The sequence below is a fragment of the Semicossyphus pulcher genome, unplaced genomic scaffold (genome assembly GCF_022749685.1).
Source record: "Semicossyphus pulcher isolate SPU_LCO1_2020_fin unplaced genomic scaffold, fSemPul1.0.p SCAF_22, whole genome shotgun sequence".
Classification (NCBI taxonomy): domain Eukaryota; kingdom Metazoa; phylum Chordata; class Actinopteri; order Labriformes; family Labridae; genus Semicossyphus; species Semicossyphus pulcher.
This window is the reverse complement of record NW_027211696.1, coordinates 3075847-3147935: the sequence shown is the minus strand read 5'-3', so window position 1 is coordinate 3147935 and position 72089 is coordinate 3075847. Positions and strand designations below refer to the sequence as shown.

General features: G+C 41.1%; 1 protein-coding gene across 1 annotated transcript; it reads left to right on the top strand.

Annotated features, from left to right (window-relative positions):
* Nucleotides 1-40009: 40009 nt before the first annotated feature.
* LOC138602366 (NLR family CARD domain-containing protein 3-like) lies at nt 40010-50473 on the top strand. The gene is made up of 8 exons (XM_069673846.1): nt 40010-40286; nt 40528-42313; nt 42440-42613; nt 42763-42936; nt 48873-48919; nt 49648-49728; nt 49996-50170; nt 50383-50473. The coding sequence occupies exons 1-8, from the start codon at nt 40010-40012 to the stop codon at nt 50471-50473; spliced, it is 2805 nt and encodes a 934-aa protein (XP_069529947.1).
* The last annotated feature ends 21616 nt before the right edge of the window (nt 50474-72089 follow it).

Sequence of the window (72089 nt, the reverse complement as noted above, 5' to 3'; positions counted from 1 at the left end):
TTTACATTTTGACAGATGAACTCCCAAAGTTTCTTTCTTCTGAGAAAATTTCCAGGACCAGGAAAAAGATCCTTCAGGTCATCCCGGCTAAGGCCTTTCAAAGCCTCCTCATCAACACTGGCAGCTGTAATATGACAAATAAATATCTTTAGATGAAGCAATGCCAAGCTACAGTACCAAGCAACATAAAGAGGTGCCATTTATCTCTCCCTCTGAGCTCCAACACATTTGTAAACTGTTTAACTAGTTGTCTGTGCAATGAAGCCTCCTTTTTGTGTAATTAATGTAAAGTCAGCGAAAATAATCATAAGCCTATCTCACAAAGATGCCTGTCCCAAATAAAATCAAGGGTAAAAATGTTAAAGTCTGGACTTTAAACATTAAGCTACCTCTATGCCATAAGTTCAGTGTTGGTAATATTTTTTATTTATTTACATTAACTAATTTAAATTATTAATCAGCACATTTGAGCTGCAACTGTGGCTATTACTCAAAAAATCAGATAATGAATAGCAAAATTACTAATTTGGTTTTCAAATCAGCTTTTATTATTATTTCTACAAACTATATGCCAAAAGCACCAATACATCAAATATAAACTTTATTTGTAACTTACCCTCCAAGACCGATATAGTGGCATCGTCAAAAATATCCATTCTGGATTCATCGGCTCCCCGAAGAATTAACAGGTGGTAGGCTACCTAGCAAAAACACAGCCAAACAGAGCTCGTTAGTTAGCATGCAAAAGTGCACATGAGCTAACACCAGCTAGCTTGCTAAGCAAGTACCACGGTGGAAGACAATTGAAACGGTAACCGTCACACCAACAATCTGCTCTAACATATGATTTTGGTGAGTAATATTAAAATTCCAAATAAGTTTACCGACCTTGAGCCGCTGTTCCTTCACGAATGTAACGTGCCTCTTTCCGTTACTCAAGCGGGGAAATCACTTAACGTAAATCCTGACGTCATTGAGGTGGGACGGTTGGAGGACATGAACTGAGGATGTAAACATTAACTTGTTAATAAAAGATTTTTAAAACAAAACATTTACCATCTTAAAATTAACGAAATAACATATAATTGGAGAAATTTTGTGTTAAAATAATAAATTCAAATGATAGCATGAGTGCCCCCTCCCCCATCCACCTCAGGGTCATCAGCAATATTGCCGCGAAAACCTGGCGCAAACGGACGGTGCATCAGCAAAGACGGTTCGGCATCATGGCAGCGTGGAGGTGTATGATATGTTTCGTCTTTGTTGCTCTAAGTCTTAAAGTCCTACTAAGCCACATTAATGCAAGCCACAGTCGCAGCCCGGATTTTTGGGTTTACTGTGGTATTGATGGATGTGAACAGGACTTTAGAGTTTTCAACTCCTTCTTTCGCCACATTAAACGGACGCACCTTCAGTATTTTCGGACTGGATGCCCACCAAGTGGATGGAGTACGACGCCTTCATCTCGCTCTTTGGGACAGGAAACATTTGGTGTGTCCGTTTTTGCCAGCTGTAGTACCCCTGCAGCGGACAGCACTGTGGCTGTCCCACCTGGTGCCTCTCTACCTGAACCGTCACAGCAGCCTGACGCTGTCGGCCGCCTTGAATCCGTAAGTTTACACAGTTCCGTTCGTTTTGACCTCTGAGGGCCTATCACGCCAATTAATTTGCTCTCTGTGTGATGCTGACTTGTGTAAAGTGTTTTATTTTATTTCCCACATATAATGGTGTATTCAAAGGCTTCCTTGAATCCATACCGGGAGTGCTCGCGTTAATCATGCAGGAGTAACATTTAGGCTATATGACACACTTTCCCTTTCATATACACTAATTGTCTCCATGCTAAGTTACCTCCGTAACACGACGTTATTCACGTCAAAACAGACAACAAGACTCGCAATACATTCCAATTTAATAAATTAAAGCTGTGCGTTTTGCGCACAGCTGGAGCTGTCCGCGGACTCCAGCTGTGCGCAAAACGCACATAATTGAACGAACTTAACACTTACCTTGGGTAGCTATAGACGATAGAGCTGCTCAGGTCCAAGACCAGTGAGGTGAATGTGGGATTCAAATTATTTTTTTCCCCTCTCGTGCGTCCGGTTCCTCATCAATTAGTCCGTCCTGCATTATGGCACGCTTTTCTCCATAAGGAGAAATGGGACAAAATGTTTTCAACTACTGTAACGTTATACAGAGGGCAATAAATATACTGTGTGGAAACATTTTCTCATAGACTGTATTATATATGTGCTTTAGTTATCCATTTAGTTTTTAGTTGTAAACAAAGTAGTACCCAGTAAAGTTAAGGTTACCTCGGTAATTAGAGCTGGGTACTGAATAATAACACTGCTGTCTGAGTCAATTTTACACACTCATTGTTTGTTGTAGTCTAATTTATAATCTTGAAAAAACACTTTTCACTGTAAGAAAAAAACAACAACAATTCAAATCAACCCTGATTGTGTCTAACTACTCTTACTTTTATCACTTTCTGAAGGAGGAGGCTGTTGCTGTGACATCCAGAGCCAGACCTGATATTGCTAGATCTGCAGCGGCATTCGCCATCAGTGTCCGGGAACAGTGCCACTTGTCACAGGTAAACTTGTCTTGATGGACAAATGCTTTAATGGTACTATTGATATCATATAATAATTCCTTGATACAATGTTTATAAAAAATATATATAATTACTGTAATAATTCCTTTCTATATTTCAATGTTAACTATGGGCCTGTTAGCAATAATTATATGAGGGGAAAAATATATATATACCGGTATATATATTTTTTTATATTTTCACAGAGAACTGTCAACAGTGTCATCTCGGGGGTGCAACAGTACCAAGCTGCTCTCCTTGACACGCTAAGGGAGAGAATCAGAAGGGTGTTTGAAGAGAATCCAGAGACAACTGCTCAGCTCCAAGATGAGGCTTTGGCTACATTTGATACATTCATGGATCCTTTCTCAACCACAGCATATGGACAGAACAAAACCATCCGGGAACTATTCAATCCAGTCAACCCAGAGGAAGTTGTAGTGTCCCAGAAGATTTGTTGGGTAAAGCGTGGTACTTCAAGGGTCATGGCCTTAAGAAACAAAAGTTTTTACTATGTACCACTCATTCAAAGTCTTAAGCAGTTACTGACCAATTCTAGAATCTTCACCATGTTGACCACTGTACCACAAAGAAGTAGAGAGGGATTCTTGTATGATTTTACTGATGGAGCCCTTTTTACATCCCATCCCTTATATTCTCAAAGGCCAAATGCATTGCAAATACTATTGTACACCGATGAAATTGAAATATGTAACCCTTTAGGCCCCCATGCCTCTGCAAATAAATTATTGATGTTTTATTACACTTTAGGGAATATTGATCCAAAATTTAGGTCCAAGTTGGCTGCTATAAGACTCCTTGCTATTGCTAAGGCAAATGATATTTCTCAATGGGGTGTTGATGTTATACTAAAAAGAATCCTAAAAGATCTGACACTTCTTTACAATGGTGTTAGGATTGAAACCCCAAATGGTGAAATTGAGTTGTTTGGTGCTGTGATAGCCTTATGTGGAGACACACTTGCCCAACATGACCTTGCTGGGTTTAAACAAGGTGTTGGTTTTGCTTATAGCAAATGCAGACATTGTGAATGCTCCTTTGATGATATGCAAAGTATTTTTGAGGAGAATAAGTTTGCTGAAAGAACTTTGGAAAAGCACATCAGGCAATGTCTTGAAATAGACAAAGCAAGCACAGAAACATTGAAAGCATCCCTCAAAACCACTTACGGGATTAACAGAAGAAGCAGGCTAGTTGATTTTCCAGCATTTGACCTGATCAAACAAACTCCACAGGATATAATGCATGTAATTTTTGAAGGTGTTGCACCAATGGAAATAAAGCTTGTGCTAAAAAACCTGATTCTGTCAGGACAGATAGAATTAGATGAGATTAACTCAGCTATTATAAATTTTCCTTACTCACCTCTAGATATACGAGATAAGCCATGTCCTATTAGTGTCAGCACTTTAGCTGCTAATGATAATAAAATAAAACAGTCATGTGGACAAATGTTAATACTTTTGAAAATACTACCTTTCATTTTGAATGATATGGACAGTGAGTACGTTAGATTTATTCTCAAATTAATTCAGATTGTTCAAATTATCCTTGCTCCTGTTATTTCATTAGAAACTGTATTACGGCTCAGGCACATGATTGAGCAACATCTGCATCAGTTCAAAGAACTTTTTTCTGCATCCAATGTAATTCCCAAGCAGCATTACATGCTACATCTACCTAGCCAAATCATATCTTTTGGTCCTTTAGTAAGAAGTATGTGTATGCGATTTGAAGCTAAGCATAGCTATTTTAAGCAGTGGGCTTCCAAGTTAAATTTCAAAAATGTGTGTAAATCGCTTGCAAACCATAATCAGTTCCTTGAATGTTGTCAAAATGAAATAGGCACTGAGCATCCAATTTTTGCTAGTGAAAGTGAATCGGGGCCTGTCTCAGCTGTCAAAAATGTTGATTATGTTAAAAGAAAAGTCAAAGATTTTTTAGGTATAGAGGTCATGCAATCTGTTGTCTCTGTGAAATGGTACATCCTCAATGGAAATAAGTACATTAGTGGGAAATCTATGATTATTGTAGATGTAGATGGTGCTTTCCCAGTGTTTGGACTGATAAAAGATATCTTTGTGATAGATTCCTCTTTAGTTGCTTTTGAGTACCAACGTTATGAAACACTGAATCTGAGTCCAGAGTTGCTGGCATATGAGGTGGCAGTTCCCAATGTTGCCCAGGCTACAGAATTTGTAAACGAACTAATTGACTGCATTTCCTATTTTCCAGTTAGTTTCAAAGACACTACCTTTGTTCCAATAAAATACAGTCTTTGTGACATTATTGCCCACAGACATTAATCTGGAAGAACAATGGGTGTATCATGTATTGGGTGACCCAGTTTGCCTGTTTTCTGTTTTGTGTTTGCTTTGCCAGTTTTGTGAACATCATCAGCTTGAAGTCAGAGAAATAAACTCTGTTTTTCAGATGCTTTTTGTGTGACTCTTGAATCAAGCAAGTTGAGTTTGTTACTGAATCTTAAAACAAGATTTATTTGATGAGACTTTGTGGGAGAGATGTATTATATCTTATTTTAACAGTTATTTACCTCATTTTAAGATTCCCTGCCTATTTGAGACAAAGAAGACAAGGTTTGCTTGATATAGGATTATAGTGTAAAGTTGAACACTTAAAACAAGAAATTAACTCTTAAAACAAGACAAATTATCTAACACTTCTAAATCTAAGTTTTTTTTTCTTGGTAAGAACCAAATAATTTGCAGTGTGTACAGTGTGTGTGTGTGTTTTGTGGCTTGCTACAGGCACTGGGTTCAGTATATTGCTTTAATTCCTAAATGGTAAAAGCCATATTTTTGTAAAAACTCCTTAAATTAAAACTGAAAGTCTATACTTAAGTCATATCTTGATTGTTTTATTTCATATCCATTGTGGTTGTGTATAGAGGCAAAATGATTTTTTAAAAGAAAAGTGTCATTGTCGTAATAATTATGATCCTAACTGTACGTCACATGATGATTTTTTTAAGCGCAGTACGCAAGAATAAATATTAAATATTTGTAATTGCAACTTTTTTAGCTTTACTGGAGGGTGGGATAGTATGGTGATTGTCTGAATTTGTATTGAAATGTTGCTAACATTTCTTTATCTAACTTGTGGTTCACAGACACCAAGAACTGAGCCAGAGTGGAAGGCCATTGCCAAAGACTTTCATGACAAGTGGCAGTTTCCACACTGCCTGGGGGCAGTGGACCGAAAGCATATTTTTATTCAACCTCCTGCCAACAGTGGAAGCATGTATTTCTACTACAAGTCCCGGTTTTCCATCATACTCATGGCTGTAGTTGATGCAAATTATAAGTTTGTGTATGCAAATGCAGGAACCCAGGGGAGAGTGTCGGACGCTAGCGTGTTTGCACAGTCAGACTTGAGAGCTGCAATGGACAAAGGCCTACTTAATGATGACACACTGCCCGACACTGATGTCTTGATGCCCTACATGTTCATTGGAGATGAGGCCTATCCACTCAGAACAGACCTCATGAAGCCGTACCCCTATCGAAATCTGAACACGAGTCAGAGGATCTACAATTACCGTCTGTCTCGGGCACGACGAGTAGTGGAAAACGCATTTGGAATATTAGCTAATCGCTTCAGAGTTTTCAGAACAACTATTTCCTGGGATCCTGACAAGGTCATGAGCATCATCTTTGCATGTCTGTGCCTGCACAACTTCTCGCGAGACAGAAGATCTGATGCCTACTTGCCACCTGCCTATGTGGATTCAGAAGATGCCAACCATCAGCTGATTGACGGTGTGTGGAGGAGAGAGGGTGCACTACAGCCTGCACCAGTAGGGAGAGCAAGAAACCCTTCTGTTGAAGCGAAGAGGCAAAGAGACAGACTATGCCAATACTTTGTGTCACCTGCAGGAAGTGTTTCATGGCAAGAGGACATGGTGTAGTCTTAAAATTGTAGTGTGCAACTTTTACATACAAATGAATGTTCTTTGCATTCAAGCTATTCCAAAATGAATTGATACAATGTTGATTAAGCTTATCAGCTCCACATAACTCAGATTTTCTCAGAATCTCAATTTCAATGTTGTGAACATTGTTTGACATTAATTTAATATGTAATAGTTATGCACTATACTTTTAAGATCGAGAGTGGTTTGATTTGTAGCCAGTGTACCTGTCTACAAAAAATAGGTTAATTGTGTGATAGTTAATTGTGTGACAGGCTACAATCACACTTTGTTCTCTTGATTCTTTATGTTTTATTATTACGGTGTATTATATTCTAGTTCCACAATATTTCAAGAGATGTACCTTTTTTTTAAATCATAAAACTGTTTATTAAAACAATGTAAACACACTTGACTGCAACAGCAGCAACAAGTTTGTTTTATTCTGTAAGCCATAAACAAGGCAAAAAAGTGAATGACAATTGTGCTTTTGTCAATAAAACGTTGTCTAGTGATGGTTTTTGTGTTTTTTTCCAAACCGAAGATATACAGTTAAAACATAAGCAAACAGTTTTGAGCATTACAAACTAACTCATTTGAGTAGTCCTGTACTAAAAATGCACTCAATACAGAGTGAACAATAACATTTCTATAAATGTAAACAAATCTCTTTTCAAGGCACTTAAATAGAGAACAGCAGTACAAAAAAAGTTCAACCTGCATCCTTAACAACCACAGGCTTGAAAGAGGAACATTACAAACTGCCTATTTTCAACTCTTAATCTTCCTCATGTATCATCCTTGAGAAGGAGTTTGAGGCTGGAGGCTTTGAGACTGGGGCTGTTGGGCTGGTTCTCTCTGGAGCTGGAGACTGTGTTGGCTCTGATATGGTGGATATGGCACTTGTATTGGCTCTCCTGTGTAATGATCATACCGTCCCTGAGTTGACTGAGGCCCCACAAATGGTACTCCCCCTGGTTGGTACTGACTGAGGGCTGTATATTCCCGGGTCTGCTCTGCTTCTAGGGCATCATATAGCATATTCATAATGTTTCTTCTAACTCTAAACTGAACCACTCGATCGGCCAAATAGCTCCTCACTGTCATTAATTGTAGAAGACATAAGAGTATTCTGAACCTGCTTTAATAAAGATAACTTTGCTAGCTCAATATTAGTAGCATCAGAGGACTTTCCCTTTGCTTTGTTAAAGCGTGGTCTTTTGGTGGTCTCATCGTGACGTGATGCTGATTCAGTTGAAGATGTTTGCCCTTCTACAGTGGCAGAGACTGAACTTCCAGAGGACTGGGCAGAGGCCGATGGGGGAGAGAGCATCTGGGACATTTCATTGTTGTCAATTGACATGTTAAGCATCACATCTTCCTCTTCCATTTGCCCCTCCTCTGTCTCATCAATGTCCTCAGAGTCCTCGACATCAAGCTGTAGTAAACAACACAGGTAAAGACATGCAGAGATAACAGAAGGGATGCCACTTTGACCTCTCTGATGAGATCAAAAACTTTAACACAACTGAAAAGGACAGTTCATCCCAAAATTAAAGTTCAGTCATTATTTACTCACACTCATGGAAGTGGAAGGTTGGGTGAAGATTTTTAGCTGTTGTTGTTTCAGAGGAAGAAGCATTTGAATGAAATGGTGAAAAGGGTTCATACCTAAATTACATAATTAATAAAACTGTAAAATGTCCCCAAACAACTCATACAAAGTCATCCAAGTGTCCTGTTTTGGACAATCTCAGAGACACCATGTTTTTAGCCTTAATTTTTACTGTAGCCTGTGGCTTTTTGCATGGGAGCCACATTCACATATGATAAAACATGGCATACAAGTAAGGCTAAAAACATGCCATCAGTGATGTTTTTTAAAACAGCAGTGCATGCCAGGGCTTTAGGACACCTGGATTACTTTGGAGTAATTTTATGGTTTTATTATGTATTTTAATTACGTTTGAATCCCGGTCACCATTTGCTTCAATTTTTAGGGCTGCAAACCTTTTTCCTCCGAAACACCAGCAGTGTTTTGTGAACCAAAAAACTTAACTCATCCTTCAACCTATGAGTGTGAGTAGATCATGACAGAATTTATTTTTGAGTGAACTGTCCCTTAGATTGCACTTGGTTGAAAACACTTACTCTCAAGGTTGATTCTGTGGCTCTATGCGTCACATGGGGCTTCAAAAACTCCAAGTGTGTCATGATCCATCTTTGTTTTGGTGTTAGGGGCTTCTGTCCACTGCCACTTGCCTTTGGCTTCACAAGTTTGCCATACTGGGTTCTCAGAGATGCAGCTCTAGTTTTCACTTCATTGACTGCATTAAGATGAGAAACACATTAGGACCTTGGCCAGATCAATCACAATAGATTTAACAGAAGTACAATGTACATTTTTGTAAAATTGATCTGCAATACTATTCCTATGTCCATGTGTATTTTCAATCAATCAATCAATCAATCAATTAAATTTTATTTGTATAGCGCCAAATCATAACCAGGGTTATCTCGAGACACTTTACAGAAAGAGCAGGTCTAGACCGACTCTTTGTTATGTTATTTAAAGAGAGGCCCAACATGAATCCACCATGAGTAGCACTTAGCAATTTGGCACATTGGCAAGGAAAAACTTCCTTTTAACAGGCAGAAACCTCGAGCAGAACCAGACTCATGTTGAACAGCCATCTGCCTCGACTGGATGGGCCGAAAATGGGATAGAAGGAGATGCAGGATAGAGACAGGCAAAGAGAGCAACAACAACATATGTTCTTGTTACAACAACAACATATGTCCTTGTTACATGAACAACAACAGACACATACTTATGGTTACAATGCCAATAATAGTGGTAGACTAGGGTGAAGATTGACTAAATAAATAAATAAATAAATAAATTAGCGAGAGAAGCAGAGTAATGATAAAGGCTGAGGTAATCGTAATTGTAACAGTTGAAGTCAATAGGTCTACTATTAGCATTAGCAGCAACAATATGATACTATGGGGAAGGCTGATGTTAGTAGTTGGTGCAGTCGAGCAGGTCCACAGCAACAGGTGGTCTGCAGCAACGATCCCCAGGAACCGTCAAGACAAGGGAGCACAAGAACTCCCGGGAAGATATATGGTTAGTAATGTTAATGGGACCAGAAGATACAGAGTTAATGAGCTGCATTAATATGACAGAGAGAGGGAGACAGAGAAACACAGAGAGAGAGAGAGAGAGAGAGAGAGAGGGAGAGAGAGAAGCTTGGTGTGTCAGATCCCCAGGCAGTCTAAACCTATAGCAGCATAACTATGGGCTGGTCCAAGCCTGAGCCAGCCCTATCTATAAGCTTTACCAAAGAGGAAAGTTTTAAGTCTAGAATGTTGGGATACATTTGATTAATGCTGTAGGGACTACGCATGATATCACTTTGTGATGTCATGCTCTGGAATGTTGGGATACATTTGGTGCATGCTGTAGGGACTACTAATGACAAGTACTTTGTGAGGTCATGGTCTAGAATGTTGGAGTACATTTGATGCATGCTGTAGGGACTACTTATGATATTGCTTTGTGATGTCATGGTCTAAAATGTTGAGGTACATTTGATGCATGCTGTAGTGACTACTAATGACAAGTAACTTGTGATGTCATGGTCTAGAATGTTGGGATACATTCGATGAATGCTGCAGTGCCTCCTAATGATGTCACTTTGTGATGTCATGGTCTAGAATGTTGGGATACATTTGATGCATGCTGTAGGGACTACTACTGACAAGTACATTGTGATGTCATGCTCTAGAATGTTGGGGTACATTTTGTGCAAGCTGTAGGGACTACTAATGACAAGTACTTTGTGAGGTAATGGTCTAGAATATTGGAGTACCTTTGAAGCATGATGTAGGGAATAATAATGACAAGTACATTGTGATGTCATGGTCTAGAATGTTGGAGTACCTTTGATGCATGCTGTAGGGACTACTTATCATATTGCTTTGTGATGTCATGGTCTGAAATGTTGAGGTACATTTGATGCATGCTGTAGTGACTACTAATGACAAGTAACTTGTGATGTCATGGTCTAGAATGTTGGGATATGTTTGATGCATGCTGTAGGGACTACTAATGATATTGCTTTGTGATGTCATGGTCTAGAATGTTGGGATACATTTGATGCATACTGTAGAGACTATTAATGATATTACGTTGTGATGTCATGCTCTGGAATGTTGAGATATTTTTGATGCATGCTGTACTGATTACTAATGTTATCATTTTATGATGTAATGCTCTGGAATGTTGGGATACATCTGATGCATACAGTAGAGACTTCTAATGACAAGTACTTTGTGATGTCATGGTCTAGAATGTTGGAGTACCTTTGATACATGCTGTAGGGACTACTAATGACAAGTACTTTGCGAGGTCATGGCCTAGAATTTTGGAGTACCTTTGAAGCATGATGTAGTGAATAATAATAACAAGTACTTTGTGATGTCATGGTCTAGAATGTTGGGATACATTTGATGAATGCTGTAGGGACCACGCATGATATCACATTGTGATGTCATGCTCTGGAATGTTGGGATACATTTGGTGCATGCTGTAGGGACTACTAATGACAAGTATTTTGTGAGGTCATTGGTCTAGAATGTTGGAGTACCTTTGATGCATGCTGTAGGGACTACTTATGATATTGCTTTGTGATGTCATGGTCTAAAATGTTGAGGTACATTTGATGCATGCTGTAGTGACTACTAATGACAAGTAACTTGTGATGTCATGGTCTAGAATGTTGGGATACATTTGATGCATGCTGTAGGGACTATTAATGATATTACGTTGTGAGGTCATGCTGTGGAATGTTGAGATATTTTTGATGCATGCTGTACTGATTACTAATGTTATCATTTTATGATGTAATGCTCTGGAATGTTGGGATACATATTATGCATACAGTAGAGACTTCTAATGACAAGAACTTTGTGAGATCATGGTCTAGAAAGTTGGAGTCCTTTGATGCATGCTGTAGTGACTCCTAATGATATCTCTTTGTTATGTCATGGTCTAGAATGTTGGATTACCTTTGATGCATGATGTAGGGACTACTAATGACAAATACTTTGTGATGTCATGCTCTAGAATGTTGGGATACATTCGATGCATGCTGCAGTGCCTCCTAATGATGTCACTTTGTGATGTCATGGTCTAGAATGTTGGGATACATTTGATGCATGCTGTAGGGACTACTACTGACAAGTACATTGTGATGTCATGCTCTAGAATGTTTGTGTACATTTTGTGCAAGCTGTAGGGACTACTAATGACAAGTACTTTGTGATGTCATGGTCTAGAATGTTGGGATACATTTGATGCATGCTGTAGGGACTACTAATGACAAGTACTTTGTGAGGTCATGGTCTAGAATGTTGGAGTACCTTTGATGCATGCTGTAGGGACTACTTATGAAATTGCTTTGTGATGTCATGGTCTAAAATGTTGGGATACATTTGATGTATGCTGTAGAGACTTTTAATTATTTTACGTTGCGATGCCATGCTCTAGAATGTTGGCATACATCTGATGCATGCTGTAGGGACTACTCATCACAAGTACTTTGTGATGTCATGCTCTAGAATGTTGGGGTACCTTTGATGCATGCTGTGGGGACTATTAATGATATTACGTTGTGATGTCATGCTCTGGAATGTTGGATTACCTTTGATGCATGATGTAAGGACTACTAATGACAAGTACTTTGTGATGTCATGCTCTAGAATGTTGGGGTACATTTTGTGCAAGCTGTAGGGACTACTAATGACAAGTACTTTGTGAGGTAATGGTCTAGAATATTGGAGTAACTTTGAAGCATGATGTAGGGAATAATAATGACAAGTACTTTGTGATGTCATGGTCTAGAATGTTGGAGTACCTTTGATGCATGCTGTAGGGACTACTTATGATATTGCTTTGTGATGTCATGGTCTGAAATGTTGAGGTACATTTGATGCATGCTGTAGTGACTACTAATGACAAGTAACTTGTGATGTCATGGTCTAGAATGTTGGGATATGTTTGATGCATGCTGTAGGGACTACTAATGATATTGCTTTGTGATGTCATGGTCTAGAATGTTGGGATACATTTGATGCATGCTGTAGAGACTATTAATGATATTACGTTGTGATGTCATGCTCAGGAATGTTGGGGTACCTTTGATGCATGATGTAGGGACTACTAATGACCAGTATTTAATGAGGTCATGGTCCAAAAATGCTGGAGTCCTTTGATGCATGCTGTAGGGACTACTAATGACAAGTACATTGTGATGTCATGGTCTAGAATGTTGGAGTACCTTTGATACATGCTGTAGGGACTACTAATGACAAGTACTTTGTGAGGTCATGGTCTAGAATGTTGGAGTACCTTTGATGCATGCTGTAGGGACTACTTATGACCAGTACTTTGTGAGGTCATGGTCTAGAATGTTGGAGTACCTTTGATGCATGCTGTAGGGACTACTTATGATATTGCTATGTGATGTCATGGTCTGAAATGTTGAGGTACATTTGATGCATGCTGTAGTGACTACTAATGACAAGTAACTTGTGATGTCATGGTCTAGAATGTTGGGATATGTTTGATGCATTCTGTAGGGACTACTAATGATATTGCTTCGTGATGTCATGGTCTAGAATGTTGGGATACATTTGATGCATGCTGTAGAGACTATTAATGATATTACGTTGTGATGTCATGGTCTAGAATGTTGAGATATTTTTGATGCATGCTGTACTGATTACTAATGTTATCATTTTATGATGTAATGCTCTGGAATTTTGGGATACATCTAATGCATACAGTAGAGACTTCTAATGACAAGTACTTTGTGATGTCATGGTCTAGAATGTTGGGATACATTTGATGCATGCTGTAGTGACTACGCATGATATCACTTTGTGATGTCATGCTCTGGAATGTTGGGGTACATTTGATGCATGATGTAGGGACTACTAATGACAAGTATTTTGTGATGTCATGCTCTAGAATGTTGGGATACATTTGATGCATGCTGCAGTGCCTCCTAATGATGTCACTTTGTGATGTCATGGTCTAGAATGTTGGGATACATTTGATGCATGCTGTAGGGACTACTACTGACAAGTACATTGTGATGTCATGCTCTAGAGTGTTGGGGTACCTTTGATGCATGCTGTAGGGACTACTAATGACAAGTACTTTGTGATGTCATACTCTAGAATGTTGGGATACATTCGATGCATGCTGCAGTGCCTCCTAATGATGTCACTTTGTGATGTCATGGTCTAGAATGTTGGGATACATTTGATGCATGCTGTAGGGACTACTACTGACAATTACAATGTGATGTCATGCTCTAGAATGTTGGGGTACATTTTGTGCAAGCTGTAGGGACTACTAATGACAAGTACTTTGTGAGGTCATGGTCTAAAATGTTGGAGTACCTTTGAAGCATGATGTAGGGAATAATAATGACAAGTACTTTGTGATGTCATGGTCTAGAATGTTGGGATACATTTGATGCATGCTGTAGGGACTACGCATGATATCACTTTGTGATGTCATGCTCTGGAATGTTGGGATACATTTGGTGCATGCTGTAGGGACTACTAATGACAAGTACTTTGTGAAGTCATGCTCTAGAATGTTGGAGTACCTTTGATGCATGCTGTAGGGACTATTAATTATTTTACTTTGTGATGTCATGCTCTAGAATGTTGGGATACATCTGATGCATACTGTAGAGATTTTAATGACAAGTACTTTGTGACGTCATGGTCTAGAATGTTGGGACACATTTGATGCATGCTGTAGGGACTACCCATGATATCACTTTGTCATGTCATGCTCTGGAATGTTGGGGTATATTTGGTGCATGCTGTAGGGACTACTCATCACAAATACTTTGTGATGTCATGCTCTAGAATGTTGGGGTACCTTTGATGCATGCTGTAGGGACTACTAATGACAAGGACATTGTGATGTCATGATCTAGAATGCTGGAGTCCTTTGATGCATGCTGCAGTGCCTCCTAATGATGTCACTTTGTGATGTCATGGTCTAGAATGTTGGAGTACCTTTGATACATGCTGTAGGGACGACTAATGATAAGTAAGTTGTGATGTCATGCTCTGGAATGTTGAGATAGTTTAATACATGCTGTATTGACTACTAATGATTTCATTATATGATGTAATGCTCTGGAATGTGGGGATACATCTGATGCATACTGTCGAGACTTCTAATGACAAGTACTTTGTGAGATCATGTTCTAGAAAGTTGGAGTCCTTTGATGCATGCTGTAGTGACTCCTAATGATATCTCTTTGTGATATCATGGTCTAGAATGTTGGAGTACCTTTGATGCATGCTGTAGGGACCATTAATTATTTTACTTTGTGATGTCATGCTCTACAATGTTGGGATACATCTGATGCATGCTGTAGAGACTATTAATCATTTTACTTTGTGATGTCATGCTCTAGAATGTTGGGATACATCTGATGCATGCTGTAGTGACTACGCATGATTTCACTTTGTGATGTCATGCTCTGGAATGCTGGAGTCCTTTGATGCATGCTGTAGGGACTACTAATGACAAGTACTTTTTGATGTCATGGTCTAGAATGTTGGAGTACCTTTGATACATGCTGTAGGGACTACTAATGATAAGTACGTTGTTATGTCATGCTCTGGAATGTTGAGATAGTTTAATACATGCTGTAGTGACTACTAATGATTTCATTAAATGATGTAATGCTCTGGAATGTGGGGATACATCTGATGCATACTGTAGAGACTTCTAATGACAAGTACTTTGTGATGTCATGGTCTAGAACGTTGGGATACATTTGATGCATGCTGTAGGGACTACGCATGATATCACTTTGTGATGTCATGCTCTGGAATGTTGGGATACATTTGGTGCATGCTGTAGGAACAACTAATGACAAGTACTTTGTGAGGTCATGGTCTAGAATGTTGGAATACCTTTGATGCATGCTGTAGGGACTACTTAAGGTATTGCTTTGTGATGTCATGGTCTAGAATGTTGGGATACATTTGATGCATGATGTAGAGACTATTAATAATATTACTTTGTGAGGTCATGCTCTGGAATGTTGGGGTACATGTTGTGCAAGCTGTAGGGACTACTAATGACAAGTATTTTGTGAGGACATCGTCTAGAATGTTGGAGTACCTTTGATGCATGCTGTAGGGACTACGCATGATATCACTTTGTGAGGTCATGCTCTGGAATGTTGGGGTACATTTGGTCCATGCTGTAGGGACTACTCATCACAAGTACTTTGTGATGTCATGCTCTAGAATGTTGGGGTACCTTTGATGCATGCTGTAGGGACTACTAATGACAAGTACTTTGTGATGTCATGGTCTAGAATGTTGGAGTACCTTTGATACATGCTGTAGGGACAACTAATGACCAGTACTTTGTGATGTCATGGTCTAGAATGTTGAGGTACATTTGATGCATGCTGTAGTGACTACTAATGACAAGTAACTTGTGATGTCATGGTCTAGAATGTATGGATATGTTTGATGCATGCTGTAGGGACTACTAATGATATTGCTTTGTGATGTCATGGTCTAGAATGTTGGGATACATTTGATGCATGCTGTAGGGACTATTAATGATATTACGTTGTGATGTCATGCTCTGGAATGTTGAGATATTTTTGATGCATGCTGTACTGATTACTAATGTTATCATTTTATGATGTAATGCTCTGGAATGTTGAGATACATCTGATGCATACAGTAGAGACTTCTAATGACAAGTACTTTGTGATGTCATGGTCTAGAATGTTGGGATACATTTGATGCATGCTGTACGGACTACTAATGACAAGTAACTTGTGATGTCATGGTCTAGAATGTTGGGATATGTTTGATGCATGCTGTAGGGACCACTAATGTTATTGCTTTGTGATGTCATGCTCTGGAATGTTGAGATATTTTTGATGCATGCTGTACTGACTACTAATGTTATCATTTTATGATGTAATGCTCTGGAATGTTGGTATACATCTGATGCATACAGTAGAGACTTCTAATGACAAGTACTTTGTGATGTCAGGGTCTAGAATGTTGGGACACATTTGATGCATGCTGTAGTGACTACGCATGATATCACTTTGTGATGTCATGCTCTGGAATGTTGGGGTACATTTGGTGCGTGCTGTAGGGACTACTCATCACAAGTATTTTGTGGTGTCATGCTCTAGAATGTTGGGGTACCTTTGATGCATGCTGTAGGGACTACTAATGACAAGTACTTTGTGATGTCATGGTCTAGAATGTTGGAGTACCTTTGATACATGCTGTAGGGACTGATAATGACCAGTACTTTGTGAGGTCATGGTCTAGAATGCTGGAGTCCTTTGATGCATGCTGTAGGGACTACTAATGACATGTACTTTGTGATGTCATGCTCTAGAATGTTGAGGTACATTTGATGCATGCTGTAGTGACTACTAATGACAAGTAACTTGTGATGTCATGGTCTAGAATGTTGGGATATGTTTGATGCATGCTCTAGGGACCACTAATGTTGTTGCTTTGTGATGTCATGCTCTGGAATGTTGAGATATTTTTGATGCATGCTGTACTGACTACTAATTTGATCATTTTATGATGTAATGCTCTGGAATGTTGGGATACATCTGATGCATACAGTAGAGACTTCTAATGACAAGTACTTTGTGATGTCATGGTCTAGAATGTTGGGACACATTTGATGCATGCTGTAGTGACTACGCATGATATCACTTTGTGATGTCATGCTCTGGAATGTTGGGGTACATTTGGTGCATGCTGTAGGGACTACTAATGACAAGTACTTTGTGATGTCATGGTCTAGAATGTTGGAGTACCTTTGATACATGCTGTAGGGACTACTAATGACCAGTACTTTGTGATGTCACGGTCTAGAATGTTGAGGTACATTTGATGCATGCTGTAGTGACTACTAATGACAAGTAACTTGTGATGTCATGGTCTAGAATGTTGGGATATGTTTGATGCATGCTGTAGGGACCACTAATGTTATTGCTTTGTGATGTCATGGTCTGGAATGTTGAGACATTTTTGATGCATGCTGTACTGACTACTAATGTTATCATTTTATGATGTAATGCTCTGGAATGTTGGGATACATCTGATGCATACAGTAGAGACTTCTAATGACAAGTACTTTGTGATGTCATGGTCTAGAATGTTGGGATACATTTGATGCATGCTGTAGTGACTACGCATGATATCACTTTGTGATGTCATGGTCTAGAATGTTGGGGTACATTTGGTGCATGCTGTAGGGACTACTCATCACAAGTACTTTGTGATGTCATGCTCTAGAATGTTGGGACACATTTGATGCATGCTGTAGTGACTACGCATGATATCACTTTGTGATGTCATGCTCTGGAATGTTGGGGTACATTTGGTGCATGCTGTAGGGACTACTCATCACAAGTATTTTGTGATGTTATGCTCTAGAATGTTGGGGTACCTTTGATGCATGCTGTAGGGACTACTAATGACAAGTACTTTGTGATGTCATGGTCTAGAATGTTGGAGTACCTTTGATACATGCTGTAGGGACTGATAATGACCAGTACTTTGTGAGGTCATGGTCTAGAATGCTGGAGTCCTTTGATGCATGCTGTAGGGACTGCTAATGACAAGTACTTTGTGATGTCATGGTCTAGAATGTTGGAGTACCTTTGATGCATGCTGTAGGGACTACTAATGACATGTACTTTGTGATGTCATGCTCTAGAATGTTGGAGTACCTTTGATACATGCTGTAGGGACTACTAATGACCAGTACTTTGTGAGGTCATGGTCTAGAATGTTGAGGTACATTTGATGCATGCTGTAGTGACTACTAATGACAAGTAACTTGTGATGTCATGCTCTAGAATGTTGGGATATGTTTGATGCATGCTCTAGGGACCACTAATGTTGTTGCTTTGTGATGTCATGCTCTGGAATGTTGAGATATTTTTGATGCATGCTGTACTGACTACTAATTTGATCATTTTATGATGTAATGCTCTGGAATGTTGGGATACATCTGATGCATACAGTAGAGACTTCTAATGACAAGTACTTTGTGATGTCATGGTCTAGAATGTTGGGACACATTTGATGCATGCTGTAGTGACTACGCATGATATCACTTTGTGATGTCATGCTCTGGAATGTTGGGGTACATTTGGTGCATGCTGTAGGGACTACTAATGACAAGTACTTTGTGATGTCATGGTCTAGAATGTTGGAGTACCTTTGATACATGCTGTAGGGACTACTAATGACCAGTACTTTGTGATGTCATGGTCTAGAATGTTGAGGTACATTTGATGCATGCTGTAGTGACTACTAATGACAAGTAACTTGTGATGTCATGGTCTAGAATGTTGGGATATGTTTGATGCATGCTGTAGGGACCACTAATGTTATTGCTTTGAGATGTCATGGTCTGGAATGTTGAGATATTTTTGATGCATGCTGTACTGACTACTAATGTTATCATTTTATGATGTAATGCTCTGGAATGTTGGGATACATCTGATGCATACAGTAGAGACTTCTAATGACAAGTACTTTGTGATGTCATGGTCTAGAATGTTGGGATACATTTGATGCATGCTGTAGTGACTACGCATGATATCACTTTGTGATGTCATGGTCTAGAATGTTGGGGTACATTTGGTGCATGCTGTAGGGACTACTCATCACAAGTACTTTGTGATGTCATGCTCTAGAATGTTGGGGTACCTTTGATGCATGCTGTAGGGACTACTAATGACAAGTACTTTGTGAGATCATGGTCTAGAAAGTTGGAGTCCTTTGATGCATGCTGTAGTGACTCCTAATGATATCTCTTTGTGATGTCATGGTCTAGAATGTTGGAGTACCTTTGATGCATGATGTAGGGACTACTAATGACAAGTACTTTGTGATGTCATGGTCTAGAATGTTGGGACACATTTGATGCATGCTGTAGTGACTACGCATGATATCACTTTGTGATGTCATGCTCTGGAATGTTGGGGTACATTTGGTGCATGCTGTAGGGACTACTAATGACAAGTACTTTGTGATGTTATGCTCTAGAATGTTGGGGTACCTTTGATGCATGCTGTAGGGACTACTAATGACAAGTACTTTGTGATTTCATGGTCTAGAATGTTGGAGTACCTTTGATACATGCTGTAGGGACTGATAATGACCAGTACTTTGTGAGGTCATGGTCTAGAATGCTGGAGTCCTTTGATGCATGCTGTAGGGACTACTAATGACAAGTACTTTGTGATGTCATGGTCTAGAATGTTGGAGTACATTTGATGCATGCTTTAGGGACTACTAAGGACCAGTACTTTGTGAGGTCATGGTCTAGAATGTTGGAGTACCTTTGATGCATGCTGTAGGGACTGGAGGGGGTCTTAACGGATACGTCTGACGACAGCTGGTCCTCGCGGGTGACTTATTCTAGAGAGGCCGAGGAGGATGATGACATGATGGTGCCCGAGACGGTGCCCGAAACGATGCCCGAAGCGCCCCCTTGTTCGGAGAATGAGAAAGAGGAGACGGAGGACGAGGTTGACGGGTGGATGTCTTCTGTCACCATCAAATCAGCTGTTTATCATCTGCTCAACCTGACTATCAGCAGCGACAGCGGGGACCAGTGCTACGGCTGCAAGGTCAGTCATCCTAGTCAGAGACAGCACGAATGCCTGGATGTGCTTGAGTATTACTTTTTCCAGGATCACTATGACAATCTAATGAGAAGACTAATCACCCCTCGCTTCATTCCCTCCATCCAGTATCTGCTGATCGACCGTCAGCTAACTGTGGATGACCTCACGGTTCGGGCTGTGGCAGAGACTCTCCTGTACGAACTGAAATCGGCCAGGAAAATCTATGATAAACTCTTTGTGTACGAAAATCGCTCAGGAAAATCGGACAGCTGCAGACTGTCGCCGACAGTTACAGCGGGGCTTGCACAAGCTGTTAAGCCTTCTGAAAAAGAAGATGATTTTTTAAATCATGTACATGACCTGCTGGGCCCGCTCCACAGGGACATATTTTTCAGCGAGCGACTTTTGCTGCACTCGGTGGACCTAAGAGTTAAGCTGATACGCAACAACAACGCCTTCTGTCTGATGGGAGCTTGGGCCTCCGAGTTCAGCCTGAAGATAACAGCTGCCTCCCTGTATGTCAAAAAGGTCAGCGTTTCCCCGGCCATCAGGTTGGGTCATGCGACGGCCCTGATGAAAGGAAATGCTCTCTACCTGCTCTCACGCGTCACTGTGAAAACCTACTCCATCCCCAAGAATTCCAGGATCTGTAACCAGGAGAATCTTTTTCTGGGCGCCATACCTAAATACGTGGTTCTGGGTATGGTACACCACGATGCCTTCACGGGGAGAAGGGACCTGTTGCCCTTTAATTTCAGACACAACAATGTGGAGTACTTGGCTCTCTGTCAGGACGGTAGAAAGATTCCCGCTAAGGCCTTTCAGCCCCAGTTTGACTGCGGGCGCTCGGTCAGAGAGTTTTACAACATGTTTACCGCCACGGGGAGACACCTCAAAGATTTACCCCAGTGTATTGATCGTCAGGAATTTAATCAAGGGTACACTCTGTACCCAGCGATGCTCTGTCTACCGTTTCCAATGGAAATTCTAGGTTGGAGATGAGATTCAAGGTCCCTCTGCCTCACACCATGACGCTCATCGTCTACGCCTGTTACAATTCCATTCTGGAGATCAACGCTTAAAAGACAGGTGATGGTGGACTATTACTGTGAAAAAAAAAAAAAGGATAATCATCAGCTGGAACGTCTTTTGCATCGTCTGTTGGGAGATGTATTCTGCGGGGTGTGGGCTTCTGACCAGCTAGCCTTACTGAAGCATGAGTTTAGAGCCCCCGCCTACTTCATCGTCAATACACAGCCCTCACACCTACCCGGAGAACACTGGCTATCTCTGACTCTGGAACAGGACGGCTCTGCCCGCTTTTTTGACTCTTACGGATTCCCGCCTGATTTTGAACACCACCCCTATGGCATCTTGGAGTCTCTGGAAAACCGCTCAGAGAAAATACTGTACCATAACCGTCAGCTTCAACACCCTCTGTCCATGTTTTGCAGGCAGCACTTTGTATTTTTTCTCTGCAATAGGGCCTGCATATTATTTTATAAAGAAATATTGTCTCTGTATAATGATGACGCTCTAAAAAATGACTGTATGGTATCTAATTTTACTCAATATTGTAATATTGTCAGTGCATGATGATGTATTAAAAGAATTCTTGCATGTAAAACAAAACAAAACACGCTGTAACCAACATTTTGTAACCAATAAACATTTTTATTTTCATCAACATTCATTTTGAATCATGTGGATTTTCGGTGATAGCATTACTGTCTTCCTCTTGCGTCTTTGCATGGGCGTTTTTTCTTCAAATCCGGTTCTGTCAAATCTGTTTTTTTGGAGATTCTTGTATTCATCGCGTGCATGACGGTTATTCACCATAGATGTAGGCATGTTTACTTCCATCATGGTATTTAAGAAACTCATCCAACCTTTTGGAGGGGGTCGGGGTTTTTGATAAGACAGCAAGAGGTTTTTGAATAAATCCATGATATGAGAACCTTTTACGACGTTCCCATTATAAACAAATTCACCCCTTTTGTGATGTCTGTATTGTGTGAAAATTTTAACCACCTCCGGATGATCCGCGGCTTGAAAAATAACATCGTCCAGGATGACCAGATGACTTTGATCGGGAGGAAGGTTTTCGGGAGGTTTTATATCCTCAAAAGAATCAGGCAGCCCTTCGATGAATTTAATCTTTTTATTCATCTTCTTCAGTTCATCGTACATGGGTTGAAAAGAAGTATAAATCCACACAATATTCTCGGGTACAATATCCATCACATGATTACAGTTTTCCAATACAGATTTTACAAAATAAGTCTTGCCACAACCACTGGGTCCTACTATCACACAAGAAAATGGTGCTTTCAGTCTAGGATCAAATTCAACCTCCTCCATCATGAATCAATGTGACACTAGTGTGAGACATTAATAATCGTCGTTCCGTCAGGGAAGACCCGTAGTCATACACCACTCGAAACTTTTTCTGAAATACCGAGTTTTTCAGCAGAAACCCTTTTTTATCCCTTCTGATACCCTGCTGAGGGGTCTCAACCACCCCCTCCTTCACAGCCCCAAGGTAGCCTTCCACCAACTCTCTCATGCTGTCAAAGTTGATCTGTACACTCACAAGTCTGGGTTATACCTTTAATTTCTACCGTGACTTTTTTCCGAGTTCTGGTCAGGTAGGCATAACTTTTGGGGCCCGCCGATACAAACTCCTGAATCGTGTCAGCCCCCAACTCATGAGTCAAATCCCCCAAATAATTGCCCAACTCCAGAGGGGTCTCTCCCTCTTTCACTGTATAAATCACACTGTCTGTATCGGTATAAAGAACGTTGCGTTGCAACCTTTCTAAATAGCTGTACAGCTTGAGACGGGCGTAGGCGGTGGTAAAAGCTGCTAAAAAGACGTTGTTTGACCTACCAGGAGGTACAACAATGCGCTCGTTATAACCCAACTGAATCAGAGCTATATCACCCTCGTTTTTATGGGTGGGTAGGAAAGCGATGCGTTTGAGATCGTATTGACCAGAAAATGCAAAGTTGAAAAACTGCTCAGGTGTTGAGACGAGGCTGGTTTTCACCAGATTGGTTCTTTGCGCAAATTTGCCCCAGAAGCTGTTCAGACACAGCTTGGCCACCTGCCTCTTGGCAGGGTTGACCTCAATTTTTTCAGGATCTAATTGGATGCCCTGATGCATCCGGTACTCGTCGATGTATTTTTTCTTACCCTCATCATCGACGGCATCGGGAGGGTACCCTGAAGCTTCCTGTTTGCCTTTTAGAAAAGTGTGTATGTACTCGGTAAATACTGTGCTGCTACGTGCTTTAAAGTGCCACACCTCTGTGATTTTACCCACCCTGTATCCCAGCTCTAAGGCTTTGTTTAACTCGACCGTCACCCTCACCCCTGTCAGGGCTCTAGCTTCATCGTCGTGAGTGCATGAACCGCTCTGGTGATTGACTTCGGCGCAGGTGTGGCAGAGGGTAAACACTAGTTTACCTCCGGACGTTTTATAAGGTAAAACAGGAAAATAGAGCCCTCGGGACGGGTAGACAACAGCTCTGATCAACCCAAAGTACTTTCGAGGGTCGTCAAAATCCTTGTAGATGATGCTGGGGTGATGTAAGGGATAAGAGCATGTCGCGTTCATGTGTGGATAGAGGGAGTTGACATCTACATAATGCACGCTTTCATCAGATGGTGTACTGTAAAGTAACCTGACAGCAGAAGTGCAACCTCGGTAAAGTGCCGATCGTGGGGAGAGAGGTTCGGGTGCAACGTAGCTCTTCATGAACTGTTTTACCTCCTCATTTGATCTTTTCATCTCCCTCCATTCGTGCTCTGTCATCACACGGATACGGACCCGTAGGGATTTTTTCAGAATGCGCTACCCACTCCAGCCATTGGATGGACTCGTTCGAGTAGGATTTCGATCTGTATCTGTAGTTGTCGGCGGAAGGTATAGCTAGAGTGTATTCAGTCAGGGAATTTCTGAAATACACAGTCATGCACGCCGAGGCTATGGTGGTGTGGCAAAAAGGGTCCACACGAGTATCGCTGATAAACTGATTTCTGAATTTCACACACCCCTCAAGGAGAATATCGACGTTGTTTCGACAGTGGTACAGAGCTTCTTTCTCAAAGTTAAAGACAGTGTGAGAGATCTCACTGTACCAGCTGTGAAACTCTTCCAGCTCAGCGGCCGACATGCGTTCTACGCCATAATAGGAGGGAGCCAGGTAGGGACCGACGTAGTTTAACCAGTCCTGCGAGCTGAATTTATGCGGAAAATAGCCCTTGGATTTGTCTGCAATACCTAAAGCCTTATGCATAGCGTTGAGACGCATGGTGAGGAACGACAGAGAGCTGATGAACCTTGACTGGAAATAGGTCTCTGTGAAGCAGATAATTTTTCTGCCTTGAGCGACAATATAGGGAGTCATGACCTCCCCCACCAGGTAACTTAGGATCAAGTAGCTGCCAAATCCTTTAGCATTGTGTGCTATGAAGGTGGTCTCCCTGTATTTTTTATTCCTGAAATGTCGGACAAACAATTTAATGCAGTCTAGACCGAAAGCATTCCACTCTTCCCCACTGAGCGATTTTGTGCACATCAGATAAGGTATGTGTACACCATCCTGGTTAGCGAATGTTTCGAAATCATAAAAGATGATGAGGAGAGGGAATTTCAGAGTGGTCAAGATCCTCCCTGCAGATTCTACATTTCTTAGTTGCGCATTCATGCTCAGCGTGACAAGGAAAGAGTAGTTTACAATCGATGCATTTATACATCTGCTGGCAGATACTGAGATTTGAATTAGATCAAGATTTAGGCTGTTTGTGCTTCAAGTAACACACGCGTGTACGGCATGTCCTGTTGCATGCTGAGCAGAATACAGCGTCAGAATAATGAGTGGGGCAGTTAGGGTCAAAGCAGAGATTGCAATAATCAGCGACTCCTAAAAGACCTTCGACATTTTTTATCCCATAGTAATGGTTTTGAAACAGGAAAAGATACAAAGGCTGAGGTGACTTGGGAAAATCTGTCTCAAAAGGTGTAAGAGTTCGGCCGCCGGAATGTCTGCAGAACACCACAATCTTACGATTCAGTATCTGCTCAAATCCACCTATGTCACTGAGGGTTACTTCTGTCTGATTACTCAAGCCTGCGAGACGTTGCAACTCTCTACCGTGTTCAAAAGCCTGGCTATCGGTAAAATCAGGGTGGGTGAGATAAGCCAAGTTGATGGCAAAGCAGAGAGAGTTGCTTTGATTGTTTACCACGTACAGGTTACGGTTCACTTTTACGATTTCGTCATCTAACAGTTGATGATGTTTGCGTTTACCACCGCCTCGAGGTGATTTGACTGAATTAGCCTGTCTAACAAATCTTCAAAAGCCTGCATAAGGCCATCATCCTGCTCATTGTATTTATGGATGATGTGATCTCGCACATTTTCCCCTATTATCTCTTGTTGGACGATGTCATTACGTCCAAACTCAGGTCTGATTCTCTTGACAAAGTCCGACAGATTATGTAGAATGTGGAGATAAAATTGAGCAAGATCGGGTACAACTCGGAGGGAAGGAATGTTAAAGACCCTTCTTATTTCCAGATTGTCAAAACCATCATGTTTTGTGACTGATTTGTTCTCATTTTGATGATCTGACTCTGCCAGAGACCCACCGTGCTGCGGCAAAGGCCCAAAACCTACAGACTCTATCAAAGAATCATTATGCTGTACCTGATGTTGCTGTTGCTGCTGTTGCTGATGCAGCTGCACAGAAGACTCATTTTCATTTTGATGGTTTTGACTCACAGGTTGGACAGCAATTTCATAAGCATGGACAGCATTGTCTAATGCCTCAATAGCTTGGAGTGGGTCAGGGACAGGACTGGGAGTAGGCACTGGGTCAGGTTCTTGGTTTAATTCATTTATAGCTTCGAGCTGTTCAAACGGTATTATACCATGACGGATAGACTCACTGTTTAATTAATTTATAACCTCACACAGCTCAACCGGAATACGCTGTTGCGCAGACATTTTAATTTTAATTTTAAAATTTTAAACTAGAAAAGGGATAAAATGTCACATCTTACAACTTCTGGTTTAACATAAGAATGGTCTGAAGCATTGTATTACAGACATTGATAATCCCTCGAAGGATTAAGACCCTGTGGTCTCCTTGACGGTTGTTGAACCAGAGGTCTCTTGCCCTCCTCCTCCGCTGTTGTAACAGGGTCAGTACAGACAGTGCAGACCTTTGTCTCTGTTCTGAGACGAATGCCAGGTAGCTGGAGAGGCTGATGTTGATGTTGCTGTGAAAAAAACCCCCAAAAAACAGAAAAAGTTGTTTCACTTTTTAACATTACACCTACACATTATCAGAAACAGAAAAGTTCTTTACAGAATATATACTGTCCCAGGTTGCAGGGTGGCGCAGTATAATTTTTTTTACAGAATATATACCACTCCGGGTCGCTAGGGGCGCAGTATTTTGTGGATGATCCGAAACATAACTGGCGTGACAAACGTCACATCCTCACCCTCCCCTTCACACAAAGCAGGGGGACGCGGAAGGGAGAAAAATGTTACGGTACGCTAAAAGTGTTTGAAATAAAATAGAAAATAATTACCTTCACACTCCTCCGACGCCGACTCAGAACCTGAGGATGTTGAAGCAGTCGGAGCATGAATATCTCCCCAGGCTCGCTATTTTCGTCAGAATGTGGCGAAACATCCAAGGGGGAAGCAGTCTGCTCTACTCGGCTGTTGCTCTGATTTCATATTAGGATTGAAACGAAACTATTATTATTATCACACACTAATTTCATTTCAGAGTGATGGTACAACCCCCAGGGTGTCACTCAGAAAAATATCAGGGGCCTCATGTACAAAGGATGCGTACACACAAAAACGTGGCGTACGCTCTTTTTCACGGCAAAGTTCAGATGTATCAAGAGTGAAATGATCGTGGAAATGTGCGGTGCCTCACGTCAACTTCATGGCTGGCGTACGCACGTTTCTACAGCTGTTGATCCTTTGGCGACACTTAGAGGTGATGCTGGGAAATGTGAAAACAATTAGTCCTCAGACTGAGTGATGTGCACATCAGGAACACATGAACAATTAACACTGATGATCAATTAACACACCCACGTGTCTGCAATTACATGAGTGGATATAAAAGCATGCGCAAAGTGGTGCAAAAAATACAAAAAACAATGGCTGCTTTAGCAGTATTAGAAGACATTGCAAATGGTGCAATAAGAGGAGAGCGCGTGTTCAGAGACAGAGATGATTTACTGGCACATGACGAGGACTGGCTCATCAGCCGCTTTAGGTTCCCGAGGGCAATCCTCCTGGAACTGTGCGCAGAGCTACGGCCGGCCTTGGAGCGCAACACAGCGAGGAGCCATGCGCTGCCTGTGCCCATACAGGTGCTGACCACACTGGGGTTCCTAGCAACCAGGACATTCCAGAGGGAGCTGGCCGACCGATCGGGACTGTGCCAGTTGACCCATGGCCAGCCATGCCAGCCATGTTGGACGGACTTATCCGCATGTCAGCCAGGTATATCAAATTCCCATACAATGCAGCTGAACATGTCAACATTATTTGCAGCGAGAGCCGGTGTTCCTAATGTAATCGGAGCTATCGACTGCACACACATTGCTATAAAAGCGCCATCACATGATGAATTTGTATATTTCAACAGGAAACATTTTCATTCGATCAATGTACAGATCATAACGCACGATTCATACATTCTGAGTAACAGCATGGTTGGGAACAGACTACAAGCTGGCCCTGTGCGCGATGGGTGGCTTCTTGGTGAGTACATTTATTTGTGTAATTGTCCTAATATTAATCCCTGTGTTGCGCATTGAGCATCTGCGCCCCCAAATTCTGTCCCGTCTTCACAGCATCATTTGTAGTCAGTGGTTAAGGTTAGTGACTTGTTGTTTTTTGCTGGTTAAACTACAGCTTAAGATCTTTCTAACAAGCCCCTGATTGTCTCTGTGTGCAAAGTACTCATGTTAATAACCCTGTGCGTAAAGCGTGCAATGTCTTAATCAGCCTCACCTTTTCCCCGGCGCACTTCTGCACTAATTTGCAACAATAATGTGTGATCCATGTAAGTAGTGTATAAAATTAACGAATGGAAACTTTCAATTGACCCCAGGCGACCGTGGCTACCCACTTAAGAGCTGGCTGATGACCCCTCTCACCAACCCTCAGACTGACCAAGAGCGGAGGTACAATGACCTCCATTCCTGCACTCGGTCAGTCGTTGAGAGGACAATCGGTCTGCTGAAGGGACAGTGGCGCTGCCTGGACAGGAGTGGGGGTATGCTGCTGTACAGTCCCCAGAAGGTGTGCCGCATTGTGATGGCGTGCGGCGTCCTCCACAATGTGGCACACCGGCATGCCATTCCACTGCTAGAGCAACATATCCCCCCACCAGACGAACCAGAAGCTGGACCCATGAATGTGCATCCTACCCAGGAGCCATTTGGGCCCGGCTATATTTGCTTTCAACCATGTAAAAGAGGCAAGGACGAAGAATTGGAGACGCTGGGGACGGTGGAAGAATCTCCCGAGTCTGTGACGCTGGAGACGCCGGGGACGGTGGAGGAATCCCCCAAGTCTGTGGCACGTGGCTGCGACTGCGTGTCCTCTCCTGTATTTTAAAATAATAAATTGAGTAATCAAATATGAGTCAAAGTCTTTGATATCCTCTTTGATATGCTGGCATGTTTAAATTTAAATTCAAAAGATTTCAAACTAAATAATACCACACATACAGCATTTACGCATGAACCTCTATCTTTTAGGGCTGTGAGCAGGCTACTGTATGAACACATTTGTTGTGAGTTACACAAATACATAGGTATTTACCTTGGGGGTAATCTGAGTCACCCACATGTGCTCCCACCACCCCTGAGAGAGCAGTGTCACCCACAATTGCGGCGACTCTCTGTTGAAACGGGGTGGGCAGCTCTTCTGCTGTCCCCTCGCCTGTTTTGGCCACACCAACGTTGATTGGGATGTACAAAGGAAATGTGCTTGGATTAATGCGTGAGCACAGATTCATACATCTGGATATTTTTGTGCGTATGACGTTTTCTGGATTTGAGCGTACGCCATGTTTCAGTAGGGAATCCACGCAAGTATTTGTACATGAGGCCCCAGGTCATTCTGATGTGGAATTTCAAAATTAAAGCTCTCTAAAATAGCAAAAATGAGCACTTTTCCCCTGATTTCAGATGAGGATTGAAACGAAACTTCCTGTTATCACACACTAATTTCACTTCAGGGTGATAGTACAACACCCCAGGGTGTCACTCAGGTCATTCTGATGTGGAATTTCAAAATTAAAGCCCTCTAAAATAGCAAAAATGAGATAACTCGCTCATGATTTTAGATTAGGATTAAAAGGAAACTATCTGTTATCACACACTAATTTCACTTCAGGGTGATAGTACAACACCCCAGGGTGTCACTACGAAAATATCAGGTCATTCTGATGTGGAATTTCAAAATTAAAGCCCTCTAAAATAGCAAAAATGAGATAACTCACTCCTGATTTCAGATGAGGATTAAAAGGAAACTATCTGTTATCACACACTAATTTCACTTCAGGGTGATAGTACAACACCCCAGGGTGTCACTCAGAAAATATCAGGAATCACTCAGGAATTTCAAAATTAAAGCCCTCTAAAATAGCAAAAATGAGCACTTTCCCCCTGATTTCAGATGAGGATTAAAAGGAAACCTTCTGCTATTCAAAATTTCACTACATCATCAATGACATGACATGATAAAATAATTAATATGCTAACCTTTCTTCAAAAAACTCTTTTGGAGTCTTCATACTCCTTCAGCAGAGCAGTGTGGCTAAATTGATACTGGACAACAAAATCGTCAAGTTGTGAGCCTGCTTGATCTGAAACGAATATGTTTCAGATCCCACTGGCTCTTCTCCATTATGCCCTGTGTCCTGTTGTCCTCTGTTATGTTCTGAAAAAGGAATCATACAATCACATGTATAAATATATCACAAATTAGCATCCAGACACAATGAGATGTTAATTAAAAATATGTCCACATATAGTGAATTTATTTCAATTACTTGTCTTTTAGTGCTTCTCAGGACATCATATTTTTTGGAGTAATCCTTGTATGCTTGTCCCTTGCCATGTCCTCCAAGGTCACCTTTTGCATTGAAATAAATGATTCTATGAGATTTATATGCAGAAAATAATTTCTTTTGCATTCTGAAAGGAGATATGATGCTTAATTAAATATGACTAACCAAGCCCGCTCCACAGTCCAGCATAGGGAAGAATGTACTTATTGATGTGAGACACAAGGCCGTTGCAGATGTAAAGGTTGGGCTCACCATCAATGTCCAGTGGAGCTTTGGAAATCACTTCCCTACAATGTTTTCCAAAGTTGTTTTCTTTGCTTTCCTAAAGTTGATCATAAAAGTGTGATTAATGGTGTGTTTGGAAATGTTTAGTATTCGGACACAAATCTAGAGACCCTACTGACCTCTAATAAGTTTCTTCTTTGACCTTTTGCCCTTGACCATATCCCAGTCCTTGAAATTTGATTAAAGGGGCTACAGAAATAGACTGTTACAGCACCTATATCCTGATGGACCTGTACTTAGCTTCATAGCACCTATTGTGTTCTCCTGCAAACTACGTTGTTGATTGTGTTGTTTATGTCATGTGTAAGTCACTTAAGATAATAGCATCTGCCAAATTAATAAATGTAAATGTTTTAACACGACTATAAAGGGCACTTACCTGGAAACCCTCAGAATTAATTTGGGACTTGGCAGTCTCATCCAACTCTACTCCTTCGTTTTGAAGCCACTTTTGCAGGTTGTTGAAATGTTTCTCCACATTGGCCCCACTGGATGGACTAGAAAACAAAACTGCAGCACTCTGTACCATATCATCCAGGTCTTGCAAGGTTCTGGCAGTTGTGAGTAGACTGAAAATGTGCATTGCCAGATGGTAGTGGTTTGGTGCACTGTGGGATTTAAAAAATAAATTAGGACAGTATTGTAATATGTACTGTAAGGGAATATGTACATACACTATAACCTGACGGCATTTAACTACATTATACAATTTCTGTGTCATGTTAATCCTATGTGCCTTTTATGTAAGACATGTTGGTCTAGTACAAATTTAGTGCAACATGTAACATGATTTTTTGGTCATTTTAAGGTAATTCTACTAGGAGCCTTTCATTGTGTGTGCATAGGGAAGACCAAGACCCACCTGTGATATCAGTAGTAGACACAACTTTTGTAAAGAGAAGAGATTTATGTTGAGACAGTGTAAGAAAGACTTGTGTTTCTTCTGTACACATAATATAGTCAGATTCATTATATCTGAACTGCAAGAATGTAATGAACTGTGACAGAAGTTCTTCTAAAACTTAGCAACTCTCAATAAAACTGAAATTTGAACCACCTTACTTTTTAGGCTATGCAGTCTACAAAATAGTGTAGTAATAATATGTAATGCTTACTACCTTCTGCACATCTCCTTGGCGTTCTTCATTACATGGCTCAGGCAGCGATGAAGAATAGGCACCTCAAAATCTCCCTTAGTTCCTTTTCCACAGGCTATGCGGTAGTAATGGCTAGTTGTGTCATGCAGACATTTTCTGGCAAATGACAAACATATTGCCTGCATTAGTACCATTGACCCACAACAAATAATCATGATGGGTGGCCGCATGCTTTTGCGTCCATAAACCCTTGCCACGTCTGTTTGAAATGCCTTAAGAAAATATGTTACTGAGGCAGTGGTGTGGTCACATGTCAGGTAAGTAGCTACAGGTAAGGGAGAGGAGCTTTTCTGGGGATGCCTTACCACCAGCTCATACACATAAAAAGGAGGAGAGCCCTTTCCTTTTTTTTTTTATGCTGCCAGTAGCATCCAGATAAATGATGTCCTCCTGGCATTGCTCCTGATAGATTTCTATGCTTCTTTGTGACCATTGAAGCTCACCTTTTGGATGCAGAAAGACCTTTGGGAGGACCTCATATGGAGATTTCTTTTTTTTTTCTCGAGCATTAGCTGCAGACTTAGAAGCTCATTGTTATGTAGGCGATTTTTTTTTCTGACTTCACAGGAGATATTTTGAAGCACCTGTGGAGTAGGTGCCTCATCCCTGCAGCCAGATTTTTTATCACAGCATCATCTGTTTTGGATAGTTTATATAGATAAATGGCTCGTGGTAATTCCTTCTGTAATTTTTTGCCTAATTTCGTTCTGTTGTCTGCTCTTCTAGGTCTCCTAATCAGTTCTATTTTGTTATGGATGCTCATCCCCCCTTGAAAGTCAACTTTGGCCTTTAGGTCTACCTCACTGTCGACAGTGACCATAACAGAGACTGGGCAGTCGTCAAATCGGTAATAACCAAGACACCAGAATTCTGGGCTTGCTCTTTCTGATCCCAAAGTCGTCAGTCTGTGCCTCTTGAATGCTATTGAACAATACGGATGGAGAGTCCTTAATCCTTTGGCAATAATATTTGTCCATTGCAATCCTTTGAAACCCTGTTGTTTTCTTTTTCTTTGGATTAGAGTCCATTTTTTCCTCTCAATGAAAAAGTATGAAGGCTTCTTAGGGACTGGGATCTTGACAAATCCTTCATCGGATGTACTGCTCAAGGTGTCCTAATGAAAAAGCACAATGTTATTGTTCTGCCATTTGGTAACATAGTATATGAACTGCAATTATATAGTATTTTTTTTCAAAAGCACGAATGTATGCCTCACATTCACCCATTTACAGCCACATGCATAAATTGATAGCGTAGGCCACCTTGTAAAGTGCCAATCTGCTGATCAAGAGCAGTTAGAGGTTGTGTCTTGCTCAAGGACACTTTGACATACCCCCCAGAAGAACACACAAAAAAGGAAGGCTGATGATACACCCAGTAAAGACTAACTTGGTCAGGTGATTTCTGTCCATGTTCCTCTGTGTCACTGTTCAGGTTCTGCAGAGGAGATGGATGCAGATCTGGCTTTTGCTTTGAAAGAAAGACAGCCAACATTTAACATTTATGGTTAGGGACAGAGTAAACAAATGGCTGACAATACACTCAGCAATGACTAACTTGGTCGGGTGATTTCTGTCCATGTTCCTCTGCTTGATTGTCCCTGTCCAGGTTCTGCAGAGGAGACGAAGACTTTGAAAATAAATTATATAATCATGATCTAGCCTTTATTGAGCTTTAAATGGATGTCATTATCAAAAGTTAACATTATGACAAATCAAGTGAAAATCTAATACCTCAACAAAGTTACACTGTTGTAAAAAAAAATAAAAAATGCTAGTGTCATAAATACCTAAACATCCTACATAACAGTGCGAAATGTCAGTGAAATCCATAAGTTATTAATTTACCATCGTCACACCTGACTGGAAAACCTGATAAGAAAAAAATAACCAAAGTAAACTTTAAGTTATTAAAGTGAAGCTTTACATTTCAGATAATCATACTATACACACCTTGTGAAATCCATGATATTTCGGTAACGGTGATTTCTGCTGTTGGGAATGCAAAGTGCAGTGCATACTTGACCCCAGAAGCCTTTGGCAGACGAGGCATTGTCTTCAAATTTAATGCCTTTCTTTTGTAGGTCAACAACTTTTTCAACAATGTCTTCTAATAATATTTGGTTTGTTTTCTTCTGTCAGAAAAAAATAACAATGCATAGGTAATGATCAAGAAAATAGCTGAACATGAATTCTTACATCAGGCTATATATGTGCGATAAAGAGTTCAATGATTAAGTTACTCACCCCAAATAATGTGAATGAATAAACATTAAGTAAAGTAAAAATCAAAAGGGGGAGACATTAGAATGACAACATACATTTTTCCGATATATATAGATTCTGACTCAAATAGATTCCATAATTACAATGGCTAATTAGGGTTAATAAACTTTTTTTTCTATAAACAGAGCCGGGGGTGGGGGGAATATACAGAGCTTCTAATAAGTTTCTACTTTGGCCTTTTGACCTTGACCATGTCCCAGTCATCGAAATTAGATTAGAGGGTCTACAGAAATAGACTCTTACAGCACCTATATCCTGAATGCTTTTACTTATGAATAGTAAGCTATTTCTCTTCAAAGAAATACCAGAAGCTTACTTGTTTGTTTGTTTGTTTGTTTGTTAGTTTCTACTTACACAAACCCTGTTTTATAAATCCCATTTAAATGTAAAGTAATTCGCTACATTTGTACATCAATCTGTTATCTATGGATATTGCGAGCTAGAAAGAAAACTGACTTGGAACAGACACCAATCAAATGTATTGCATCAAAAACTGGCCAAACAGATCAAAGTGTCATGCACCGCATCAAAACAGCAGTGCCGTTTGATTTTCACTAGGGCTTTTTACACTGCCAGTTCAAGGTGGGATTATTACGCGTCTGTTATGTTCCGTCTTCTATGTAAAACGCACAGAGGCGGAATGGTAGGGCAAAATCGTCCCGCCTCTGAGCCAGCATCGGAGGTAGTAACAGAGGCATAACAGAGGCTGGCAGGGCGGAACAGCGTGTACGTATTTGAAGCACGTGCTCTTTGTTTACACCTCACGCACGTTTTGCTTCTGCAACGCCGGAACGCTATTTGCCCAGCAAAAGCTGTTATATCTGTCTTTTCAAAGCCACCAGACTCCATTAACAAAACAGTCATTTTACCTCGCAGAACAGGGGACTTGACGGTCTACCGCTGCCTCCTTACGCGTCGTGTTACACACGTTAATTTGGAACTGAACTAATTAAATAAGTAAATTTCACTTTACACCTCTGATGTTTTCATGTCTGGGAAAAATTTGGGATTAAATTGGTTACTAAAGGAGAGAGGTCAAGGACAATTTAATTCGTTTATGTACATGCTCTAGCCTAAATCTTCTACCAAGAGGCGTGTGTTTTTATTCTCGTACTTTTAGGGCAAACCCGGAGTCCCCCGCCCCCGTCCCCGCCCCATAGTCTTTATTAAAACCAAAATTTGCCCCAAATAAGCCATTGTACAAAACCGTTATATCAGTATAGTTAGTCTCTGAACATACCGTAATCCCCCTGCGTAAATGTTAGATCTTCAAAACCGTCTGGATAGGGTTAGGAGAAATTTGGAGATCAGCTATTTGACCTTGTTTTCTATATTATATCAAGTTATTATATTAAATTATATTAAGATATTAAGTGAGAAAATAATATTTGACTTACCGGGAAACAGAGATGTCTCACCAGTGCGTGTTCTGAAGTCCATTCTGACAAATTCTCTCCTCTGTGTGTAAAACCCTTCGCAGATTCAGTATTTAAAAAAAACAAACAAACAAATATAAATAAAACTTTACGACTTCACTAATTGGACACGCCATACCGTGAAGAGACACTGAATGTGTGTGTGTGTGTGTGTGTGTGTGCGCGTGTGTGTGAAAGACAACTGCACTTATGCGTTTACTGAATTCAGATCATGCTCTTTCTAGGAACAGGTTTTTCTATATTGTGTGTATTGTGTATCACTTTTTGACACAAAGGGTATACCTATATCTCTCTAGTTTTAATGTTGAAAAAAATGTAACCTGCAAGTTGCTCTGTAACCAATTCCAGTTTAAAGTTCTACCTTTTCTTCATACTTGTAACTACTGAAATCATTCAAAATGTTGAGCTCTGGTAAAAACAAAAACACACACACACACACACACATACAGATGCATGAATTTCAATCAGGAGAGACTTCATTAAAGCTGAAATAGGTAAAATTATTAAAACTTACTTTTTGTCATATTTGCTCAAACTGTCACTGTAAAACTGTTCACTCCCGAAACACACAACCAATCAGAGCTGAGCAGTCTCTCAGGCGGCCACAAAAACTGTATATATAGATGGATGACATGACAGCTCCCTAAAAGTGAAGCCAAAACATTTCGGGCGCCCTCTGCAGCCAGTCAGGCTGCAGTATAGGTCATAAAGCCCGCCTCCTCCATGTTAACAGGTGGGACATGAGTCAAACTATAAAATCAAAATACACGCCAAATACATTTTTCTCAAACATGGTTTCTGTCATTGTAGTTAGTTATTATCATGCTGATTTACGTCCAAGTGTTCATTTTTCTGACAAGTTAATTTTTAATCACTGTTTACTGTTCAGTGGCTGAAAAACATATCTCTGTGAAGTGCCCAGGCAGTGTTACCGTTTCAGACTTTTTCCTGATAGTTCTGTGTTCCTGTGCTCTCCCGGCTAAATGTTCACAACATCAGTGTGTTACTTAGTTGCTTAGTTGGTGCTGTTTTTTCCACAGTCTCTGTTAGCAAACTAAGCGCGGGTGGTTTTGCTAGATAGAATTAGCTGTAGATTGCCGTTCACAGCAAAAACACTGATTGCTGCTGGTTTGATGTGTACCTGCTTCTAGTGTTGGTGGTGTAATATGGTGGTTACTAGCTTGCATGCGTATGATAGCCTCCTCTGTGGGTAGGGCTTTGGAGGCAGGACTGTGCCGTGGAGATAGAGGAGGAGGGACCTGGAGGTTGTAATCTTTCAAATTTTGAAGCAAAGTCTGCTCTCTTCTACAGCTTACCTACTGCAGCTTTAAGATTGAACAATTATTTATTTACAAGTTTGGAAAGAATTAAATGTGCAAGATCTTTGGCGATTAGACTCCATTGTGATGTCTTTATGTACTTGAAGATGTAGAGAGGCCGAGGATAGGATACCCCCCGATGGAGTCTAGACGATGGTTTAGTACTTAAATAGTATACACCCATAATCAGCTGATCACCAGACAGGAAGGACAGAGAGGGAGAGAGAATGTGACATGAATGAATGATGCTAATGAATGAATGAGTATGAACAGTCTTCCTGCTTGAACTTAAACTCAGCTACATATGTTGGAATCAGCAACAGCGTACAGATAACAGTATCATGCACTAGATAGAAATTCAGTAACTCACTCCCAGGCTTTTTTGGCTGTATCATTTTCAGCCATCAGTCTAATGAGGACCAGCGTTTCATCATCAGTCCCTGTAAGTGAAGTTGATCTCAAATGTAGCCTACAGACCAAATTGCATCTGTCGTAACAGGACTATACTTTTGAAATGACATTTGTAGACAAAATAACTGGCAAGTCCTATGACAACATGAAAAATGGGGGCTAAATGCACAAGAATGTTCTTGTTGATATAATTTGACATTAGTTTGCACTTGTAAACATCATGTCACGTTTATAGAAGTTGAATTGGGTGTAGCCTACATGCAACGATAAAAACATAACATCAAGGTGAAATGGTGAAAAGGAATGTGGTTAGAACAGCGCCCTACCAGGCACTAAACAAACGCTGAAGAGCACCAAGTTTTAGCACGCATTTGATCATGTTTATTGAGCCCCTGAGTGGTCAACTCATTCAAATAAGTACACCTAAAGACAAACGGCCACACAAACTAAAACAATACATGTGTGAAAGGATTAAATACTTAAATTGCACGCACAATATAGTCTACTTACTGCCCAAAACTTCATTAAACCAGAAGGACAGGAACGAGCAATTTTTAAGGGCAGAAATATGTCACTAGAAAGTACATTTGAATCGTATATTTGATTATGTTTTGTTTCACTTGAAAGGTAGGCTATAAAATGAAATTTAATTGATCGAGAGATCGATTGCCGGGTTACAGGCAGGAGGAGTGAGGAGACGAGGAGGCACACAATAGACAAATGAGAAAGGCCTCTGATCTCACCTGGCTCATCTGTATTTAGGAAGGCTGCAGACCATGCTCCCTCTCTCATTTTCATCATGTGACAACCGGGAATACCTCAGTTCATATGTCTGAATCACTGTGACCTGCTGTTGGTGGTCAGAATGACTGATAGCAGCTGATGATGTATAGTCTGACTTGCAGGATGTTCTCAGCCTTGTCAAGCTGTTGGAGAACTAAAGGTCTAGTGGCAAAACTACATCATCAGAGCATTAACTAACAGGGATTTAAGCTGTTAATGTTTGACTTAAAGAAGTCAAGGTTCTGATCTGTTATCAACTTTCTGTTTATTACACTTATATGACAGCCTTTAAAAACCCCTTGCTGTCAGTTACATGTTTAATCTCTGATTTGTTTCCTGGTTAAAGCTGATGAGTTTCACACTCACTCACCAGCTTCAGATGGTTTATTTACAACTTTAAAAGGTAAGTAGTGAACATCTTTCATCCTGTTAATGTGAATAAGGATCAGTGATAACATTAGAACTAGTGGTAGTGATTTGTTAGGTTGTTCTCTAGATTATTGTTGAGGATTAAATATTTATTTTTAAGACTCATTTCAAAAGGGAATAATCCCATTGGTGTGCTTGCTTTATGTGTCAAAACATAGACCACCTCTGCGCCACAACAGTAACACTTAATGTCTTATATAAAGCAGGAATTATAGTGAACTATACATTAATTTTGGTATAAAGTTACAATGGGTTACTCCATTCTGTTGTTGGTTTGAGGCAATCCTTTATGGTGGTGTTTTTTTGAAGTCACTTTTACCTACTAAGAAAATGAGCATCCAAAAACAAAAAAAATTTAAAATGACAAAAATAATTAACTAATAAACAAGAACACAATTTTCTTTTTTTTCAAAAATTGTTTATTTTAAAGTTTATTACAGTAAATATGTTACATTAAGAGTTCTCAGAAAAAGATGAAAGTAACAATATATCTTTACATATATTAATCCAAATAGTTGTATGATAATCCTAATAAATAATGTTTGTATGTTTCCAAAGTGTCCATAATCACTTGATTCAAATGCTATCAGTGCATTTCATGGCTTGTTATCATTTTTTTTTAATCACTACCACGATAATGCTTCAGACGAGTCCAACTGCACCTAACAGTTGGCCAGCAGTTATATAATCATAGGTAACATTGTAAAACTTGGTTAGGGGTAGAAAATTAGAAGTTTAAAATACAGTGCTTCAATGAAGTGAGGTCATCTGAAATTGTGACTTAATCTACTAGAGTTCAAATAATTTAACTTTGACTTCTGCTCACACAGAAGACACAAACCCTGTCTCAAGTTGTGATGTCTATTTGCTGTAGTAAAACTAACAGAAGCAAAGGTAGGAGTTAGGCAACACAATATAAAGGGGGAAAGTCCGTTTGAGCAGCGGTTAGAAGTGATGTATGGGCAGAACAAACAATGGACTCTCACCCAGGATACAATGTTTTGTTTCAGTGTGACACCAAAAGTCAACAATAACGTCTTTCAGTTTGATGCATAACATCACTTACATACTAATCTCTATTTACAGATTCTACATAGAAATGTGCGCAGATTTTAGTTTAGTTAAGTAGTCTGTGTGTTTGTAGTCTGAGTAGTACTGACCAGCAAGCAAGATCAGCAAGCTTTGGTGTATGCATGAAGTCTGTGTCAACTTGAGTGACAAATTTGCTTGACACTGTGTCATGAAAGCTGATCAGACTTCCGGAATGCATCAGAAATGATTGATCCAACCTACATTCAACACACAAGTTGTTTACCTGACAAAGCTAGCATTTGTACTTTTTACAGATCTGTCTCTGCACTCTAGACGTTGACCCTGACAAAGTAATCAGGGTCCAGCAAATGTGTTTTTAAACTGTGTGCTTTTTCTGTACAGATTTTCAGTGGGTATTCTTTTGGATCTTGACAAGGAGGAAAGATGGCAACATCTAAAGTGTCCCTCTTGGGAACTTTGGAAGATTTGGGAGCTGAGGAGTTTAAAAAATTCAAGTGGTACCTGCAACAGTCAGAGGTCCTGGAAGGCTTCCCAGCAATCCCAAAGAGTCGACTTGAAAATGCAGACAGGGTGGATGCAGTGGATCAGATGACGCAGACCTACAGTATAAATACTGTTAAAGTCACAAGAATGGTTTTGGAGATGATAAACAAGAATGATCTTGCAGAGAATTTATCAAAAACCACCACAGAACCTACAGGTAGGTTATTTCAGTCTTGAACTTGTGTATGAATGCAAAACATCTTGTTGTTGAGGTTATAATAGTTATAATCTTAGAAGTCACAAATTGAATTACAAAGTAGTTACTATATTCAGAACCAAATATTCAAATGAGCTGAATTGATACCATAATTACAGAAATGTGTGACATTATTAGACATGACTTTATGACTCTTCACTATAACAACCTTACATTGATTTTGTTTGTTTTATCAATTTAGAGATTCTTGCTGAATGCCAACGAAAACTCAAATCCAATTTATGGAAAAAGTATCAATATGTGTTTGAGAAAATTACAAAAGCAGGGAATTCAAAACTTCTAAACAAAATCTACACAGAGATCTACATCACAATGGAAGACACTGGAGAAGTCAACACGGAACATGAGGTCAGACAGATTGAAAGTGCATGCAGGAAACTAGACGGACAAGAAACAACAATCATATGTGAAAACATCTTTAAAGCCTCTCCTGGAGGAGATGACAAAATCAGAACAGTCATGACAAAGGGAGTGGCTGGCATTGGGAAAACAGTCCTTACACAGAAGTTTATTATGGACTGGGCAGAAGACAAAGCCAACCAGGACATACAGTTCACATTTCCTTTCACTTTCAGAGAGCTGAATGTGCTGAAAGAGAAAAAGTGCAGCTTGGTGGAACTTGTTCATCACTTCTTTACTGAAACGAAAGAAGCAGGAATCAGCAGGTTTGATGACTTCCAGGTTGTGTTCATCTTTGACGGCCTGGATGAGTGTCGTTTTCCTTTGGACTTTGACAGCAACGAGATCCTGACTGATGTTACAGAGTCCACCTCAGTGGATGTGCTGCTGACAAACCTCATGAGGGGGAAACTGCTACCCTCTGCTGGCATCTGGATAACCACAAGACCTGCAGCAGCCAATCTGATCCCTCCTGAGTGTGTTGACATGGTGACAGAGGTCAGAGGGTTCACCGACCCACAGAAGGAGGAGTACTTTAGGAAGAGATTCACAGATGAGAAGGAGGCCAGAAGAATAATCTCCCACATCAAAGCATCAAGAAGCCTCCACATCATGTGCCACATCCCAATTTTCTGCTGGATCACTGCTACAATTCTGGAGCACGTTTTGAAAACCACAGAGGGCCAAGTGCTTCCCAAGACCCTGACTGAGATGTACATCCACTTCCTAGTGGTTCAATTCAAACTGAAAAATGTCAAGTATCATAAAAGAGCAAGTTCACACTGGAATCCAGAGAGCAGGGAGATGATTGAGTCTCTGGGGAAATTGGCTTTTGAGCAGCTGCAGAAAGGAAACCTGATCTTCTATGAATCAGACCTGACAGAGTGTGACATCGATATCAGTACAGCCTCAATTTACTCAGGAGTGTTTACAGAGTTCTTTAAAGAGGAGAGTGGACTGTACCAGAACAAGGTGTTCTGCTTTGTGCATCTGAGCGTTCAGGAGTTTCTGGCTGCTCTTCATGTCCATCTGACATTCATCAACTCTGGTGTCAATCTTCTGTCAGATGCAAAGTCCTGTGTGAATGAGTTACAAAAAGACAAACCTGACATTTCACATCTTTACAAGAGTGCTCTTGACAAGGCTTTAAAGAGTCCAAATGGACATCTGGATTTGTTCCTGCGCTTCCTTCTGGGTTTGTCTCTGTATGCCAATCAGAATCTTTTACAAGGTCTACTGGCACAAAAAGGTAGCTCAGAGACCAATAAAGAAATGGTCTCGTACATAAAGAACAAGGTCAGTGAACAGTTCTCGCCAGAGAGAAGCATCAATCTGTTCCACTGTCTTAATGAACTGCAGGACCGTTCTCTAGTGAATGAAATTCGATGGTACTTGAGTTCAGGAAGTCTCTCCACAGATAAACTGTCCCCTGCTCAATGGTCAGCTCTAGTCTTTATCTTACTGTCATCGGGAAAAGACCTGGATGTTTTTGACTTGAAGAAATACTCTGCTTCAGAGGAGACTCTTGTGAGGCTGCTGCCAGTGGTCAAAGCTTCTAAGAAAGCTCTGTAGGTTGATAGATAAATTCAACCATATTAAGGACATAAACTATGATTAATTATCTTCATATAATAATAATAATAATAATAATAATGACAAATAATATTAATAGAATGATTTGCCTTTTCCCTCAGGCTGAGTAGTTGTAATCTGTCATGGAGAAGCTGTGAAGCTCTGTCCTCAGTTCTCAGCTCTCAGTCCTCTAGCCTGAAAGAGCTGGACCTTAGTAGCAATGACCTTCAAGATTCAGGAGTGAAATTGCTCTCTGCTGGACTCCAGAGTGCCCACTGTAAACTAGAGACTCTCAGGTTAGGATTCACATTACCTTTTAAATCTACTACATATATTTGATGATTCATAATTTTGAATAGCAAGGAATTATTCAGTTCTGCAGAAGTACTTGAATTAACTAAAGGTCAACAATTACTATCATATTCATTGTGACAACAAATTCTAGGCTTTCAGGCTGTCAGGTCACAGAGAAAGGCTGTGCTCAACTGGCCTCAGCTCTGAGATCCAACCCTTCCCACCTGAGAGAGCTAGACCTGAGCTACAATCATCCAGGAGAGTCAGGAGTGAAGCTGCTGTCTGCTGGACTGGAGGATCCCCATTGGCAACTTGACACTCTCAGGTATGGAAAGACAAACAGTTTTTTGAGTGCCTTAACTTGACATTTTTCCCTAGTTTTTACCTAACTTCTAAGACACATTTTATGATGCACCTCTAGATCCTGACTGTTTTTACCTGCATATTTTACCAGGTATAGTTGTTTTAGCGATCACTCACCTTGATTTTCTAACTTTTATGTTTTGCTGGTCCGGACAGCCTGCTGTGGCTAGCATTGCCAGCTTGTTTTTAGCGTTTAGATTTGTGAGCTAACACCACTGGTAATTCAGTCACCGGGTGCCTCGACGAGCAACTATCTGCCCACTGAAGCCACATCTCCGCAGCGGGTCCACTTGTTGGACCCGTGTCGGTAAGTTTTGCTGCTTGCTGTTTGCTGTCCCACCTGTGGTTCACCCCAGCTCAAGCCATATCAACGCTGTGGTCTCCAATTAGGAGCCCCTGTGTGTAAGAGCCTGCAACCTCCCTGTCCCCGGCTTCTACCCTCTACTGGTCACTTAACTACTATAACTGTAAGCACTTTTAGCCCTGTACTGGCCTCCTTTTCTCATCTTCTGTCCCACCGCCACCACACACCCATGCCTCCACTTACCTCTCCGTCCCGATGTGTCAGCTGTGCCCACGTGGCAGATAAAATTGCTGAGCTGGAAGGAAGAATTTCCACGCTGTACCAGATCCAGGAAGCTGAGAAACTCATGGACACCATCACATTCAGTCCAGCTCACGCCTACACCACCAGTCCCTGAGTGCTTGATGCCACGGCTCTGGCCGCTCTCTCTCCGCCCCTCGCCATCCACACCGTCGGCACCCCTCCTCCATCGTCGCCTGAAACTCCAAACTTAACAGATCCTCGTCCCCTTTTCTCCCCGACCACTCTGATAGTCGGGAACTCTATAATAAGAAACATTCGTTTCTTTAACGCCGCAACCCACCATTTTCCTGGAGCCACGGTGCCCGACATCTTATTAAAACTCCCATCCCTGCTGCATACGCTCCCGACCTCTATCCAGAGGATTATTCCATGTTGGCATTAACAACACAGCCCTTCAACAGTCCAAGCAGGTGAAAAATGACGACGTTTTAACTTTTTAAACAGTTCTGGAAAGTCTGCTTTTATCAGCAGTCCAACTCCCACTTTCGGCCGTGGATCACAGCATTTTAGCAGAATCCTCAGTCTCCACACCTGGCTCCAGTCCACTTGCAAGGCTCACCGGGCAGGCTGCATAGACAATTTGAACCTGTTTTGGGAATGCTTTTCATTTTTTAAGAAGATGGTATTTCACCACAGCAAGCTTGATAGCCGCATGCTAGCAGCTAATTGATAGCACGCTATGCAAACCTCCCCATGTAACTGATTTACTTTTCACACACACACCCCTCTCTTTTTCTCTACGCCGCCACCTCTGAGCAGTATTCCCCGTGACAACCCCCCCTACTGGCCCCACCTGTCATTGTCTCCCTCAGCTGCTGGTCTCCCCATTCACTACATTATGACATACAGGCTGCCCTGTCCGCACCACACTTCCAGAGCAAATAAACAGCATGTGAATACAGCCAAACTCTTCCCAAATCTTCAAAACCCATCACAAAACACTGTATGAAATTCGCTCTATTTAACACCCAGTCACAATAAAAGTCTCATCCTGAACGCATTTATTACTGAAATTAACCTCGACATCCTCTGTCTCATCGAAACCTGGTAAAAACCCCTGGAGTATTTTCCACCCAACAAAACAACCCCCACTGGATATCATTACTTGGACAAACCACGCCAGGACTGTCGCAGTGATGGAATTGCTGTCCTCCACCGCCAACACATAAGAACCAGCCTGACTACCATCCAACCCCCATCCTCATTTGAACACCTAACCTTCAAAGTCCCTGGTCCCAAACCCCTGGTCATTTCAACTATCTACCGCACCCCCAAACCTAACCCCGCTTTTCTTTCAGACCTATCTGAATTTCTCACACAACTCTGCTCCATCTCACCTTCCATCCTGCTCCAGGGCGACTTCAATATCCACATCAACCCCACGGACTGCAAATTAGCCATAGAATTGCAAAATGCTTCAACCTCACACAACACATCAACTTCCCCACCCACAACCGCAGACACATTCTCGACCTGGTCTGCTCTACAGGAATCAGCATCAACCACCTCTTCTGCGCCGACCTCACCAACTCCGACCACCTAGACATCATCAACATTGATATCCCCATCCCAGAACCCAAACAGTCAGGCACCATCACTTTCCGTAACATCAAGTCTATTTGCCCCTCATCCCTGTCAAACTACTTCACTGAAAAACTTTCCTCCCTCACCCCCTCCCTGAGCACCTCCCCCACGGACTTGGTCAACCTGTACAAAAACACACTATCCTCCTTCCTCGATCAGCTTGCCCCCCTCAAAACCAGAACTGTCTCCTTCACCCACACTGCTCCCTGGTACACCCCTGAACTCAGTCTTATGAAATCCTGAAAACATCAACTCGAACGACTCTCCAAGAAAACGGGACTCACAGTACACATCATGGCATACAAAGATTACATTCAACATTACCTCAACACTGCACCCTCCATTTCCTACTACTACTACTACTACTAAAAGGTCCAATATAAACAAACTGTTAAAACCTATGGACAATCCTTCTCACTCCTTCACTGCTGTTAAATGCAACTAATTTCTATCATTTTTATCAAACTAAAATCAAAACAATCTACAACCAACTGCTCACTCCCAGCTCCACCCTTCCTGAATCTCCCACCCCCCACCTAACTGACCAGTCACTCTCACAATTCTCCCTGATCTCCCCAGCCCACCTCCTCAAATCACTGTCTGGCATGAAGACCTCCACCTGCGCCCTGGACCCCATCCCCTCTTCATTAGCCAAAGCCTGTTTTCCTGCTCTCCTCCCCCTCATCGTGCTGTAATCTACTCCTCCCTGTCTACTGGCTCTGTCCCCCCCGCCCTCAAACTCGCCCTCTGTAACACCCATTCTCAAAAAGCCCAGCCTCGACCCTGACATCCCCAACAACTACCACCCCATCTCCAATATGCCCTTTCTATCAAAAATACTGGAACGCACTTTCTGGCCTCAGATCCCATCACAGCACAGAAACTGCCTTAATCAAAGTCACCAACGACCTCCTCCTCTCTTCTGAGACTCACTCAATATCCTCATCCTACTCGACCTCAGTGCTGCCTTTGACACCATCAATGACTCCATCCTCCTCAACCACCTAGAGTCATGACTCAGCATCACTGGCACCGCCCTCTCCTGGTTCAAATCATACCTCTCCAAATGCCACCAGTATATCAGTATGAATAATTAAAATTCAAACACAGCCCCTCTCTCTCAAGGCGTCCCTGAAGGTTCAGTGCTTGGCCCCCTCCTCTTGAACCTCTACATGCTTCCCTTGGTCACATCATCCGCCTTCATGGCCACCATTTCCACTGCTATGCCGACGAAACCCAGCTCTACATCTCCAACAAATCCATCACTGCTGCCACACACTCCACCATCACTAACTGCCTCACAGAAATAAAAATCTTGATGCATGCAAATTTCCTTCAACTCCACAGCAACAAATCTGAAATCCTTAACATCGGCCCCAAATCACTCACCTCATCCTGCCCCGACTTCTCCCTCTGCATTGATAGCTTCACTGTTCCCGCTTCCACCCACGTCCGTAACCCTGGTGTCATCTTCTATCAATCCCTCTCATTTTAACGTCATGTCAACCACATCTCAAAAACTGCCTTTTTGGGGGTTTTTTAAGATTATTTTTTTGGCCTTTGGCTTTATTTATAGGACAGCTGAAGATAGACAGGAAATGTTGGGAGTAGAGTGTGGGGGACGACATGCACCAACTGATCGGCAGACCGGGAGTCGAACCTGCGATCGGTGCGACGAGGACTGTAGCCTCTGTACATGGGGCGCCTGCTCTGCCAACTGAGCTCCAACAGCACCCCAAAAACTGCCTTTTTCCATCTCAAAAAGATTGCCTGTCTTCGCCCCTCCCTCTTGTTCTCAGCAGCTGAAACACTCATCCACGCACTCATCACCTCACGACTGGACTACAGCAACAGCGTCCTCTACGGCACTTCCTCCAAAATCCTTAACAAACTACAATACATTCAAAACTCTGCCTCCCGTCTGATCACCCACACCCGCACCAGAGATCATATCGCCTCTGTCCTTCAGAACCTCCACTGGCTCCCTATCCAACAAAGAATCCAAATTAAAATCCTCATCACCTACAAGATCAGATCCGCCGATGGCAACCTCCTCACCCCTCTCACCCAATCCAAGCAGCGGACCTTGGGGGACAGAGCCTTCTCTATTGTTGCCCCCTCTCTCTGGAACTCTCTCCCCCATCACCTCAGACACTCTCCCTCATTCTCCTCTTTCAAAACTGGACTCAAAACCCACCTTTTTAAATCTGCTTTTAATCTGTGACCGATCATCATCGCTGTTTTAACTGTTTTTCTTTTATATACATATTTTAACTGTATTCTCTGCACCTTGATTGTTTTATACTGTATATTGCTTTTACTGTCTTTGCTATTTTGTTTTTACATGTAAAGTGTCTTTACTTTTTAAAGCACTATATAAATAAAATGTATTATTATTATTATTATTATTATTATTATTATCATTTTCTTGGTGCTTGATACTGTGGGTAGCCAAGAAATGAATGTGGTTTATAATCAGGAAGAATGTCTTAATTTCCATTTCACTAACAAAACCACACCATTGTACAGAATAAAAGTAGGTTATTTAGAGTATGCCATAGGGTCGAGGTTGGGTGGGATGAAAGGGGTTGAAGTAAGGTGGGGTGAGAGGAGGTTGAGGAATCGAGTTAGCTGGAGCCATCAGGAACCTGGGGGTCGAGACTCAGGGTCACGTCAGGGACATGTCTCCACGCACTTTCTGATTCAGCATCCCCAGTGGTTCCTGTGTTGAGATAGGAGAGAGAAGAAAAATGGTTTGGGGAGCAGTGTGAGACAAACAGGAGAGAAGAAGAAGTTAGGCAGGCTAATATGTGTTCAGACAGGTAGTTGTATTAGGGAGGCACAGGTGTGACAGCTAACGAGACACAGGTGATGGTATTAGTGAGGGAAGCATGGTACTGTTACTGAAGCTCTGTGCAATTTGGCTTGTGGAAATCCAATTTATTCTACTGGACAGAAACGCCCCATCAGTGAAAGAATTCTGTCCTCTTTTAACATCTACAATATAGTCAAAGAAAAGAGGACAGTTTACTTTCAGTGGGAGACAAAGACTTTGAGGGTCTGGCTGTGTATTTTTTGAATACCTGAAATAATTTAAACTTAGAAATAAACCCAAGATACACTTAAGTCCAATATTGCAAAGTAACTGACGAGAGGCTGCTAATGATCACATGTCAGGCTGACCAATGGAGGAGGTGAGGTGTGGGACTGAGTTGAACTGAGTTTTAAGTGTTACTTTACTTACAAGTTGGATTGTGTATGCTGTACAGAAGGAAAAAAAAAATATCAGGATGAATTTAATTGGCCCATTACTGAGATGCAATCCACAGTTCAAGATTCATTATGTTTGAATGAAAACTGTTAATTCAAAACTCAATAATTATATTCACATACAGAGTCCAATAAGAAAACAATGAGGGAAACTAAGTAAGTCATATTTAATATCAGTAAAGTGTGACTACACATAAATCAATAGTGCTTACAATTTGGTTTTAGAGCAATAAGCACTATAGTTGAATATTGCTCAAGGGTCGACTTTTTAGACTTTCATTTATGAGTCTAAAAAGTCCACGTTCTGAGCAGTGTATTATTTAAGATTCTATTTTCCATTGACTTGCAGACGAGAGCATGTGATAGTCATTCAACACGGAAGCATGTAAAGGGAAATTCGACAGAACTCTCTGGTCTGACTGTGTTTCTTCCTCCAGGATGGACTGTGGTGGAGAAAAAAGGCTGCTTCCTGGTCTGAGAAAGTGTAAGTGTGCATTTGATACAAAATAAACAGGACCGGGGGACATATTAATGAAGTGCTATATTTTGTACATCATGCTTGCCACTGTAGTCACAGAAAAGAGTTACTGTCACTGTACAGAACTTATTACAACCCTGTAATTGAGTAGTTACCTGTATGATACCTCCTCAGTAAAGTGGTAAGTGGCTGGAGGGAGATTGCCAAGGAGCTGGGAGCGTCCAGTAAGAAAATGTTTCTTGATGTTCTTTTACTTTCCTTGCTCAACGGCGCTTGTTCACTTTCTCTACAAAGTGAAGCATCTCACATAATATTGTTGTCATCTAACACATTCACAGACATTCAGGAAAATTCAGTTACCTCAACAGTCCTGGCTTACCCTCTAATGATTCATAGCACACCCCTCTGGTCTCCAGCGCACAGCTGATAGCAAAGTGGTTTGTTTACATGACGTAATGGAAGTGTAAATTTGATGGATGCAGTGTGGACAGCATGCGTCAGATTTTTACGTGATGCGACGCAATGTCTGATGCTCGCATGCTGTTAAGACACGGTATAAAGTTGATGGTTTGTTGTGTTGGCATGGGGCCCATATTAGAATGTTAGCTTCTTAATTCTCAGCTAAACCAGGTATAGCTTTCTTCTATGTGCAATATAAAGAAGTTAGCATGCAGCTCATCAGTTTTGTTAGATGAGAAACTTTTTTCAGTATGGTGTCTTTTTCTCTCCATCAGATTTCTGTGAACTCACACTGGACATCAACACAGCAAACAGATTCCTCAAATTGTCTGAAGACAACAAAGAGGTGATACGGCTGAGAGAGTATCACTCTTATCCTGATCATCCACAGAGATTTGATCAATGCTGTCATGTGCTGTGCACAAATGTCCTGACTGGTTGCTGTTACTGGGAGATCGAGTGGAAAAAATCAGTGCTTATAGCACTGACCTACAGACAAATCAGCAGGGGAGGATACCATGGGGAGAGCAGGTTTGGCACGAATAATCAGTCCTGGTGCCTGTTCTGCTCTGAGGAAGGTTACTCTGTCCGGCACAATAACAAAGAAACACGCCTCTCCTCCTCTGTCTCTAACAGAGTAGCAGTGTATGTGGACTGTCCTGCTGGCACTCTGTCCTTCTACAAAGTCTCTTCGAACACACTGATCCACCTGCACACCTTCAACACCACATTCACTGAACCACTTTATCCTGGGTTTGGGTTGCGAACACACAAATCCTCTGCTTTTCTGTGTTCTCTGTAAGTAAGAGAGTCTCCCATGTGCTAAAATGGCATGTAGATATTGTTCACAACTATGATGTATGTCACAGTAATACATTTGACACTTTGTAGGATCTTGGATCACATGGAGAAGCTTGGATCACTGATTTTGCTTTAATATCAACATATTGCTTGCTTTGTTTTAAATGACAATACGTGAATGAATATTCTCATTTGTAACTTGGTGAAAGAGTTTTCTTGGAGCAGCCTCTTGTGGACATTAGAGAAACTGCTGCTGAATACATCTCTTCTCTGACGACACTCATCCGAGGAGGCAGCTGAATGGTCAGGGTGTAGACATGCCAACATAAAACAAATAAATAATCAGCCATGTCTAATCAAAAAATAGCAAAACAAAGAGAACATTATGTTTCATATTTGTGCAAATGATCCTGCTTAATCAAAACACTCTTGTGTTATTTTGCATTTTTCCTTTTTCAGTGTTTTGTATAACTTTGCTTCAGCCCTCATTGAGGTGCTTGTTCAATAATGTACATGAAAAAAAGAAAAAGACTATGTGTAAATGTGATGATTAGGCTTTTGAAAATGTGTACATTGAAAACAATATATTTATCAATATGAATTTCACTAATGAGATAAATCATAACCTTTAGATTAGACTGAGAAACATAAGCATTTAGTAGTTTGTGTTTATCTGTAAGCTACGTAACATTAACATCTTAATCCCAATATTGACTTTTATTGGTGTTTTTGACTGCAATTAAACTTTTGTTCTCTTATGGCAAATGCTCTTAAGAAAAGTCATGAAATACAAAATGTATACTATGTTTCTTCATTTTAAAATCATGTATAATTTCATATAACATTAACTGTTCTGCATAGAGGTTCAGCAACAGCAACTTTGTCGTTACCTTGCTCAAATAAGATTCACACACACACACACACACACACACACACTGTGCCATCGACCATTAACACAAAAAGTCTGTTTTGACCTTTGCTCTGGAACGACTGACTGTGTGCTTCCACAATTACAAAAATATAATTCTTCCTGTTAAATTACCAATGTTATAAAAGAAGTATATTCTTTATAAATTGCAGTTACTCCTTCTCTGAACTCTGCTGTTAATGTCCCACTGGGGAAATTAACTCTTTTCTAGTACAAACATGGTACAAAAAGTGAAGCAGCACATTTCTATAAAATATTCCTGAGTATTGATTGCTGGCTACGTGATCATATGGTGGTCATGTAATCTGTTTTGTTATTATAATTTTAACTGTTCACAGCTTGAGTATATTTGTTTTGACAAGCTATCTGTGCATAAACAACATACATTTTTTTCTAATTTAATTAAAGCATTTTTTTCCTACTATAGTATTCAGTGTTTTATGTTTTATGTTCTTAACTTCAGATAATAGTAGCAGCAGTATGGATTAATATATTGCTTGATAAAAGAGACATGCTTTCGCTCAACTGGAAGGTTAGTAACTGACAATTCTGTTCTTTCTGATTTGAGGTACAATAAAGCATTTTGGTAACAGCAAGGGTCATTTTGAAGACAGACAGGTCATCTTGTGCTCAAATTGAAGCTTATAAACTTGGGCAAAATCTTATTTTGTTACTTTCCCATGGGTTTTAGGATACGCCATGCCAAATGTCATTCTTGTAAGACCTTTTATGCAATTGCAGTACCTTCATATGTGCACTGACATGATGTAGCCAAAGGCATCTTTCAAAAAAGGGGTTTTTGGGCCCCTGAGATCAAACGGCCCCGGGTTGGGAGTGGTCATTATCATTTTGTGATGGCCCAAGGTATAGGCTAACATAAAATAATAGTGAAAAAATGGTAGCAAAAATCCTGAGGGGTGGGCCTGGCTCCCTGCCTATAGGTGCCAGGCATTATTTGTAATCAGTATATATTTCAGTGATAAAAACTCAAATAAAAGTTATTTATTTATTTTTTCAATAAAACAGTTAAAATATACAAAATATTATGTTTACCCTATTCAGTTTGATCTAAAATAAATAAAAGAGTGTTTTATATCTCTACATTCAGACGGCCACCACCACTGATACAGAGTGTTCTGTCAGTAACATGGGTCCTCTGCTATGCAGTATACAGAAAAAAGATTCTGGTGTCCCGTTTTGATCTAACCAGGAGAAAGAACACAAATGTATTGTCTGTGTAAGGTTACTCAGGTAGCCTTGAGGTTAACCAGGTAGGTAGCCTATTAAGGACCAGATCTGTCATGCCAGAAAAAAAAAAGTCTCGTTGCCAGACTCTTTCCAGACCTGGTTTGAATGACGCCCCAGAATTGGCCCAAGTACACTGAGCTGGCATTACCAGCATAGGGCCCCAATCAGCCAAGAACTGGCCCATACAAACTGGCAAATACAAACTGGCCCAACTCCGGAAGACAGTTTTGCCAGAAATGGCCCATATGTTAGCCAGTTGACAGCCTGTAAAAAGTAATAACTGACCCAGTATTTCACCACAGCTACCCCTATATCAATTGACCCTGTACATTGCCAGAACTAGGAAATATTAAATTGTAATAAAATAAAGGGCCCTACCCTTACCCACCGCAATATTAGCTTGTTCATGAAATTGGCTATTCTTGAATTAATATGAAAATATTTATTTGTCCTTTTTAAAAGTTTACCTGCTGGATGCAACATGTAACCTACTACAATGAAGAGTCCATTCTCAGTGTGTGTGACCTGGAGGCCTTTAGTTTTCCACATCACACTTAACACATAAATATAATAAACTCTGCACATATAGCACATCATTCTGCACAGTGAAGCTCTAACAAGTGAAAATAAGCAAAACAAACTGGAGTGGAGGGGAACTTTGAGCTTTAACAAATAAGTTTATATTGGCTTTAAGAATTTAGCAGAATGAACATGGCATTTAGAGGCCGAGGGAGGCTGTATCCTCAGTTACTTACGCTGGCTTATCATTGGCCAGATCAGTAGCTGGCTTCCCTCAGCCACTCAATACTCTTAATTTTGTCCTTTTCCCTGCACCATAAAGCTGAGCAAAATGTGCGCCAGCAATAGTTTTTAACAGACAGAAAACAGTGAAAATGGCTGTTTAGTGTTATGTGATTTAGACAAAACAGTGACAATGCCAATGAGCGAAGGATGCATGTCACATGAGGCTCAATACCTCGAACCAGTAGGTGGCGCTCTGACAAACACTGATTTTCAACATGTAATTTGAGGTGTATTTGATGAAAGCCCTACGAGGAGTTCGTAAAAGTATGACCCTGGACAACAAAATTGAAATTGACGGACTTCCGGTTGGTTTTACAATATGGGTCCAAGAGGCTTTTTTGTAGGCCTAGTGCTGATACATATGTGTACCCGATTTCATAAGTCTAGGTTTAACGTGCTGTGGGGCCGAATTTTTTTAAAATTTTAGGGGAGCAACTGAGCCGTTTAGCCACACCTACTAACAAAAACCTATATAGATCTTCCCTTTTTGTACTGGATGAAAAAGATTTTTAAACGTCTGAAAAAAGAACTTCGTGTTAATGGCCAAAATGCACCGCCATGGCAAAAGGGTGGGACATGGACTTATGAGTTTCACAATGGAGCATGGTAAAGGTCTTGAGATGTTGCTGACCAAATCTGGCCACATGACCAACGTGATGTGGAATTGCACTTGAAAATATAACACTGACATCCTGTTGACAGTAGGTAGTGCTTTGACTATTTTAGAATATTTGACTGAATATGTGTTCAGGACGGGACTCTTGTAAACTCATAGGCTGCCATTGACGTCTATAGACATCAATTATGTTTTTTAACGGGGGGGGGCTGCAGGACAGTCTGGCGGAGCTTGTCCATCAATATAATATAACATCAGGCTTTAAAACTCATGTAATGACGAACTGATTGCCTGTAGGTGGCAGCAGTGCTCTCGTTGGATGAGAGATCAGTGTAGATTATGAGAAGAAGATGCGAGACGAAGAGGGAGAACATGGTGAAACGTTGCAAGTCGGAGAAGTTGAAGCAGCTCACACTCGATGTGTCGCGGTAGTTCGGAGAGATAGAGTGTCGCGATTGTAAGAAAAGACGACGGAGATCATGGAGAGGATCAAAGGATGGAGCTTCGGAGACGAGCGCTATCTGAAAAAGCCACTGACAATCAACCCGGGCCAAGCGGTGAGAGTAGCTTTCGGCGTGTGTCACCACAGCCTAGCTCAACTGACGAATCAACTGACGGGTCAGATGAGTTCAGCGAACCTGACCCGGATTCTTCAGATGAGTGGTTGCCGTCTGGATCAGCCAGGAGCAGCAGAGCATCATCCCCAGACGCTCCAGATAGACATGAAGGTAAGAAGTTACTTGCTAGCTAGCTAACTTTTGGCTCTCCCCCTTCAGTCAATGTCACATGAATGCCATTTTGTCCCACTAGTTCATATACAGTACTTATAATTCATATTTATAAAACATCTGTTGCCAGTACTGATGTGAAGGAATTTTCAATTTACAGATCATGCATCCAGCAGAGACCCCACTCCTTTAAGCAGTGTGAAGAGGAAAGGTAAAAAAAAAAAAATTACCTCCACACAGGTAAAGCATGGAAACCGGTGTCGGTCCCAGAACTGAAAACTTTCTTTGGACTCAGTTTTCTCACCGGTTATGTCAAAAAGCCGAACCTTGAGCTGTACTGGAGTGTGGATGAGGTTGATGCAACACCATTTTTCAGCCGGACCATGTCGAGGAACAGGTTTCAAATTATATGGAGGTTCCTTCATTACAACAACAATGCATCACAGGATGCGACAGAAAAAATGTTTAAAGTCCGTCCAGTGTTAGAATACATTGTGGAAAAGTTTAAGGAGTTGTATCAGCAAGGGCAAAACATTTGCATTGATGAGGGTATGATGCAGTGGCGGGGGCGCCTATCTTTCAGGGTGTACAACCCACAAAAGCCTGTGAAGTATGGTATCAAATCCTACATACTGTGTGACTTTGCCGTAGGGTACTGCTACAACATGCACCCTTATGTCGGGACAGGTAGTGCTCTGCCAGATATAGTGTTCTCTCTCCTAGATCGTCTTACAGGCCATGGTTATGCACTGTACATGGACAATTTTTACAACTCTGTAGGACTCTGTAAGTGCTTACTGGGAGCACAAACCAATGTCTGTGGAACACTGAGGAAGAATAGGGGGGAACCCAAGATCATCACAGAGCTTACAAAGCCTGAACTGGGGGCAGGGGGAAAAGTTGTGCGGCACAATGAGAGGGTGATGGTGGTAGCGTGGCAGGACAAAAGGTTGGTGAAAATGGTGACAACCTGCCACCAAGATAGGATGCAGAGGGTTGACGTGTGGCAGAAGGGACACAAAGACAAGGTTCCTCAGTTCAAGCCAGAGTGTGTTGTTGCGTACAACTTGTCCATGAATGGGGTGGATAAGTTGGATCAGAACTTTGCCTTCTACCCCTTTATCCGAAGGTCACTGAACTGGTCCAAGAAGTTTGTAGCCTATCTGTTCCAGATATGCATGTTTAATGCATATGTCCTCTACAGAGCCAGAAACCCAGGGGAGTGTAAAACCCTCTTGGAGTTCATGCGCAGGGTAGTGAAGTCCTGGACCACAACACAACATGTGAGTAAGGAGGAAGAGGAGGAGGTGGGGAAGCAGGTAGAGGAGGAGAAGGAGGAAGTTGCAGGTGTGGGGGCTGAGGAGGGTGGGGACTTGGAGGAAGGCCGGCGTACTCCAAGGGCACCATATAACACCGACCCAGATAGCAGGCTAGATGGACAGCTAGGCAAACACAAACTTGAACACCTGATGCCCACCAGCAGGAAGTCCAGACCAGCAAGGAGGTGTAGGGTCTGCACACGCAGGGGGCAGCGCAGCGAGACCAAAATGTGGTGCAAGTCCTGTTGTGTCCCCTTGCGTGCAGGGGAGTTTTTTACAGGTTACCACACTAGGCTGAACTATTCTGTGGAGGGGTGAACACACACACACACACACACACACACACACACACACACAAGATTTGCTGCGACAGCATACATTAGACAAAAATGTTCATGTTTTTGTTGTTTTATAGAAGGAAACCACTGTTCAGATGTTTGAGGTGTCACTAAAACAAAAAATATTAGCATCAAAGTCACTGTTCTGCTTGACATGTTTTTTTCAGAAAATGCTTGTTTTCTCAGTTTTTTGGTCAAAAACAGGTATTTTTGGCTATGCCACCGGGAGCAATTTGGGGTTCAGTGTCTTGCCCAAGGACACTTCGACATGTAGCCTGAGGGAGCTGGGGATTGAACCCCCGACCTTCCAATTGAAAGATGACCGACTCTACCACTGACTCTACTCTTTCTTTTTGTAGTTTTGGTGTTTACATAGTCATAGAACACAATATTCTGTGGGTCTTGCAAGATCGGTCAAAATGCTCTAAAACGGCTGGCAGTATGGGGCTCTCTGCTCTGAAAATGTCTGGCAGCCAATGAGTTAAGCACATGGCATTTGGTGCAGATATGAAGTACAGCCAAGTTATCACAATCTAAATTTTATTGCAAGGTATCAATTATCAGTTTTGAGGAACATTCAGTAAGTGAACGGTATGAACTTTAGCCCGAATGTTTTGATCCTAGCCCCGAAGGTTATTGGTCCAGAGTTGATTTTAATTTTTAATTGATTTGATTTCTGTGCACAGCAGCCCTCTCTGTGCTGTGAGTCTGCAGTATTTTTTGTATTATAGCCTATGATGTTTTTTAAAGTCTTGTAATTAACGGGTCTTACATTTGCCGAAATTTCAACATCATGATGCAGATTTGTTAAAAGTAAAAATGAAGCTTTGTCAGGTCTGTCCTCAAGAGGAGAAGAAAACTACATTTAAAATGCTCGTTTGTTGAAGGGAGATCGGATCGATAATTTCTGATGCATTTGAGGGAGTCGGGAAATCTGTACGCTGAACGGCTGTTGCAAACTAATGTTGTTTCTGTCCGTTTGGCTCTTGTTTGTGGTATTCTCATTATGTGTTTGCCTTGCAATCTTGCACAGAACTACAGATCTTTGGGCTATGCCCATAGTCGTCATTTATCACCTGCTATTTGATTTCTGTCACCTGTTTGCAACCTAGATGTCTGCAATCGAATATTATGAATACAGTCGTAATACAGCCTTTGAGATTATGAGAGACTTGTTGCATTTGCAATAAAACTTTTCAAGCTTTAACAGGAAATAAGTGTCAAATTAGTTTAAACAAATGAAGAACGTATCAATTTAAAGGTAAGCAATGTCAAAAAATTCATAATTTCTTGACATTGCTAAATACATTTTTGTGGGGCCCAAAAACCTGGACCCCACAAAAATAACGTCAGATTCATTGAAAAAAAGGGTCAACCCCTGTGAAGTTTACAGGGTTATCCCCACAATGCACATTTACCAACACTTTGTGCTTACGTGTGTTTAGCGGAGTTAACTTAGTATCGGCCTCTAGTGGCACACTTTTCGACTTCAGTACACACACTGGGCTAAATAGGCATGTGCGAGCAGCCATCTTTCGTGGAGGCTAATTCCTTTAGCTGATTAGCTGCTAACAATGAGCTAGTTGATAGGTAATTGAATGAACTGACTTCAAATACAGTGTAATTAGCAACAACTCTGAATAATGTCTAAACTTGGGCTTATTGTAAATGAACTAACTGTTACGTTCCCCGTTCTACTAGGGGATAGGGGGAACAACAAAATTATAATGCCCGGAATGAAGAGGAAGACCAGGAAGATGTTTAGCGAAATAAATAGGGTTTTTATTTAACCACACACGCAAAACAAACCCACTAGATCTTGTCATAGAAATAGACACAAAAATGAATTGAAGGGAGCGTCAGCCTGGGCCGCAGCACACGAGAACGAGCCCCCTCACCCTGCCACAGCGCCCTTTTCATCTCTGCTGCCTGCAGCCTGATTGACACACGTGGAAACACTTCTCCACTGATTACCAACACCAACCTGTAGCAGGAAACAGAGCGGGAAGGGGCAACAACACAAAACACAACCCATAACACCTCCCCCCATAAGATCAAAACCAAGTTTTGAATATAGTTACAAACAATTAAGCCAAGCCAGGATACCTATGCACCCTATCACAGGCTGGCAATTATCAACAAAAACATTTTTCTTATCTCACCCACGGGACAGGGCATCAGCCACCACGTTGTCAGTCCCCTTCTTGTGTTTGATTTCTAAGTTGAATCCCTGGACCAGCAGCGCCCAACGCATAAACCGCTGGTTGTGGTTGTACATCTGGGATAGGAAAACAAGTGGATTATGGTCAGTGTACACAGTCACAGGGGCAGCACTGGAACCCAGATAGACCTCAAAATGCTGAAGAGCCAAAATCATGGCCAACGTCTCCTTCTCAACAGTCGAGTAATTAAGCTGATGACGCTTGAACTTAGTTGAGAAGTAACAGACAGGATGTTGTACATCTCCTGCCCCATCCTGCAACAGCACAGCCCCAGCTCCAGAAGCACTGGCATCCACCTCGAGGCTGAAGGGACGCAGAAAATCAGGGGCGGGAGCACGAAACACAGGAGCACTGCCGAGAAGGGATTTAGCAGCATCAAATGCATGACAACACTCATCAGACCACAAAAATGGCTACACAGACGGGTGAGAGGGGCCACAACCACTGACATTTTTTTGCAAAAACACCTGTAGTACCCAGCCACGCCCAGAAAATGCCTCAGTTCTCGCCTAGTGGTAGGAGCTGGGTAAGATAACACTGCCTCAACCTTTGCATCTACTGGTCTAAGCTGACCATGACCCACCTGCTTACCTAGGTAAGTTACTGTTGCCTTTGCAAACTCACACTTAGCAAGGTTCAATGTTAGCGAGGCCTCCGCGAGCCGCTGAAATACTGCCTTCAATCGAGCTATGTGGGTCGACCAGTTATCTAAATACACACTACAGTTTGGAACATCACCCAACACCAGGTGCATCAGACGCTGAAAAGTGGCTGGAGCATTTCTCATCCCGAATGCCATTACCGTATACTGCATAAAGTGATCTGGGGTGACAAAAGCCGATATGTCCCCTGCTCCGGGTGCTAAAGGTACCTGCCAGTACCCTTTTAGCAAGTCCAGTTTCGTGATGAATGTGGCTGGGCCTATGCTATCAACGCAGTCTTCCATGCAAGGCAATGGGAATGAGTCCGGTACAGTCACAGCATTCACCTTCCTGAAATCTGTACAGAAACGAGGGGAACCCTCAGATTTAGGTGTCAGCAAACACGGAGAGCTCCAAGGACTACGACTGGGCTTGGCTAAACCATTTTCCACCAGGTATTCTACCTCTTTCCTCATCAACTCTCTTTTCACCATAGGACAGCGATAGGCATGCTGTTTGATAGGTTTCGAATTACCAACATCAATGTCATGTTCTAAAACTGTTGTCCTAGGGGGAACATCCCCAAACAGAGTTGGATATGAATGGAGCAGGCACAGGATATCATCTTTTTGCCCTACCGGTAAGTGTGACAAATGTACACCTATATTACACATAAATTCTGAATTGGTCAGCCTACCACTCGGCTGACTATCAGAACTTCTCAGTCCATCATCAGTCACCAAACCTGCACAAACCATGGAAGCAGATGTCGGATCGGGGGAAGAAGTCTCTGGAGCTATTTCCTGCTCACCGGTGGAGGCTTCCCTGGAATGATAGGGTTTACGCATGTTAATGTGACACAGCCTATTCTTCCTCCTGCGCTCTGGAGTGTGGATGACATAGTTGGTATCGGACACTTTGCTTTCCACTACATAGGGACCCGAAAAACAGGCAGTGAGAGCAGAACCAGGCGTGGGTAATAAAACCAGAACTTTATCCCCAGGCTGGAACTGCTGCTCAACCGCTTTCCTGTCATAATTCTTTTTCATGTTGTTCTGAGAGACCCCAAGGGCTTCTTTGACCAAAATGGTTGCCACATGCAAACGTTTCCTACACTTTGACACAAAATCAGACACATTTGTTCTCGAAAACCTCCTAGAAAGAAACTGTTCTTTGAGCACTTTCATTGGGCCTCGCACATTATGACCAAACACAAGTTCAGCCAGACTGTACCCAGTGGATTCCTGTCTGGCATCACGAATAGCAAATACAACAAATGGCAGCCCCTCATCCCAACCTCTCCCTGTGTCATGACAGTACTTTTTAAGCATGGACTTTAAGGTCTGATGCCAGCGCTCAAGGGCACCTTGTGACTGGGTATGGTGTGCACTGGATACTGAATGAGCTACTCCAAGAGACTGCAAGCTCTGCTTGAAGCTTCTAGAGAGGAAATTTGTTCCTTGGTCGGTCTGGATGACTTTTGGTAAACCAAATGTTGTAAAAAACTTACTACTAAACTTAGAGCTTTCGTGATGACTGTGGCAGTGATTTTCCTCAACGGGATTGCCTCAGGATAACGGGTCGAACCACACATAACAGTCAACATGAACTGGTAACCAGACTTCGTCCTGGGCAATGGGCCCACACAATCCAGAATTACATGTTCAAAAGGCTCACCTACTGCCGAAACAGGACGTAGAGGTGCTGGAGATACCACCTGATTTGGTTTTCCCACTACCTGGCAAGTGTGACAGGTATAACAGAACTGCACCACATCAGCCTTCATACCTGGCCAAAAGAAATGTTTAAGGACACGATCATACATTTTAGTAACAGCCAGATGCCCAGCCCACAGGTGCTCATGTGCTAATGCCAAGACATGCTGTCTGTATCCCACTGGAACAACTATCTGATAAATTGCACCCCAGTCTTCACTCAACTCACTAGGGAGGACATCTAACTGTGACACCCACCTACGCATTAATAAACCATCATCCAAGAAAAAAGAATGTTTCCTGTTACCCCCACTACAATCCTGAGCAGCCACAAAACACTTTGCAAGGGAGGAGTCATCCTTTTGAGCAAGGATGAGGGCCTCCCTGGTCAGAGGTGCATCAGTTGGTTTTTCCTCTTTCTGCTCATTTAAGTACATCACCGTTCGCTCGGGCACACAGTTTTTGAACTCCTCTAACAGGACGAGTTCCCGCAGAGCTGTTAAATCATCAGCCTTGCATGCTGAGCACCAACGATCAAATAATACCCCCTTCTCCCTCGCAAAATCGCTGAGGACTGGCCAGCTGCTTTTCGGTGGCTCCTGAAGCGTTGCCTGTACGCGCCGAAATAGGACTCGACCTCACTTTCTCTAAACATAGGGACGAGAGCAATGTTTTTGCTAACATCAAATGAGGCAGCAGAGACAGAAGAATGCGGCGTGACAGAAGGAATCATGTGTGCTTGTAACTCGATCTGCCTCATTCTCACCGCAGTGTCAGCCTCTACTTTACGTATCTCAAGTTCTCTTCTAAGCTGAAATTCTCGTTCACGATCCTCCTTTTCAATCTGGAGCCGCACTAAGCGCACTTTTAACCGCACGTCTATTTTCGAACCGGTAGGGACTCACGCGAAAAGGGTTCAAACGGCGGCAAGGCAAACACCCTGTCCCCCTCTCTCCTACCCCCCAAGCTCGGAGTGACATTCTGAGGGACATCAAGCGGCTCCAACTTTGCTCCACCACTTACCGGAGAAACTACGGGGCTGTCAACTGGACAACCAGCCTCCCCCGGCAGTGCCAACACCCCCGGAGATTCTAACACAGACGGTAAGAAAATGTCCCGATCAACTAAACCCTGTAACACAGTTAATTTCAGTCCTTTTTTCTTCAGTGTGCTTGAAAAAACTATACCATAGTGTTTGGCAATTTCACATAAATCAGCCTTTCTAAACTCATGGATTTGTGCAAGAGAGGGTTTGGCCACAAACTCCTCCAAACAGAAAGTTGCCATACTCACCGGCGCTCCACTCCAGAAAAGGGTCTGAGGTTGTCTGCTGACAGATAACATTCATAAAGCCTTTAACTTAACATAACATACCTCCCCAGTTCCTGCCTGAGAAAACTGTCCTACCTTGTCTTCTGGGCCTTGCCGGGCTCGAGGTAATCAACCCCCAACAGGGAACGCAGTCCCAACCCAGATTTGGACCCGAAAATAAAAAAGGCAAAATAATAAATGAGCGACTGAAGGAAAGACTGTGAACAGTCTAGCAGGTCACTCGCTACCTAGACTGAGGAAGCAGTTAAACGTTAAGCGCCCTTTTCATCTCTGCTGCCTGCAGCCTGATTGACACACGTGGAAACACTTCTCCACTGATTACCAACACCAACCTGTAGCAGGAAACAGAGCGGGGAGGGGCGACAACACAAAACACAACCCATAACACTAACTATTTACATATTTATTCCCTGATACAATATATGACTTTCAATAATTGACCAGTAATTAATCAAGTAACATGAACCTACTTTTTCTGTCTCTTTGTATACATAGAAAATACAAATGCTAAGGTAAAAGTTAGCGATGATTGATATGCTAACTACAATTAGCTACTAAGGCAGACTCAGACAAGACAAGCTTGTTAACAATTGTCCTAACTTCACTTAACAAAAATTGCCATGTATAAAAAAAAAAAGATATATATATTAATACACCTTAAAGCTATCCTGAAAAACTATTATTTGTGAATAAATATGTATATTTCTACCAGAACGAACAGATTGTGTCGCCTTGATTATATATCGTGACATGGGAATCCGCCGTTTAACAGCATCACCACCCTTACAGGAGGTGCTCACTTAATAAAACAATTCCCCCCTAACTCACCACACGAAGGAGGGGGAAGAAGCACTTGACTTCGGCCTTTTGGTGTTTACAAATGGAAGCGAGACTTGCGTTAATGAAAAGGTAAGTTATACTTTTATTAAATTGAGAATTATTTCAGTGCACTGAGCCGATGTCATGTTATTCAAAAGCAGCATTTGGTCAGATCTAAGAAAAATGAATAAATGAAGTTTATGATGGGAGAATGAAACATAAACTTATTGCTGGCTATTATCAAGGGAAAGATAGGGGTGGCAGCAGGCTGCAGACACGCTGTCTGTGTGGACACCACAAGCCACAGCAGTTCAGGGTTAGCCATGACGCGCTACTCACGCAGATACTTTTTCAAAGTGTAGGATTTGTGGGACTACCTTAGATTAAAACTGCAAAGTATATGATTACAGGACTATTAATGGCATCACAGAGACAAAGGATATCCCTAAATCAGGATGCAATAGAACATGCGCTCAAGGGGTGTGACAAGACAGCAGAGTTGGAAGTGAAATACATCAACTCTTGGAAAGGTATGGGTTTTTATGTTTTCATTCTAATTTGGTTTTAGTTATATTTACTACTAACATCAGCCTTCCCCATAGTATCATTATTGTTGTTGCTAATGCTAAATAGTAGACCTGTTGACTTCAACTGTTACAATTACGATTACCTCAGCCTTTATCATTACTCTGCTTCTCTCGCTAATTTATTTATTTATTTGGCTAATCTTCACCCTAGTCTACCACTATTATAGGCATTGTAACCATAAGTATGTGTCTGTTGTTCATGTAACAAGGACATATATTGTTGTTGTAACAAGAACATATGTTGTTGTTGCTCTCTTTGCCTGTCTCTATCCTGCATCTCCTTCTATCCCATTTTCGGCCCATCCAGTCGAGGCAGATGGCTGTTCAACATGAGTCTGGTTCTGCTCGAGGTTTCTGCCTGTTAAAAGGAAGTTTTTCCTTGCCAATGTGCCGAATATTGCTAAGTGCTACTCATGGTGATTCATGTTGGGCCTCTCTTTAAATAACATAACAAAGAGTCGGTCTAGACCTGGGGTCCGTTTCACAAAGCAGCTTCAACAAACTCTGAGTCTAACCCTGAACTCTGAGTTGATCTACTCTGAGATAGTAAAACTCTGAGTTTTCGGTTCCAGAACAGCTGATCAGAGTTAGTTCAATCAACTCTGAGTAGGTTCACCCGGAGTTAAGTGCGTGCACGCTGACTGTAAAAAGCCAGCATTAATGGAGCCCCGACACCACGATTCACCATGGCAACGGTACACAAAAAGAGGTCCTCCTACGTCACACCAGTGGAGCTCGAAATCCTCACGCGGACGTTCAGCTAATACGAGCATGTTTTTAGAAAAATAAAGTAACATGGTTGCAGCTGCAAAAGAGAGAGAAGCGGCGTGGGAAGAAACTGCTGCTCGAGTAAATTTGCAAGTTTGAACTGGTCTATTTATTTAATACTTAATCACGACCGGAAGTTAAAATTTATATTAATTTAGGAACAATCCAGCGGGAGAAAAACGTACATGGAAGCACTTCAATCATATTTTAAATATTAAACAGATTAAATATCATTCAGTGGCTGTTTTAATGTGCATTAGCTTTATCCCTAACATGATGCTGACTTCACATACATTATAATTTATGTTGATTAAACTGAATTGTGTTAGTTTAAATAAAAAAAATCTGATAACTTACGGCGTCTTATTTGAGTGCTCTCGGCAGTGGTGGGGGAAAATCTAAAAATGATGACTTTGACACAGATTTGTCTTTTGATTTTTTTTATTATAATTATAAAAGACTTTTGCAAAGCGGTCAGAGCAGCACAGAGACGCAACATTTCTTCTTTTAATTCGGTAACCGCTCAAACACACGTGTGAGACGGGCTGAATGAATGAGGAAGTCGAATGAGGGTTTTATATTCTAGAGGGAGGAGACAGAGCGAAACTCTGAGTTTCCTGAAGAAAACCTGCTCCTGACCAGGTTAGATTCATAGATTCTGTTACTACCGTAACTGACCGAGAGCTTAAGTTACCTCTCTCTGTGAAATAGGCTAGAGTTACCCCTCTTTCTCTGGTTTGAGTTACCTCCCTTTGTGAAACGGAAAACTCAGAGTTTCCCTCATTTCAGGGTTAACAGACTCAGAGTTTTCAATAAACCTGCTTTGTGAAACGGACCCCTGCTCTTTCTGTAAAGTGTCTCGAGATAACTCTGGTTATGATTTGGCGCTATACAAATAAAATTTGATTGATTGATTGATTGATTATATTTTAGTACTATCATAGATTACCTCTTAATTGTCATTGTATTGGAGTGCTTAATGTATATCACTATAATATTAGTTTTGATTTAGTGGCCTGACTGAGTAATTGCCCCTGCATACATCCTGTCATGTGGTTAAAAGGTGCTTGTTTTGCAGTTTCCAGGGGTGTTAAAAAATAAAACTGTGAAGCAGGAGTCTTCAACCCTGGTCCTGGAAAGCGACATTCCTGTATGTTTTAGGTTTCTCCTTACTCTAACACACCTGATTGCTCGTTATCAATCCGCTGAGAAGCTTCTCAACCTAAAACATACAGGAAGGTAGCTCTCCAGGAGCATAGTTGAAGACCCCTTCTGTAAAGCTTTAAACACTGTAATAGTGTCTGTATGTTTGCACTAGGTCGAGGGGTCTTTGCCAAGGCCCATTTCCATAAGGGAGACTTTGTTGTGGAGAACAGAGGAGAATTAATAGATTCTGCTGAATCTCTAAGGAAAAGGGGCATATACCATGGCAGGTGGACTGTCTTCATCTTTGACTTCCACTGGAAAAAACAAACTTGGTGGTAAGGCTGAGACTGACTATTACATGTCTTAGCAATTTGGGTTTTCTCTTAAACAAATGTGTGATATTAATTCAACAGTTTCTGAGTAAGAAACTATAACTATCTGTAATGCATCCTTTTTTGCATAGTTACGGTAAGGTTATTTGGCTATTAAAATCTGTCTACTTAAAGAAGTTTAACTATTGAGAGCTGTGTTACTCAAAAATATTAGATAGTCTTACTTGAAGTTCCCTTTTTAGGGACTGGTAGTAAAATTCAATCAAGGATTTAATTTTATGAAGCCTAATGAGTGATTTAATATATTTTTGAAACACTGATGCAGCTCAAGAAGATGACAGTCTAGGGAGACTGATCAGTGATGACCACAAGCACCCAAACTGTAGGATAAAGAAGGTCATAAAAGAGGGCAAACCACACCTCTTTCTCTTTGCTCTAACGGACATCAATGCTGGGGAAGAGATAACATATGACTATGGAGGAGCTGATTGGCCTTGGAGGAAACAGGTTTGTCAAAATTAAGTTGCTGAATGTTGGTGTGAAAGAGTGTCATTTGCATGAAGAAATATTGTGCATCATGGCTGAAATGTGAAAATCTGAATGATGTAGATTTTCTTTTTCTTTCCTCAGACTTAACCTAACATTGGTTTTCCTAATCTAGTGTTTAAATGATACCTCCACACTCATTTCTATTTCTTTGTGTCTACTTAATGTTATTGTATAATGATGCTGAACTTCAGGACGGAGGCCAACCCACTGTTACAGACTCTTGTGAGGCTGAGATCTCCAGGACCACAGAGCATGCTCCTCAGAGATGTTGTCCCTCCCAGATAGAGGTGCTGATTTATTTAATTTCTCATCTTTCAAGTGTTCCTCCTGTGTTCTTAAGCCTCTCCTGTCATTGTTCAGGTGTTAGCACTTTGAAATATATTTTAGTTTTGTTAAGTTTAGTGTTAGTCTGAAGTTAAAATATTGCTTCGTGGCACATCCAGGTTTTTATGATGTTCTGGGGTCCAGTCAGGGTGATGCTTTGGTTGTAAGCAGTCCCCCTCTCTCACACACATACACCTGTCAGGTCTCCTGTTTTTGTGGGGTCCACGGTAGCTAAATTACACTGACACATTGACACTTTCTGTCCATAAACTTAAAATAACATCATGAACGTTTCCTTATACACTCGCTTACTTTGCTCCCTACAAGTCATAGCAGCTATTGGTTACAGGTCGTTTCAGCTCTGCCAGACTTCACTTTTGCTTGATATCAGCAGTGATGGTTACAGCAGGCAACATATTTATGACGGAAATCAGAGCCAAGTCAAACCTATCTAACCTAACCTACCTAACTTTATTTTTTATTGATTTTTGTTATGCATACCAAAAAGTTAAGCGCATTATAGCTTATGACATTTATACAATCAACAGGGTTGACAAATAAAAATTAAAAGTATATAATCATCATGTATCATGTACAAACAAGTCATGAATAAGATTAAATCAATGCAATCTATTATTTAACAATTAATATTTCTTCAAGAAACGCACCTGATACATAAAGATGATCTGAAAGTTAGGAGGAGATGGAGAGGTAATGTCCTCTCAGCATCATTTAACTCTCAAGCAAGAGATGTCATTACTTTGGTTCATGACTCTATACCATTACAGGTAAATAAGGTTTTTAAAGACAAGTATGGACGATACCTCATAATTCAGGGAAATCTCCTTCAGGAACAAGTCGTTTTGGCAAACATTTATGCACCAAAAACTGATGATCCCAACTTTTTTTTAAACCCGTTTCTTACTTTATCCACTCTTTGATTTTAATTGTAAATCAGATCCGATGAGGGACGACAGCACAGGAGCCGACCAATCTCACCCTCACAGTAGGTTGATAATACATCACTTCATGAAAGAAATGAACCCAATAGATATCTTGAGGGAAATAAATCCTAACGTTTTAAAGTTTTCATGTAACTCAATTGTTCATTAATCTTATTCAAGAATTGATTTCTTTCTGTTATCAGCTGAATTAAGACATAAAATTAAGGAATGTACTTATGATGGCATCCTAATTTCAGACCATGCTCCAAATTTGTTAATATATCAGGATCCGTAATTGGTGAGAGATGCTATCACTTGGCAATGCAAACAAAAATGGTTGGCTGACCCCGGTTTTGTCACTTTCCTGGATGAGCAAATTAAATTCTATTTTGAAAATGAATACAATAGAAACCTCAGCAAGTATTAGATGGGAAGCATTTAAGGCCTTCATCAGGGGCCAAATAATTAGCATTACTAGCTCTAAAGCAAAACAGACATTTCAAAAGGCCAAAAACCAGAAACGGAGAATAAAGGTACTTGAAAGCGAATATTTCCGATCAAGGTCCCCAGAATCTCATCAAAATCATCTGCTGCTTAGAGCACAATATGACGAGCTACATTATATATATCGAAAGCGATGGCTAGTCTTCTGTGACTTAAACAAAGGAAGAAAAATCTGGGAAAGTGCTGGCATGGCACATCAAGCAGTTACAGAATGAAAGATCTATTGCCTCATTGCAGAGTGATCAAGGAGAAACCATTGTAGACCCAACAGAAATAAATGAAACTTTGAGGAAATTTTATGAAGGGCTCTATATTTCAGAAATAATTCATGACAATTTGAAATGAAAAGTATTTTTATATAGAATAAATATACCCAGCGTACCAGAAGCTCTGAGGGCTAATTTAGAGAAAGACATAACCGTAGATGAAATATCTGCAGCAATTGATAGTATTAAAGCAGGGAAAACACCAGAGCCTGATGGCCTACCAATCAAAATTTATAAGAAATTTAAAAACAAGTTACTGACTCCACTTTCAGAAATGTTTGTAGAGTACTTTCAAAATGGAATCCTGCTGTCATCTTTAAGAGGAGCCCTAATCACCTTCATCCCAAAAGCGGGCAAACCAAATAATAAATGTGAAAATTAGAGGCCAATCAGCCTTCTAAATGCAGATTTAAAAATACTTTGTAAGAGTTTAGCGAGAAGGATTGAAGGAATAATACCAAAGATAATCGGGGGGGATCAGAGCGGTTAGCCATGGCAGACAAGGCTTCCATAATGTCAGGAGACTCTTGAATGTTCTCTACAACCAAAAGGAGGCACCAGACACTGTTCTACTGTCACTGGACGCTGAAAAGGCCTTCGACAGAGTCGAATCGATCTGTTTGAAATTATGGCATGCTTTGGCCTGGGAGAGAATTTTTGTAACTGGATGAGACTACTCTATAGGGAACCTTACGCAGAAATTTTGACTAATAATAATATTTCAAAAGCTATCAAAATAAATCGGGGGGTATAGACAAGGGGACCCTCTGTCCCCATAGTTGTTTATCATGGCAATTGAACCATTTGCAATTGCAGTAAGGTCACATGATAGTATCTCAGGAATAACAATAGGACAGCGGGAACACCGTCTGGCTCTATATGCGGACGACTTAATTATTCTTCTCAAACATATAAACAAATCTATCTCTGCCCTGCTGGACCTGATTAGGGAATTTGGTGAGATCTCAGGTTACAAGAATAATAAATCTAAAACATCAATGATGCTATTAAACCACAAAGAAAGGGGAAATCCGCCTACAGTAGCTGCACAGTTTAAAGTTGTCGACTGCTATATTTATTTAGGCATTCAAATTGTGCCATTGCTCATTAATATTGTGGAAGTTAATTACAGACCAGTTGTGCAAGAAATCTCAAATGTCTTTGGATAGATGGGCATCTTTACTGTTGTCATTATAGGGAAAATAAACACTCTCAAAATGAACCTAAGCCAGCGGTCCCCAAACGGGGGAGGTCCCGGACCCGGACCTATTTACAGTTTTGACAAGCGCATCTATTTTAACCTACGCAGCTTTTTTGTTTTTGCGGTAGTGATTTGGAGGTCCAAGAAACTTGCAGACCAATGAATTTGTTGTAAATCATCACACATGATGGCTACTCAGCCAATCAAATCTGTCACTCAGATCGCGACTGACCCAGTGGGTGTGTGAGAATACAGATACAGACTGAAGAGCCAGCTGACAAGAGAGTTACAGAGACGCAGTAGGAGAAAATAAGTGAGTTAGGGAAAAGTAGGCATGGCGTGCTATAAAATGAGAGCAGTAGAGAAAACCGAGCTTTTAAGACTGGACAGACTCGTATATGTTCTGTGACTGTGGCGATTTTTAAACGCGGACATTGTCTAACACTGTCACTCCGTTTGTCTCTGTTAACAGAGACTCCAGGCTGCAGTTTAGTTCAAACACTTTATTGATAAACCTGAGAGTTACACAGAGCTACATCAGGCTTCATCATCATGACTAGTTTTCCCCTTATTTCCGCAGTTCCGTTCTTATATGTACCGGCATGTGCTCTCTCCAGCAGTCCTTCAGTGTACAGTGCATTTGAATATTATTTATTTCATAGTCATTGCCTGTTTTAAAACTCACTATGACTCACCATGAGAAAAAGTCTAATGCAACAGCATTTTGGCAAAACATAAAAAAAATTTAAAGTGAATCCCCCTGTTATGGTCAATTTTTTGATAATTCTGTCAGGAGGCAGAGAGATAGCAGCTTAAGTGAAGAATTAAAGCTGTCTCTCTCTTTCATTTGATGTCTGCATGGACAACATTATACTACCAGTAGTACCAGACATTATTTGTTTTCATTTACAAATAAAGACACTTCCATCACAAACTGGGGTGTAGACCCCCCAACATACAAACACACACTTTATTTCCTTTCCTACTTATTTTTAGACATTGGCCAGTTGTTGGCCAAAACAGTCATTGAAGTAACATGGAAGGAGGTGGCTAGGCCAAGGATAGGTACATGGATTTCAGAATTATCTACAACTCTTCCCTTAGATAAGATTACATATGCTATTAAGGGTAAAAAATCAATCTTTCACAACATCTGGGACCCCTTCATACGTTTCTGAAAGAACACATTTATTCCGTGTGGTGGAGGCACGGGAAATAATCCCTTAGCTGCAAATATCTAAAAAAAAAAAAAAGTCTCCATTCCCCAGTCCATATTTCTCCTTCAAACCCTGAAAACTCATTATATTTCCATCTTTAGTTATTGTACACATTGCTGTGATCCCCTTTCTCTCCCAATTTCTGAAATTTTGGTAACTCAAACTTAGCTTAAATTTATCGTCATAGGCAAACCAGCTCAACAGTTTCACTTCCCCTTCTAATTTGTATTGTTTAATTATATCAAACAAAGTATTCAGTGTATGTAAACCCATTGGATCTAGTGAGTCCTGGAGTACCTTCACTTGTTTTATGTTACCAATTAGTGACTGGACTGGGATATCTGCTACAGTCTTCTCAATATCTTTCCACTTTGCATTAAAGTCCTTGTTACACCACTAGATTATTGGTCTGATTTGCAAGATAATAATCTTTTAAATCACCTTTATCTTTGGCCAGTGGTCATGTACAGTATTTTATTCATGGCCTTTTACCATTCCATATAAATCTGGAGATCATTCTATCCCACTTTTTAAATCTTTCTTGAGGAATGTTAACAGGAAGTGACTGAAAAAGATATAGCAGTGTAGGGAGAATGTTCATTCTGATTACTTCAATTCCTGAACTAAAATCTATTGACAAGGATGACCAACTCTCTGTGTCTCTTCTAATCTGAGAATGAATCTGCTCATAATTTATTTTGTAGAGATGACTTAATTGTTTTGTTAGAGTCACACCAAGGTATTTTATAGTGAATGAAGTTATTTCTTGAGATGGGGTATAGTTAAAGGCCAGAATTTGTGTCTAATTTACATTTACTTTGTATCCTGAGTGATATATTATAATATCATCTGCAAATAAGCTGATTAAATGTTTCTGTCCTTCGATATCAATCCCTTTTAAATCCTCATTTTGTCGTATAGCCTGTGCCAAAGGCTCAATGTATAAGGCACAGAGGAGGGGGGACAAGCAACATCCTTGACGTGGGCCCCCTTTCAGCATTATTCTTTCTGATAGACTATCATTAATTTTTATTCTAGCTGTGGGATTTTGATAGATAGTCTTTGATAAGTCCAAATAGCTCTAATACTAGGCACAGGAAGTTCCAATTCACACTGTCAAAAGCCTTCTCAGCATCAAGACTCATCAAGAAAGATTGTTGATTATTGGCGAAGTCCTCCTAATGCTATCCTGCGTTTGCCGTCCTGTAATAAAATCGCCTTGATCTTCGTCAGTTAGCTCAGTCATGAACTTCTCTCATCTCTTTGCTACAATAGATGTGTATATTTTACAATCCACATTGAGAATAGCTACAAGTCTAAAATTAGAACAGTATTCTGTATCTTTTCCCTCTTTCAGAATAACAGAAA

What these genes read in the sequence shown, in the direction of transcription:
- LOC138602366 (XM_069673846.1), top strand. Translation starts at nt 40,010, where the DNA reads ATGGCAACATCTAAAGTGTCCCTCTTGGGAACTTTGGAAGATTTGGGA. An exon ending in TGTAAACTAGAGACTCTCAG is followed by an intron (nt 42,614 to 42,762) that starts GTTAGGATTCAC and finishes AACAAATTCTAG; the next exon opens with GCTTTCAGGCTGTCAGGTCA. An exon ending in GCTTCCTGGTCTGAGAAAGT is followed by an intron (nt 48,920 to 49,647) that starts GTAAGTGTGCAT and finishes TCTCTCCATCAG; the next exon opens with ATTTCTGTGAACTCACACTG.